Source organism: Myxine glutinosa, chromosome 12 (genome assembly GCF_964187855.1).
Source record: "Myxine glutinosa chromosome 12, kmMyxGlut1.1, whole genome shotgun sequence".
Classification (NCBI taxonomy): domain Eukaryota; kingdom Metazoa; phylum Chordata; class Myxini; order Myxiniformes; family Myxinidae; genus Myxine; species Myxine glutinosa.
This window is the reverse complement of record NC_136272.1, coordinates 63,866,758-63,938,846: the sequence shown is the minus strand read 5'-3', so window position 1 is coordinate 63,938,846 and position 72,089 is coordinate 63,866,758.

Here is a 72,089-nt window from a genome sequence, read left to right as displayed (position 1 = left end):
GGACTAAAATTACCAGGACCATTATCAAACATTTATCAAAATATTAGGACCATCATCAAACCAATGAATGACTCAATCCTTTAATGACTACATCCAAACCCAGACATTTTGAGTTCCGTAACTTTAATACTTCAAATTTTCCATTCCTTCCCTTCCTGATCCTTAGATGTAGGGATGGGTTCTTTTTAGGATCATGTTGCATCGAGCATTATTTTCCAAAACAGTGTGAACATTAAACCACACCATTACCTCTGACATCCCACCATTTACACCAGCTTTTCCATGATGTCGCGATATGACCCCATAATCCCACAAAACTCTTCGTTGCTTTGACATCCAATATGAAAATTCTCATTTAACCCGTTCAAAGAACGTCCATTTCGCTAAATCGAACCAACCACAACCTTCGCCATTAATATCTATTGTAAGCGTGCCGAATCAGTAAGCATCACCCCTCCTATGAGCCTCGACCAGAGGGTGGTTGTTACTCACAAACACTCGTCGCTAGCTGTTCCATTGTCTGCCGATTCCCACTCTGCTGCCGATTTCCACTGAGCCATCAGAGTGGAATTTGGAATTTTTTATTTCTCTGAGCTCATGAAAGTGGTGACAATGGGTGGTCTGCCATTGCTCTTCCACAAAAGCATCTTTCACCTTTCAATAAAATATTTGTACCAACCAAATCTGCGAGTATGGGGCGCAGAGAAAATACACAAAAAGCAACAGCCCTGGCTTTGCTTCCTGGAAGCTTCCTGCAAAACACTTTGCTTCTCGCAAAACGTCCGCCTATGGGAACTAGAGGGAGGGAAGGGAGAAGGAGCGGGAGCAAGAGACAGGGTGCCGGAATGGACATGAGGGACAATGAGGGACAGTGAGGGAGTGTTGGTATGCAATTTTCATCCAATCGCCATCTTTCACAATAATTCTGGACCGGCATGAGGTGGGGTATTCTGTCATGAATTTATTTGTTGATCGAACGAGTTTTAGACATGGCGGGAAAACTGAAAAACAAATCCTCTCCTCCATTTTTTTTTTTTTTTTTTTTTTTTTTTTTTTTACTTTGGACCCACGGCTTTCGTCCTACACAATTCCGTTTAATTTGTCTAAATCCGACCAGTCGTTCCAAAGATATAAGCCGTTTTGTCGCAATACCATAAATTGGAATGAGGTAAAATATATATATATAAATATAATTCCATTTCCAGGCTCCCTGTCGCACGACGAGCAAGTCGCGTGTTTTGAACAAGTGCAAAAAAAAAAAAACTACTTTACACGTGTACGGGTGTGTAAACGAGTGTACCGGCCTTACACGTCTTGGAAGCAAATGGTCGCATGGTGCACGCATGCTCCGTTTGCTCCCAGGTCACAGTAAGGCCTTTAATGACCAGCGCCGACCTGGTGCATTTTATTTAGACAGTGCAAAAAATACGTATTTACAGAAATCATTTAGAAAAACACGAATAATAGCTACAGTCGTTTATCGAAGTACCATTCGTGATGGGTCACGCCACCTATATCGCGGCATCGGTGCGCACGGAACCCCCAGGACCACCTCCTCCCCCATGTATGTACAAAACTATTTCCAAGTTCGTAAATCATATTGGACAAAAACAAGCCACACTCACCTTTTAAAGACTTGTTTGTACAATTGATGTCAGCGGTGCCTCCAAATTGTAGGGGAAGTATTGGGGGAGACTCAAGACTCCAATGACCGGACACAGGTTTTACAAAAGGTCTGGTTTATTAACTGGTTATTCACTTCATTCCAATTACCAAATAATACCGCTTAATTCAATGGACCAGGTTAACTCTTTTCGCATGGTCCTTCTCGTTCGGCCGATGTTCCTCCGCCACTCCCGTCGGGCAGAGGGTCTGATGATGAGTCCTCGTCCGTTCCGTCGGTCAGAGCTTCTGCTCACAAGTCTCTTTGACTCAATGTTTGCTCTCGTTTATATGGACAAACTGGACTTAATCCCCTGTCCGCTGAACGTTAATCCTTTCTCCGCTAATGCCCCGAGGTCATGCATGCACCAAGTCCTGGCATCAGCTCGCTCCCCTCCTGCTGTGAGTTCCGTTTACCAAACGATAGGGGGGTGCTCCAGCCAGGGGCTGTGACCAGGTGGACAAGAGATTACCATGTTCGGGCACATTCCTGACACTCATTTACGAACTCGTCTTTCACAGAGTTTGCAGGTAAAATGTATCTGCTTCGTTACCAGTGTTAATTAATAAGTTACCAGTGCCAATTAATAAGTTACACTGAGTTACACTTCCACATCAGCAACACCTGGACTGGTCCCTTCCACCTTGGTTCCAAGGCGTTCTTGCGGGTGAAGTGCTTTACGAGCACGTAATTGCCGGTTTGGAAGTCGTGGATGGCGTGGCTTGTTGGTTCAGGCAACGCCTCTCGTACTCGGGCGTGGATGCTGACTCACGTTGGACAATCCTCTGCAAAACTTTAAAAGCATGTCATCCATCACAGGCAAATCAAATTTGGACATGTCCATCGGGGCCGAAACAGGCAAACTCATAGGTCGTCCCATTAATATCTTGTGGGGGGAAAGGCCCGCGGTGCGGCCCGGGGTGGAACGAATACTCATTAACGCAAGCGGGAGTGCTTCCAGCCACTTCAAACCTGTATCTGCACAGATTTTTGCTTCCTTGAGTTTCAGAGTCCCGTTGGTGCGTTCCACAAGTCCCGCTGATTGTGGGTGGTAAACGCAATGGAAGGATTGTTTCACGCCCAGTGCCTTTAGGATACCCTTAATCACCTCTCCCGTGAATTGGCCCCCTTGGTCTGACGAAATTTTCTGAGGGATGCCGAATCTGCACATGAAATCCCGCACGAGGCGCTTGGCTACTGTCGGGGCATCTGTCTTAGCGCATGGATAGGCCTCGACCCATTTTGTGAACATGTCCACGATTACCAAGACATAGCGGAACGACATACTCGGTTCCATGTTTATAAAATCGAACTGGACATGACAGAAAGGCCCGATTGGTTGGGGATGGCCCGCGTTATGTGGGTGCCTTGGTGGTGCCCCCCTATTGTGTTGTTGGCAAACCACGCATGACCGGCACACATCTGATGCGATTCGCGACAGTCCCGGTGCCGCCCAAGTATAATTTATCTGTTCCATCACCCCCCCTCTGGCACAAAAACTCCCTGCTCTGTGCATGAAATTTGGCAGCCTAAACGGCAAAGTAAATCCCGTCCCAACAAGTTAGTCGGGGCGGTGGTAGTCATCAAGAAAGCATGTCTAGCCTCTAGTGGGCCGCACACCACTCTTACCTCTTCTGAAATAGGGAGCGCTTGGGGCAAGCCTGAAACGCCCATTATTTGAACGTCCCTATCTGTGGGGCGCAAGGATGGTAACTGCCCTTTGTTAATAGTGCTGCGGGTCGCCCCTGTATCGACGAGGACGTCCAGCTGTTGCCCGTCCACGTCTAGTGTCAAGGTCGGCTCCTCGGTCAGTGTCATGGTCAGAAGGGGGCATTCTCTGGGCGGCCCGCCGGCGGCCCGTCAATAGGCTACTTGATTTCCCTGTGGCGGGTGTCCCTGGCGGAACCTTCGGCAATCACGTTTCCAATGTCCCATTTGTCCGCAACGAAAGCACGCCCCTTGCGGAATCGGTGGAGCGGTGGATGCGGGGTACCCGTTGTTATTGCGCGGACCCTGTTGTGTCGGACGCCTCGCAGGCTGTTGGTTCTGCTGTCCCCATTGTGGCGGCCGATTCCCGTTCGCTCCGTTTGGGGCCCAGTAACTTGGGGGAGGCCCGTAGTTTTGGGGAGGGGATCCCTGTGGATACCAGTTCTGGGGAGGGGGCGTTTGTACGGCCCAGGTCTGGGGAGGGGGCCCCTGTGTGTTCCAATTTTGGGGAGGGGGACCCTGTGTCCGCACGCCGACTTGTCCACTGTCATTGTCGTCAACGTCATTCTCGTTTTCGTTATCGCAGCCCCATTCTTCGTTGGGCTCTACCTTGGTGTTCCGATGCTGGGCCCGTACTTGGCCTCGATTTCCCTTCTTATTTTGGTTGAGTTGGGCCCGTTTTTCCTGGACTAACATTTGCAATATGTCATCCTTTACATTGGCCTTTTTATCGTCGCCATCGCCGCATTGTTCGGCCGCCTCGACTAGTTGGTCAGTTGGGGTGTTCCTCCACCCTATCATGGCCGTTTGGATGCGCTTCCTAATTGCCGGTCTCATCCCTTCTACCATAAGGTTGTTCACTACAGCGCGAGGGAGATCTTGCGCCCGCACCTGGCCCAGTCCTCCCCACTTTAACACTGCCCTCTCCACCCTTTCTCTCCAATCTATTGCCACTTCGCCGTGTTTCTGTTTCAGGCCATATATTTTATTCCAGTCTGGCCCCGCGGCTGGCATCAGTGCGGTGTATACCCCAGTTAACAGTAGGTCAACAAGGGCGTTCCAATCAGCGATGGTCTGGGCCGGGGTTTGGGCCGGGGTTGGTGCTACATTTGGCCAGCGTGCGTGTATTTTGGCCTGGTCCCACACCCGCGCGGGCAATACAGCTTTTCCCATATGGCAGACATCCCGCCAATCTGCGCCTGTATTTTGTATCCACATTCGCATAAATTCCGGTATTTGACCGGGCTCGTCGGCCAGCAAGGTTCTTACCCGCTCCTGCATAGACGCCAAATCTGATTCTCTCCAGGGTACCCTAATGTTAACGGGTCCCGCCGCTCTCATACCTATTGTTTTTAAGGGACACATCCCGATTGTAGGCTGTGGGTCCTCCGATTCCGTGAGCCCTTCCAACGAGGGGTACAGTCCTCCTAGCCCTACTGGAGGAGCGAACCCGCTGTCCGCCCCACTAGCCTCTTGTCCTCTAAATGGATTACCCAGGCTAAGGTGAACCTGAGGGGCGGCTGGTCTAGTTCTCTGGGGGTCTAACCCCTGGGGGAACAGGGGCGGGGGTGGGAAAGGTGGTGCCTGGGGCCCGGGGACAGGGCTCAGGGCTTGGGGGGGGGGGTAGAGACATGGTAACTACCTCCCCTACCGTGGGGTCTTGGTCCGGATCCTGGACCAGCGGCATCAGCCGCTGATTTGCTTGTTTGATTACCTCCCTAATTGTTTTGTCCTGAACTTTGTCTGCTTGTTTCTTTTGGCCCTGAAGCTTCAGTACTTCCCCTGCCAGGCTAGCCTGTCTTGAGGCCGCCTGTCGCTTCATCCCTTCTCTTTCCCACCACCCACACACCTTCCAATAATCGGGTGGGAAGTGTCTCCTCTCCTTTTCTAGCTTATCCAAAGCTCCATACAGCGCGTCCAATTTGGCTAGCGTGAACGACCCCTCCTCTGGCCAGGGGTCCCTCAAATCCTTAGTTAGCTCAGCCCAGTCTTTTCCTGGTCTTACCGTGGCATAATGGTGCCTCTTAAACATGAAAGATGCCGGGGTTCCCTTAAGGGGCTCCCCCTCCTTCGTTAGTTTGTTTCCCATCTTATCGCTCTGGGCTGATCCTTCCTGGAAAGTTCTCAGCCACCGGCGCAGCCTATGGCTGTCCGACCTCACTTTTCCCCCTCTCCTTGTTAACTGTAACGTTACCCTTAGTGTTACCCTTCGATAGATCTATCCTTAACGTTACCCTGGTCAATTAACAATCACTTGTCATTCTGAAGCAAAAACAGCTTTTTACTTACAATTTCGTTCGAAGTGCAGGCAGGACAGACGACGGGGGAGCGGACAGGGCCCACCCGAGAGAGACAGGTTCAAATTTGGAGAATAACCCTTTGATAAAAAAGAATACTCACCTTAACACAAATCAGCGAGCCGGCACCGGCCTCAGGCGACCTCCCTCCGTCGTTCAGGGTCCGCGCCTCTTGCCTTCTCCTTGCTGTCACCCCACTCCTTGTACCATTAATGTCGGGAGGGGACTCAGGTAGTCACCTGGAAACTCAGGTATTCACCACAAAGGAAGATTTGACAAGCGTTTATTAATTCACCAAGTTCACAGCTGTGGAGCAGGACCGGCAATACACAGCACATACAGACAGCGTGCCGTGCCAGCCCTCCTACTGAGCGAGCGGATTCGAGTCCGGTTTATATACGAATACCTAATCAGAAAATCTCCGCTGAAACTGAGCAAGAACAAAGGAAACTGGACCAATGGTCCTCCCACCGGCATCCCCAAATGGGCTAATTCCCCCCACCGACGTTCTTCACTGGGCCAGGTCCCCCACCGACATCCGTCCTGTTGCCTCAGGGGAGTGAAGCAAATGCTGTTATCTCGCGGCCAGATGTCTTTTCAAAACTCCAGGGTGACAAGAGGTGTAATTCACTGGAGGGAGTTTGCATTCCTGGTTCCCGTACGGTCGTGAATGTGCAGGAGGCCGTTTGAAGAGTCCCAGACTTTGTTTTACAAAGGAACCATAAAGAATGCATGAGGAGTCCCAGGCCGTTAGATTCACCTTTTGGAGCCACTTTCAGTGAGCATTCTCAATTTAGACTTAATCCAGATCAGTAAACGTCAAGCATTCTGCCATACGAAATACAATTAATGATTATAAGAATCTACCAAAGAAAAGGTCTGTGTATACAAACTCATGTATCCTACGCATCGAGATCTACATTTCACACATTGTCCGTATTTCTGCCCGCGGCTCGTAACGCAGCTTCCAAACCGAAGGAGAGGTTTACAACAGGCCCATTTGGCCTGCGAGGGGAAGCATGTATTTCTCATTTTAAAATATATAATGGCGAAGCAAAACTTCCTTTATTAACTACAAAAACAGTTTATATGGTGTTTATAACAGGGTTTGTACAACAACAAACTCTCACCGACATATATATATATATATATATATATATATATATATATATATATATATATATATATATATATATATATATATATATATATATATATATATATACATATATATATATATATATATATATATATATATATATATATGTATGTATATACTAGCTTTGCTCTGCTCACTGCGCTCGCCTCAACACGCGTTGTTACAGAGGAACGGGCTTGTTTTAGCTGAGGATAATGACTGTACCTGAGTTGCTGTGTTGTCATGATTCACACCAATCATAATATAAACAATTATTTTGCACAAATTTGTTACTTGCAAAATCGAAGATTTTTCAAGTATATTGGTTGGTTACATTTGTGGTTCTGTCTGTTTGTCTGTCTGAAAAGATTCCGGCAAGTATGTTGATCGTTTGGTTTGTCTGTTTGTTACTTGCCGGAAAAGATTCCGGCAAGTATGTTGATCGGTTGGTTTGTCTGTCTGCCTGTCTGTCTGCCTGTGCGCAGCACTACATCTACACCGTTGCACGTAGAATCGCCAAACTTCACACACATATTTGTCCTGGCCTGGAATAGACTGTGCCCAATTTTTAACTCCCTCGGCCCAAGGCCTCCATTATCACGTCATAATTTGATAATTCGGCAAGTACAATACTTCATCCAATCAAGATGCAATTTCTTGAGCGCCATGTCGGCATAAACTGGTGGAGAAAAAAAAATGATGACGTCATCGGTCACGTGGTTCGGCCGCCATCTTGGAAAAACGGAAACAATTTGCACCTCTATATCTCCGAAAGTGCTGAATATAAAAAATTGAGACATGGCTCATTGTAAAGATCTCCCCATGTGGAATATAATATGTTAATGATGATGTCATAGGTGCCTCCATTATGACATCATAATTTGACAAGTACAAAACTTCATCCGATCAAGATGAAATTTCTTGAGCATAATCTCGGAATAAATTCGTTTAGAAAACAAATAATGATGATGTCATTGCCACCATGTTTGTCCAAAATGGCCAATAAAAACAGTATATTCCGGCAAGTCCTCGGTCTCTGACCGATTTTTCATCTGTCTGTCTGTTTGTCTGTTTGTTACTTGCCGGAAAAAAATTCCGGCAAGTATGTTGATCTGTTCGTTTGTTTGTCTGTCTGTCTGTTTGTTACTTGCCGGAAAAATTTTCCGGCAAGTATGTTGATCTGTTCGTTTGTTTGTCTGTTTGTCTGTTTGTCTGTTTGTCTGTCTGTTTGTCTGTCTGTCTGTCTGTTTGCAGCACTGCGTCTACACCGTTGCACGTAGAATCGCCAAACTTTGCACACATATTGGTCTTGCCCTGGAATAGACTGTGCCCAATTGATGACGTCATCGGTGACGTGGTTCGGCCGCCATCTTGTACAAAACTTCATCCAATCAAGATGCAATTTCTTGAGCGACATGACGGCATAAACTGGCAGAGAAAAAAAAATAATGATGACGTCATCGGACACGTGGTTTGGCCGCCATCTTGGAAAAACCGAAAAACTTTGCACCTCTATATCTCCGAAAGTGCTGAATAGAAAAAATTGAGACATGGTTCATTGCAAAGAACTCTCCATGGGGAATAAAATATGTTCATGATGATGTCATTGGAGCCTCCATTATGACGTCATAATTCGACAAGTACAAAACTTCATCCGATCAAGATGAAATTTCTTGAGCATCATCAAGGAATAAATTAGTTTAGAAAACAAATAATGATGACGTCATTGGTGACGTGGTTCAGCCGCCATATTTGTCCAAAATGGCCGATAAAAAAGTACATTCCGGCAAGTCCTCGGTCTCTGACCGATTTTTGTTTGTTTGTCACCGGCCTACGGGTCACAATTCTAAACCGAAAGTCACGAAACTTCACCAAGTTGTATAGGTCGTCCCAATTGAGAAGCCTATTGTTTTTGGGGACAAAAGGTCAAAAGGTCAACATAGGTCAAAGGTCACCAACTTTACCAAATTTCTAAAATCCTCAATTTTTATCCGATTGACTTAAAATTTGAAAAGGACTTGCACATCTGGTCACTGAATTCAACCACCAAGTATATTTGAGGTCAACATCAGCCAAAAGGTCAACATAGGCCGAATTTCTAAAATCCTCAATTTTCATCCGATTGACTTGAAATTTGAAGAGCACTTGCATATCTGGTCACTGAATTCAAACACCAAGTATATTTGAGGTCAATATAGGCCAAAAGGTCAACATAGGCCGAATTTCTAAAATCACCAATTTTCATTTGATTGACTTGAAATTCTAAGAGGATTTACATATATGGTCACTGAATTCAACCACCAACTATTTTTGAGGTCAACATAGGCCAAAAGGTCAACATAGGCCAAGTTTTTAAAATTTTCATCCGATTGACTTGAAAATTGAACAGCAATGGCACATTGAGTCACTAAATAGGGAAGCTATTTTTGAGGTCAAAACGTCAACTCAAGGTCAACCTTACAAAATCATCATTTTTCATCTGAAAAATCGTCACTTTTCTTCCTGTTGACCCGAGCTTTGATCAAGATTGTCAATTTTAATCTTGATGAAATGGACCATTTGCTGTATCAATGGAATTTTTTTTCTTGGGGAGGGGTTGGGTGGCGGATTTTGCAAGTATCGTGCTCCGCATGACGTCTTCTTGTTTGTAGTGTTTGTGAAATTACATTATTATAAGCAATTTAGGTTGAAGATTCAGGTTGAAAAAAAAACAATTAAAAAAAGAACCCCTCAGCACGTGCACTGGGGAGGGTAGGTGCAGACTGGAAGTTTGGGACGATTTCACCTCACCACCATGTAATTCAAAACACCTCACCACCACGTATTTAAAAACATCTCGCGACCAGGTGATTCAAAACATCTCACCACCACGTAATTAAAAACATCTCACCACCAAAAAATTCAAAACACCTCACCACCATGTGATTCAAAACACCTCACTCATAAAAAGAGTAATAATAGCGATGTAATATGAATGAAAAAAGTAATAATAGTGATATAATATGAATAAAAAGAGTAATAATAGCGATGTAATATGAATAAAAAGAGTAATAATAGTGATATAATATGAATAAAAAGAGTAATAAAAGCAATATAATATGAATAAAAAGAGTAATAATAGCGATATAATATGAATAAAAAGAGTAATAATAGTGATATAATATGAATAAAAAGAGGAATAAATAGTGATATAATCTATCTATAATTCCAGCAATCTCTGTGTGTCTGTCTGTGTGTCTGTGTGTCTGTGTGTCTGTGTGTCTGTGTGTTTGTCTGTGACCGCTGTTTCTCGACAACCACGGGTCCGATATACTTGAAACTTGCCAGGTATATTGCTGGGGACCCGAGGATGTGCCTTTTCAAGGTTTGAAATTAATCGGACAAGTACCTACCGAGCTATGTCCAAAAAACGCTTCAACCAATCAGAGAGCAGCGAGCTATCACGTGTGCCGAACCGTTAATGCAATGCAAGCGTTAATGCGTTAATGCAAGGCTTTTCTTTTTTTCCCTCTTCTCTTTCTACTTTTCCTTGCGATTAAATTGCAAACAGCCAAAATACGTTGGCGCTAATTGAATAATTGGCCATTAACACTAAAATAATCGTAACTGCGATATGCCAACTTCCGGACAGTGCAGCCTTCCATGTTGTTGTTGTTTGCAGCAGCTGTTTGCAGCAAGGCAAGGCTTTTCTTTTTTTCCCTCTTCTCTTTCTACTTTTCCTTGCGATTAAATTGCAAAAAGCCAAAATACGTTGGCGATAATTGAATAAATGGGCATTAATAGATAGATAGATAGATATGCGATATGCGAACTTCCGGACAGTGTGCGCGTTACGAGCTGACCGCCATTACGGTACGTAATTCGATTTCTTATGCGCATTATTTCTCCCAATTCAGTCAGAGCGAAGGGCGGAAGCGAAGAGCGTTGTTATTTTTTGTTTACGGGCGTACGGGCGGGGTAGAGCGTACGGGTAGCGTTTTTTTTTTTTTTGGGCAAGGAACGGGCACCCACGTACGGGCAATGCCCTAGTATGAATAAAAAGAGGAACAAATAGTGATATAATATGAATAAAAAGGGTAATAATAGCAATATAATATGAATAAAAAGAGTAATAATAGTGATATAATATGAATAAAAAGAGGAATAAATAGTGATATAATATGAATAAAAAGAGGAATAAATGGCGATATAATATGAATAAAAAGAGGAACAAATAGTGATATAATATGAATAAAAAGAGTATTAATAGCGATATAATATGAATAAAAAGAGGAATAAATAGTGATATAATATGAATAAAAAGAGGAATAAATAGTGATATAATATTGTTACGGATCCGGGGAACGGCACTCCCCTTACCGAGGGGGGTTTAATTCCCTCGTCTTTTTAAGCTGGCCATCTGACCGGTCCTGGTATTTGTAACGCTCTTTTGTGGGGTGGGATTGATCAGGGTTATTGGTCCAGGTATTACCCCGAATACCTTTCTCAATCCCTCCGCAAAACAGGGAGACAAGTACCGCTCGAATCCTGGACAAGATGGTATTTGCCGAGCGGTTTAGCAATCCGGAATCCGAGCCGTTAGCAATGGACTAAACCCGATTATAAAGCGGTTCTGCCGAAATCGTTTCACAGATACTCAATGGTGAAATCACTAAAGCGATCGGACAAGAATGAAACCAAAGTAAGGAGGAACAGGTATTTATTATTAATTATGTACAAAACCAAAGAAACCAAAGGAGGAACGAAAGCAATATACAGAAGAAGAAGAAGACACAGCGCAAATCCTCATACAAGCTTACTTATCCCCACAGGACAATACAAACAGACTCACACGAATAGGGAATTGCAGGCAGGAATGTATGGCTGGAAGGAGAAGGTTCAGGTGGGACAACAGGGCTGGAAGGTTTGGCAGGGCACAGCAAGCAGGTCCGCTCCGGGCTGGAAGCGAGGAGCCGGCAGCTCCACGTATTCGGCTTTACACCGGCAGGGCTTCCTGCAGCAGCTCCGTGTCTCCACAGCCGGCGACAATAGGGCCCTAGAAGGTCTCGGTCTATTGCCGCAATACGAGCACCCCCTCTCGTCTCTCTTCTCTGGTTCGGCTGGATCACTCAACTGCTTCTCGTGCCTCCTCCCGTGTCTCTCTCTCGTACCTCCTTTTTGGGGCCTCGCGCCAAGGGTTTTATAATCACCCCTTGGAACCCTCTCCAACTTGCCAGATCTTCCCTGCCACGCCCTCTCAAGCCATGCCCACCGAGCTCTGGTTGGAGAGGGTTCAAGCAGCCATCAATCGTCTGGATTGGTCTCCCATCTCCACTGCCTCTGACATCAATTCTTCCTGGGAATTCTTCCAAAGCAAACTGATCTCTCTCATGCACAGATTTATCCCATCTCGCCTTCAGTTGTCTTACCCTTCCTCCCGTCCATGGTACACTGAATCTTGTGGTGAGGCAGTTGCCCTGAAACAACTTGCCTTTGCCTCTTGGAAGGCTAATCCAACTGAAGGAAATCTCAGTTCCTTCCACCAAGCTCGGAACAAGTGTGTGTCTACCCTCAGGAGTGCCAGGAAGCACTATCTCTCCTCACTCAAGAATGAACTCTCAAACCCGTCTCCTTCCTCCAAATCCTGGTGGAGTCTGGTCAAATCCGTTTCTGGTGTTTGTTCCCCCTCCATCCCCTCCCTTACCTCAAATGGCCACACAGTTGACATCGCACGTGACAAAGCCGAATGCCTCAACTCTGTGTTTGCCTCAAAATCCTTAGTCCCAAACCCATCTCTCTCTGTTCCCACCTTTCGCAGTCGAACCAAACTGCTCCTGGACTCTGTGACCTTCTCTCCTGACAAGGTGGAGGAGTTTTTGTCAAACCTCGACTCTGATTCTGCAACTGGACCAGATGGCATCAGCCCACGGGTCCTAAAATCCTGCGCTGCCGCTCTATCTCACCCTCTCTCTGTTCTTTTCACCCTATCTTTTGCTCAAGGTCATCTGCCAGCATCCTGGAAATCAGCAAACATTACCGCTTTACACAAAAAAGGTGCAAAACAGATCCTTGCAACTACAGACCAATCTGCCTGCTCCCAATTATCAGCAAAGTCATGGAATCCATCATTGCTTCGGATATGAAATCTTTCCTCTTCTCCAATGGCTTGATCTCTGATCATCAATTTGGTTTCAGACCAGGTCACTCTACTCTGGACATGCTGCTTCTGCTGTCTCAACAATGGATGGAGGTCCTCAATGCCAAACAGGAAATCAGAGCTGTCTCCCTTGACATATCACGTGCCTTCGATACGGTCTGGCACCCAGCTCTGCTCACCAAACTCTCCTCCTATGGTATCCATGGAAATCTCCATGCATGGCTTGCGGACTTCCTCTCTGGTCGTAGTCAACGTGTGGCCCTGAATGGATTTCTCTCATCTCCCCTTCCCGTTCAGGCTGGAGTTCCCCAAGGCAGTGTGCTGGGCCCTGTGCTTTTTCTGGTCTTTATCAATGATCTCTCCGACTCTCTGGAAAATCCTCTGTATCTCTTTGCTGATGACTCCACTCTCTGCCGCTCCATTCCTCTTCCCTCAGATCGGCAGTCTGCAGCCTCCTCACTCTCTGAAGACCTGGACAAAATCACAGACTGGTCAAACATGTGGAACATGTCTTTCAATCCTGACAAATCTCACACTCTTACTATGTCTCTCCGAAAAGATCGACTGGACAACCCTCCCATCTACTTTCTCAACAATCCTCTCCAAGAAGTTCTGTCGCTCAAGCTTTTGGGTCTCACCATCTGCCATGATCTTTCTTGGGAAAACCACATTTCCAAGCTGGCCTCCAAAGCCAGTCGCCGACTGGGCATCCTCCGTCGTGCGAAGTCCTTCCTAGGCACACCTGAGCTCCTCACCACATACAAGGCTTTCATCCGCAGCTCAATGGAATACTGTTCTCCCCTATGGGCTGGTGCTCCTGCCTCACACCTGGCTCGGCTTCACGCTGTTGAATCCAAAGCTTTCAGAATCATTGGAATCTCCCGCGATGAAGCTATCTCTGAGGGCCTTTCACTCACTCACCGCAGGCAGGTAGGTGGTCTTTCTGTCTTCTACCGACTCCTCTCCGGCCTTGCTCCCCCAGCTCTCTCTGTGCTCTGTCCCCCAAATATTCCTACAGGTCGCACAAGATCTGCCAGCCACCCTCTGATGGTTAAACTGCCGAAATCTCGGCTCTCTGCTCACCTTCACTCTTTCATTCCTCTTTTCTCCCGCCTCTGGAACAAACTCCCACACTCACTTCAATCACACTCCTCCCTCCCGGTCTTCAAAACAGCTGTTCACCACCATCTCTTATCTTCCCCCATCCAAAACCTTGATCTTTTCTACCCCCACTAATTCACCCCAGATCCACCTTGTTTGAAATTCCAACTTCTTTCCTGGAAGTCTTGGCAGTGTCCATATGTTTTATACCTCTCCCACCCCCCCACCCGCCCCCCCCCTTCCCATGCCTCCCCCCCAAAGCCCTCTCCCTCCCACAGTTCTCTCGATGTCTCCATGTCTCTCGGTCCCTGCTCTCAAATGTTGTGTTTGTGTCCTTCCCCCTCTCTCCCCATCTTGTCTACCGCTCCTGATGTTATTTGTTTTGTGTGTCTGTTTGTCTTTCTGTGTGATTAATGTTCGCTCTTTCACGAGCCTCGATCTTGTATACAAAAAAAAAAAAAAAAAAAAGGGCTCCCTGACTCCACCTTTGATCATGAGGTGGGGCCACGCCCGTGCTTCTGGCGGCTCCTCCCCCTTCTTCTCCGAGATGACCTCGTGCGTAATGGAGTTTGGGGCGATGTGGAGCCAGTAAACACCCAATGCAACGGCGGCGAACGCCGCCTTACTGGCACTTTTAGGAGGCCACGGGGATATTGCAAGGGATCCTATCTTATTTGATTTGATGCAACGCAGAGTCAACTATTGGGAACAGGTCCTTAACTGAAACACAGAATAATGACATAACCATAGAGAGGTCCTATGGTTCGCTACGTGTTGCAATGTGGACTAACAAAGGTGCAATTATTTCAATTAATAGCCAATTAAGGGGAAATGTACACAGGGGTTATTTATAAGGGAATTTACTACTAAATTTACATGTGAAGGTTCTAAAAACTGCAACAATATGAATAAAAAGAGTAATAATAGTGATATAATATGAATAAAAAGAGGAATAAATAGTGATATAATATGAATAAAAAGAGGAATAAATAGCGATATAATATGAATAAAAAGAGGAACAAATGGTGATATAATATGAATAAAAAGAGTAATAATAGCAAAATGATATGAATAAAAAGAGTAATAATAGCAATATAATATGAATAAAAAGAGAAATAATAGTGATATAATATGAATCAAAAGAGTAATAATAGCAATATAATATGAATAAAAAGAGTAATAATAGCGATATAATATGAATAAAAAGAGTAATAATAGTGATATAATATGAATAAAAAGAGGAATAAATAGTGATATAATATGAATAAAAAGAGTAATAATAGCGATATAATATGAATAAAAAGAGGAATAAATAGGGATATAATATGAATAAAAAGAGGAACAAATAGTGATATAATCTATATAATAATAGCGTAAGGACTCGACTTTGTTATCCCTTTTACGCCGCACCCAGTGACCCGATGCCCAAGGCACGAATGGATTTATGATCTACGAACCACGCTCTTTGTTTATCACGTACAGCCATACTCGAAAAATCTGAATTAGCCGACATTGGGGCCCAAAAGCATCCGATTAACTGCCGATACGACGCCATCTTACGACGCCATCGTATTGGCATCTGCTGGGCGAAGGCGAAGCAAGCCGTCCGCTGATTGGACAGTCGAAGGCGACAGCAAGCCGTCCACTGAGTGGACAATCCCAGAGTGGTGCTATGCCGATTCCTATTACGAATCCATTCATTTTTCAAAAGTATATCGTAGCGTTGTCATTTAAGCAGATTGCAATAAATACGTTGTTCATATACACACTCTTCATTCTCATCTTTCTTCCTAACTCTTACTCGGACAAGCAAATCCCCTATGCCATCCATAATGCCATGGTACACTCTATCCATACACCACATCCTCCCTTCCGTGGATGTTCCACGGGTTTCGGCTAGTCTATATAATAATAGCCTAAGGACTCGACTTTGTTATCCCTTTTACGCCGCACCCAGTGACCCGATGCCCACGGCACTAATGGATTTACGATCTACAAACCGCACTCTTTGTTTGTCACATACAGCCATACTCGAAAAATCTGAATTAGCCGACGTTGGGGCCCAAAAGCATCCGATTAACTGACGATACGACGCCATCTTATGACGCCATCGTATTGGCGTCTGCTGGGCGAAGGCTAAGCAAGCCGTCCGCTGATTGGACAGGCGAAGGCGAAAGCAAGCCGTCCACTGAGTGGACAATCCAGAGCATGCATTTGTGCCGGTGTCCGCGATCGTTGTTCATATACACACTCTTCATTCTCATCTTTCTTCCTAACTCTTACTCGGACAAGCAAATCCCCTATGCCATCCATAATGGTACACTCTATCCAAACACCACATCCTCCCTTCCGTGGATGTTCCACGGGTTTCGGCTAGTATGAATAAAAAGAGTAATAATAGCAATATAATATGAATAAAAAGAGTAATAATAGCAATATAATATGAATAAAAAGAGTAATAATAGCAATATAATATGAATAAAAAGAGTAATAATAATTGTGATATAATATGAATAAAAAGAGGAATAATAGTGATATAATATGAATAAAAAGAGGAATAAATAGTGATATAATATGAATAAAAAGAGGAATAAATAGCGATATTATATGAATAAAAAGAGTAATAATAGTGATATAATATGAATAAAAGGAGGAATAAATAGCGATATAATATGAATAAAAAGAGTAATAATAGCGATATAATATGAATAAAAAGAGTAATAATAGCGATATAATATGAATAAAAAGAGGAATAAATAGTGATATAACATGAATAAATAGTCATAATAGCGATATAATATGAATAAAAAGAGGAATAAATAGCGATATAATATGAATAAAAAGAGTAATAATAGCGATATAATATGAATAAAAAGGAGGAATAAATACTGATATAATATGAATAAAAAGAGTAATAATAGCGATATAATATGAATAAAAAGAGTAATAATCACGATATAATATGAATAAAAAGAGTAATAATAGCGATATAATATGAATAAAAAGAGGAATAAATAGCCATATAATATAAATAAAAAGAGTAATAATAGCGATAAAATATGAATAAAAAGAGTAATAATAGCGATATAATATGAATAAAACGAGGAATAATAGTGATATAATATGAATATAAAGAGAAATAATAGCGATATAATATGAATAAAAAGAGGAATAAATGGCGATATAATATGAATAAAAAGAGGAACAAATAGTGATATAATATGAATAAAAAGAGTAATAATAGCGATATAATATGAATAAAAAGAGTAATAATAGTGATATCATATGAATAAAAAGAGGAATAAATAGTGATTATAATATGAATAAAAAGAGGAATAAATAGTGATTATAATATGAATATAAAGAGGAATAAATAGTGATTATAATATGAATATAAAGAGGAATAAATGGTGATATAATATGAATAAAAAGAGGAACAAATGGTGATATAATATGAATAAAAAGAGTAATAATAGCAATATAATATTGTTGCGGATATGAGGATTGTGTTTTTTTTATTGTGTTGTATTGTATCGTAAATTGTTGTGAAATATTGCTTTATTCTGGACCCTCCTTACTCCAATTATGTATAAAGGTCAAAGGGCGTCCCATAATTATGTCATAAACAATCACGTCAGCCAATCATAGATTTCCCCCTGGTTGATAGTTATATCTTTATTATGTGTATTAGGGTAAGGCCTTGTCTTCCATTAAGATGACACTCCATTGCACCAAGTGAAATAGAGTAGATTCCTTTCACATCCCTCTTTCATCATTGCCAAGCCTCAATTGCCAATTACATCCCCTCCAAGCCTCCATTGCCAACTGCAAGGGGCACAGGTTTGTTACAGCGGTAGGTGGCTGATTTCACCCCAATAGCCGCCATTAAGCATGTGCTCAGCTCGGGGTCAGAGGGCCTGTGCCCACCAATCAGGGCCGAGGCGAGCTGACCGATGGGCGTGTCCTAAAGGCCGGTGGCTTAATCGCCGGAGGCGCTATAAAAGCGCGTGCGCAAGGTACTGCAGAAGGATATCCAGGGAAGCACAAAGCCTGCTATTCGTCGCCTTGCTCGCCAAAGTTGGACCAAAAAAAGGAGTTAACAGCAAGAAGCCTGGAGCAAGCATGTGACGTCCACGCAGCAACACAGCAGCTTCAACAACAGCAGCTTCAGTAACCACAGCTTGGGGCCTGGACGGCAGTTTTGAGCGGGGCCGCGAAGGAACGGCGGCTGCCAAACACGCCGATCGTGCTGCAGCATCCTTGGACCTTCCTCTCCCTCCAGCCATCCACCTCCTGCCTTTCCATCCTTTTGTGTACGTGAGTTTGTTCCGTGTGTCTTGTCCCTGGGTATTTAATTAAGCTTGTATAAGTTAATAATTGCACTGTGTCTCTAATATCTTCTGTATATTATTTTCTTATCTTTCCTTCTTCCTTGGTTACCTTGAGCATGTAAATAATAGGAATAAATATAGTAGTATTTCCAACCTTTTTGTCTTCTTCTTCTTCTTCTTCACATCCGTGTCGCTTTTGTCTTTTCCATATTGAATATCTGTGGCGTGAATTTGGCCAACGTTCGGGAATCGGGTTAGTCGGGGTAACTGTTAGGGCCGCGGGGCCATCCGCTCGGCAAACCAACATCTTATCCGCGGTCCGTAACAATTGGTGTCGGGAGCGGGGTCGGACCCGAAGCGCGCTTAACGCGCTCAGAATTACGAGCTGCTGAAATTTGATTTGTTTTAAAGAAAAACCCGAATTTTGAAATCGCGCCATGGCTAGTCAAGGCGATCGGATGCCGGTGGGGGAACTAGGAGAGGGGTTAGGAGTAACCCAGGATCAAATGGAGGGGAGCAATGAGGAGGTGGTTGAGGAGGTTTCAGGCACGCAAAATGGCGCTCTCGCGCACGTGGTTGAAGGGTCCCAAAATAGCGGCGCCGCGGAGGGCGAGCCCGCGGTGGCGGCTGGGGACGCTGGGCAAACCGGGTTTGACCTCAGATTATTCTTAACCCAACTGAATGCAAAAATGGATAGGATGGGGGACCAAATGGACAGCAAATTTGAGGGGTTAGACAAGAAATTTGAGGGGTTAGACAATAATTTTAAGGGGTTAGACAAGAAATTTGAGGGGTTAGACAAAAAATTTGAGGGGTTAGACAATGGGATAGAAGGGGTGAAACATGGGTTAACGGGGGTGGAAAATAGAATGGCTGCCCAGGAGAATCAGATAGAGGGGGTGAAAAATGGGTTAAGGGGGCTAGAAGATAGGATGGAAGGCAAATTGCGGGAAGTAGGGGAGCAATCCGCCCGGGAAATCAAACAGATGGGGAACCAGATAGAGGAGGTGAAAATCGGGTTAGAAAGTAAATTGGATGCTCAGAGGGATGAATTGGGACAGATGAGGGTGGCATCTACAAAAGAGATGGAGGAGATGAAAGAGGAGATACGACGAGGTGTAAGCGAGGAGGTCTCGGGGGTACGCGAGGAGGTAAAGCGAGGTGAAGAGCGTATGGAGAAAGAGGTGAGAAATGGGACGGCAAAGTTACAAGGGGGCATAGAGGACCTGAAGGAGGAGGTGGAACAGCTGACGGTGGGACAGACGGAGTTAGCGGAGCAGGTACAAAAGAACACTGCGGTACTAGGAGGGTTAAAAGCGACACAAAAAGACATCAGAGACGACTTGATAGCGACGAAGAGGCAATGTCAGATGGTACGTGAGGGACTGACAATGAGGGTGGACGAGGTGACAGAAGTAATGGAGACGAAGGACTGGGAGGTGAGGACACACATAAAGACGGTCAAGGTAGCCTTAGAGGACGAAATTGAGGAGACGCACCGGGAAATAAAAGAGGTGAAGCAAAAGTTAGAGGAAGTGGAAGAGGAGGTGAGTGAAATTAAGAAGAGACGGATGGAAACAAAGAGGGAGATAAGGGAGGAAGTAATGGAATTGGTACAAGGTCTGTGCTCGAATCATGATGGTGTGCTTACTAACCAAATAAAGAGTTTGCAGGTGGCAGAGGAGGTGCGGAGACGAGGTGCCAAGGTGAGTGGCGATATATTCGGAAATGCATATGATGTGAGGGGAGCTTCAGTCGGCTTGGGGGTTGATTTGGATCCGGGTGTTCGTGAGAGGCCGTTGGTGAAGTGTGCGACAGGTATGGTGTGCGAAAGAGGAGGTGTGCGAGAATGTCCGACTCTGGGGTGTGTGAGGAAAAAGTGCGTGCCGAGGAGTGAGTGTGCCGTCGAGAGTGAGTTGGTTGTTGCGCGTGTGGGAGGGGGCACATGGAAGCGCGGGATGGTGAGTGTTACGGAGGGTGTAACGGGAGAGTGTGCGCAAGAGTGTGCGCAAGAAAGGTGTGTAACGGACAGGTGCATGAGGAAAGAGTGCGCTGTCAAAAGTAAGGAAGAATGCACACCTGTGGTGAGTGTTACAGAGGGTGTAACGGGAGAGTGTGCGCAAGAGTGTGCGTGAGAAAGGTGTGTAACGGATGGGTGCATGGGGAAAGAGTGCGCTGTCGAGAGTAAGGGTGAGTGCGCGACCAAGTGTGGAGGTGAGAGTAGTGAGAGTGACACGGAGCGTGAGTTGGTTGTGGCAGGTGAGAGACGATGTACACCTGGAATGGAAGGATGCACACCTGGAATGGTAGAGCGTGTAGTGGGAATGCACACTGGAATTAGTAGTGAGGCACGTGGTTGGGTGTGCAAGTGAGAGCACACCTGTGGTTGTCACCGAGGAGGTGACCGAGGAGGGGGTGCGAAGAGGTGTGTTGGTGAGGTGTGCGAACAACGAGTGTGTGCAGAGGTGTGCGGTGGTCAGGTGTGTGACCAAGTCTGAGCGAAAGAACGAGTGCAATAACGAAGTATGCGGGGTGTACGGGCGGCGTTGGAGCACCGAGCTCGGTGAGGGTGAAAGGGGTAGCGTATGCGTGTGAGCATGCAGGTGAAGCATCGACGGTAACCGGGTTAGCGGTTAGAGCGACGTATAGCCGAATCGGGCCCTCGGTGCGCGCCGGGCAGCTTCGTGTGCCGCGAGGACCAGCGGGGATCCGAACCACGGCGGTTTCAAAAGAACCGCCGTGCGAGATCCACGCCGGGCCGCGCTTTGAACGGCCGCGTCCGTGCTCCACTAAGCGGAGCGGGCAGCCCGATAGGAAGGGTCGTCATGGCGACCCCTTTTTGTTGAGGCGTTCTGGCAGGTCGAGATCGGGCCATTGGATGGCTCCGTGCCGAGGTGGTGCGTGGGATCTCGGCCCGGGTAAGCCCCCGTCCTTGCACCGAATGTCGGACGCATCCAGCCGCCGGCACCAAGCAACCCGCATTCATTGCTCGGCTTTACGAAGCCGAGCTTTAGAGATGAATTGGCGCACCGAAAGGCACTAGTGAGTAGACTGATGACGAGGATAGTGTTTTGGCCCCGAAATTGCAAAGCAAAATTTGATGATTGGCAGAGTGAGGATTGGCAGACGATTGGTAGTGATTGGCAAATTTTTGATTGGCTGAAATTTGGTGAGCAAAATTGATAGTGGAAGATACCCGATGTGGTGGGATGGCAACTTTGCCATCTCACACATGCGGGGGCAAAGGAGCACTAGTCTTATGGGGTTTATGGCAGTGAAAACTAGCTTGGGAGGGTTTGGATAATGTGTAGGGACCTAGAAGATGACCTTAGGTAACGGTAAGGTTAGGTAGTGACAATGATACCTGTAGTGGGGACGCAGGTAGATTAGTGTGGATGATAATGACGAGGGAGCGCAATAGTTTAAAGGCACGACTGGGAAGCGCAAGTTCCAGAGGGGAGTAGTTAGAAGAGATGATGCCGTGTGAGTGTTGGAGGTGTATTCAGAAGTGTATTGTGAAAAGCGTGTAAGGAACAGGTGTGATTGCACAGGTGTGCAACTGAACAGGTGGATGGAGCAGTGTTTGAGTGAGTGATGGTGATGAGTGTTGTGCTGACCAAATGGTCCAGGAAGGAAGGAGGGTGCAGGTGGCACCAGGTGTGATTGCACAGGTGTGCAACAACAGGTGTATGGAGAATGGTTGTGTGGAATAAATGGTCTGGAGTATATGGAGTATTGGAATGCATGGTCGTGGAGTGAGTATGATGGAAACTGTAGAGTGGAGTGGATGGTGCGAAGGTGTGAATGGGGGAAGGATGGACCCCCATCACGAATACCCGGGGAGGGTAGTGTAAGTGTTAGGTAGAGGGTATAGGTAAATTGTGGTTGGATATTGGCATCTGTGGTGCGGGTGAAAGAATGGTATTTGGATGGGTGCATTAGTGTTGTGGAAATGGCTGGGCGTGTAGCCTGTTAGTGTGTGTAGTTGGTTTGGGCACTCCACCACTGTGAGGATGTCGGCCAGGTGAGGCCGCAGCTGGGCTCTGGGAGCCGGTAGAGTTGTTGTGGATGGGGCCCGAGGATCCGGAGGACGGACCCGGGTAGCCCAGTGCCAGAGGGCACCGAGTGGGGTGACAGAGCCAGGAGGGGCCTTCCCCAGGTAGATAGGTTAGGGTAAGGAGCAGGTAAGCTCGGAGGCAACTACAGTGGTGGAGGTGTGCAGGTGGGTAGACCTGCTGGGAGAGCTACACGACCCAGCCCGGAAATTGTGCAAGGGCACAGGGAGATGAATCGGGGGAGTGAGACCCCAAATTGAGAAGCACCACAGTTTGGTCAATGGGAATTGGTTTTTAGAACCCATAGTGTAAGATGGCCAATGGATTGGCAGGGAAAGACCCCGGGTAGTGTAAAGTGTGTTAAAGTCATTTAGAGGATAGTTAGGATTGAAGTCTCCTTGCACCATCTACATCCACTCACCTGAGGTGACGTAACTCCACACCATGCCATGTTTTATTATTTTTATTGTGCAAATGTTTGGAATGTGAGACGCATCATGACGTGGGTGTGACATTGTGCTTGATGTTCCATCTCTCCCTCCTTATGAGGATTGATGATGAATTGGTGATGGCAAATTTTGGATAGAGGGATTGTGAAGACGAATTTGGTATTGGGGAAATATGGGGAAGACGTGACATTAGCGACGAATTTGTAAATGTGTAGATTTTTGTAAATATGGGGTAAGGGCAAGGGTAGAGTAGGTGACAGGGGGGGTGACGTACGGTAGGGACGAGCTTTCTCACTTCGCTCTCCGTACGCACTTCGCCTTGCATTGCCTTATTGATGTGTACCCTTGTGACCTTGCCCCGCGCTCATCTGTCTTTTCCCCCTTTTGTCTCCCACATGAGGACCTGTGCGCCACTGGGCGCCGAGGGGAGCGTGCGTGAGTCCGCCATTGTGCGCCCGGAACTCCCAGAACCAGTGTCTGCATCGATGCACCACATTATGGACCACATGTCTGTGGCCGAGCACCACTTATGGACCCCATGGGTTGGGGCATGGCCCCTCTGCTGGAACCGGCCATGAAGGCCCGAGATCTTGCTGGCGGACCTTGGCCACAGGGCACCGATACCCCACAGGTGAACCACACTAGTCGGCCCTGTGGGCCATAAATAAATAAAAATGGACACGTTGGGTGCATTTTAATTCCACCAATAGGCCGCCAGTAAGAAAATGAAAGAAAGACAACAACTGGAAGAAAGCAAATAGCCAGCAGAGGGAGCCGAAGAGCAAAAGACCACCTGCCGGGTTAGGGGTTGTTGGTTTATTTTTATTGATGACAGTGATGACTGTGCACCGATTGGTGCTTGAGGGTGTGTTGGTGCGTTTTGGGTGCTTTCATGGTGCGTCGATGCAGAGCAGACTGTCTCCCCCGAGAAAGAACAATAATCACAGGTCCTGGGTTACGTTTTGTAAATAAAGTAAAGCCATTGTAAATAATGATCCCCACCGTAAATGTATAGTTTGAAGACCATTCCGCAATTTGGTTAGCTGTGGGCGTGAGTCTGTTAGGTAGGGTGCAATGGAGCAGCGGGACATATTTATTTATGTTTTAAAACTGTCGCACTCAGGGTCAGGTTAAAAGTAGAGGGAACTACACCTACGTGTCACACTAAATTAAAGTTATAGGCCCGGGACGTGCCTAACAGGAGGAGGGTGCAGTGTTGCGGATATGAGGATTGTGTTTTTTTTATTGTTGTATTGTATAGTAAATTGTTGTGAAATATTGCTTTATTCTGGACCCTCCTTACTCCAGTTATGTATAAAGGTCAAAGGGCGTCCCATAATTAGGTCATAAACAATCACGTCAGCCAATCATAGATTTCCCCTTGGTTGATAGTTATATCTTTATTATGTGTATTAGGGTAAGGCCTTGTCTTCCATTAAGATGACACTCCATTGCACCAAGTGAAATAGAGTAGATTCCTTTCACATTCCCCTTTCATCATTGCCAAGCCTCAATTGCCAATTACATCCCCTCCAAGCCTCCATTGCCAACTGCACAGGGCACAGGTTTGTTACAGCGGTGGGTTGCTGATTTCACCCCAATAGCCACCATTAAGCATGTGCTCAGCTCGGGGTCAGAGGGCCTGTGCCCATCAATCAGGGCCGAGGCGAGCTGACCAATGGGCGTGTCCTAAAGGCCGGCGGCTTAATCGCCGGAGGCGCTATAAAAGCGCGCGCGCAAGGTACTGCCGAAGGATATCCAGGGAAGCACAAAGCCTGCTATTCGTCGCCTTGCTCGCCAAAGTTGGACCAAAAAAAGGAGTTAACAGCAAGAAACCTGGAGGAGTTGGACAGGGAGACGTGCGTGTTGTTGAGTTGAGTGTTTGGACCAGACGAGTCAGACGAGTCCTGGATAAAGCACGCGACGTCCACGCAGCAACACAGCAGCTTCAACAACAGCAGCTTCAGTAACCGCAGCTTGGGGCCTGGACGGCAGTTTTGAGCGGGGCCGTGAAGGAACGGCGGCTGCCAAACGCGCCGATCGTGCTGCAGCATCCTTGGACCTTCCTTTCCCTCCAGCGATCCACCTCCTGCCTTTCCATCCTTCTTGTGTACGTGAGTTTGTTTTCTTTGTTCTGTCCTTGGGTTAATTAAGACTGTAAGTAAGCTAGGAATTTGCACTGTGTCTCTGAGTCGTCTGTAAATTATTTTATTATCCTTCCTTCTTCCTTGGTTTCTTTGGTCCTGTAAATAGCAAATAAATTATATTCGTATTGCAAACCTTTTTTGTCTTCTTCTTCTTCTTCTTCACATCCGTGTCGCCTTTGTCTTTTCCCTATTGAATATCTGTGGCGCGATTTTGGCCAATGTTCAGGAATCGGGTTAGTCGGGGTAACTGTTCGGCCGCGGTGCCATCCGCTCGGCAAACCAACATCCTTATCCGCGGTCCGTAACAATATGAATAAAAAGAGTAATAATAGCAATATAATATGAATAAAAAGAGTAATAATAGTGATATAATATGAATCAAAAGAGTAATAATAGCAATATAATATGAATAAAAAGAGTAATAATAGCGATATAATATGAATAAAAAGAGTAATAATAGCGATATAATATGAATAAAAAGAGTAATAATAGCGATATAATATGAATAAAAAGAGGAATAAATAGCGATATAATATGAATAAAAAGAGTAATAATAGCGATATAATATGAACAAGTGAATCCTCTTGGATTGCGCTGAGGTTCGGGCATGCAATTTCTAGGAGGAAGTATAATTTGTATGCAATGAAAGTACATGTAATATGGGATCGAGTAAGATCGAGTAAGCTTCACCAGTGCGCGTGCGCGAATTTACGTCACGTCGGCAGCGAGAAGGCGTTCCCCAACACGAACCAATCAGGAACTGCCACGCCCACTTATATGATCTCAGAATTCCTGTGACAGGAATTAGCGTTACACTGGCTGGAAGTCATTCGCTAGAGGCGCTTCCTCAGCGCCAATCACCAGTGCGCGTGCGCGAATTTACGTCACGTCGGCAGCGAGAAGGCGTTCCCCAACACGAACCAATCAGGAACTGCCACGCCCACTTATATGATCTCAGAATTCCTGTGACAGGAATTAGCGTTACACTGGCTGGAAGTCAATCGCTAAAGGCGCTTCCTCAGCGCCAATAAAAAGAGGAATAAATAGCGATATAATATGAATAAAAAGAGTAATAATAGTGATATAATATGAATAAAAAGAGTAATAATAGTGATATAATATGAATAAAAAGAGTAATAATAGTGATATAATATGAATAAAAAGAGTAATAATAGCGATATAATATGAATAAAAAGAGGAATAAATAGCGATATAATATGAATAAAAAGAGTAATAATAGCGATATAATATGAATAAAAAGAGGAATAAATAGCGATATAATATGAATAAAAAGAGTAATAATAGTGATATAATATGAATAAAAAGAGTAATAATAGTGATATAATATGAATAAAAAGAGTAATAATAGTGATATAATATGAATCAAAAGAGTAATAATAGCAATATAATATGAATAAAAAGAGTAATAATAGTGATATAATATGAATCAAAAGAGTAATAATAGCAATATAATATGAATAAAAAGAGTAATAATAGCAATATAATATGAATAAAAAGAGTAATAATAGCGATATAATATGAATCAAAAGAGTAATAATAGCAATATAATATGAATAAAAAGAGTAATAATAGCGATATAATATGAATAAAAAGAGTAATAATAGCAATATAATATGAATAAAAAGGGTAATAATAGCGATATAATATGAATAAAAAGAGTAATAATAGTGATATAATATGAATCAAAAGAGTAATAATAGCAATATAATATGAATAAAAAGGGTAATAATAGCAATATAATATGAATAAAAAGAGTAATAATAGCAATATAATATGAATAAAAAGAGGAATAAATAGTGATATAATATGAATAAAAAGAGGAACAAATAGTGATATAATATGAATAAAAAGAGTAATAATAGCAATATAATATGAATAAAAAGTGTAATAATAGCAATATAATATGAATAAAAAGAGTAACAATAGCAATTTAATACAAATAAAAAGAGTAATAATAGTGATATAATATGAATAAAAAGAGGAATAAATAGTGATATAATATGAATAAAAAGAGTAATAATAGCGATATAATATGAATAAAAAGAGGAATAAATAGCGATATAATATGAATAAAAAGAGTAATAATAGTGATATAATATGAATAAAAAGAGTAATAATAGTGATATAATATGAATCAAAAGAGTAATAATAGTGATATAATATGAATCAAAAGAGTAATAATAGCAATATAATATGAATAAAAAGAGTAATAATAGTGATATAATATGAATCAAAAGAGTAATAATAGCAATATAATATGAATAAAAAGAGTAATAATAGCAATATAATATGAATAAAAAGAGTAATAATAGCGATATAATATGAATCAAAAGAGTAATAATAGCAATATAATATGAATAAAAAGAGTAATAATAGCGATATAATATGAATAAAAAGAGTAATAATAGCAATATAATATGAATAAAAAGGGTAATAATAGCGATATAACATGAATAAAAAGAGTAATAATAGTGATATAATATGAATCAAAAGAGTAATAATAGCAATATAATATGAATAAAAAGGGTAATAATAGCAATATAATATGAATAAAAAGAGTAATAATAGCAATATAATATGAATAAAAAGAGGAATAAATAGTGATATAATATGAATAAAAAGAGGAATAAATAGTGATATAATATGAATAAAAAGGGTAATAATAGCGATATAATATGAATAAAAAGAGTAATAATAGTGATATAATATGAATCAAAAGAGTAATAATAGCAATATAATATGAATCAAAAGAGTAATAATAGCAATATAATATGAATAAAAAGAATAATAATAGCAATATAATATGAATAAAAAGAGTAATAATAGCAATATAATATGAATAAAAAGAGGAATAAATAGTGATATAATATGAACAAGCGTTACGCCTCGGTCCCCCCTCGGGGAAGTGATGTGAGTTGACAAAGTGGAAGACGCATAAAACATGCTATGATATGATATTTCGCTCACAAGGTTCAGACATACATGGAGGCGGCTATCTTGGATTTTGACGTGGTGACCCAATTTTCGATAGCCCTCTTCCTTATGCCTAGATACACCCACACCCCAGATTAGAAGTTGGTACTTCACTTATTTTTCAAGATATTCCGCTCACAAGGTTCAGACATACATGGCGGCGGCCATCTTGGATTTTGACGTGGCGAACCAATTTTCGATAGCTTTCTTCCTTATGCCTAGATACACCCACACACTAGATTAGAAGTTGGTACTTCGCTTATTTTTCAAGATATTCCGCTCACAAGGTTCAGACGTACATGGCGGCGGTCATCTTGGATTTTGACGTGGCGACCCAATTTTCAATAAGGTTCTTCCTTATGCCTAGATACACCCACACACCAGATTAGAAGTTGGTACTTCGCTTATTTTTCAAGATATTCCGCTCACAATGTTCAGACATACATGGCAACAGACATACATGGCGGCAGCCATCTTGGATTTTGACGTGGGTTGCACCCACACCAAATTCGAATGCGGTCCTTCGCTTACGCATGCATGCACGCACGCACGGACGGACAGACAGACGGACGGACACACGGACGGAGGGGAAATCCATAGTCCCCCTTTCGCTCTGCGGTGTAACGGGGGACAATAAAAAGAGGAATAAATAGTGATATAATATGAATAAAAAGAGGAATAAATAGTGATATAATATGAATAAAAAGAGGAATAAATAGTGATATATGTATAAAAAGAGGAATTAATGGTGATATAAAATGAACAAGCGTTACGCCTCGTTCCCCCGTCGGGGAAGTGATGTGAGTTGACAAAGTGGAAGATGCAGAAAACATGCTCTGATATGATATTTCGCTCACAAGGTTCAGACATACATGGAGGTGGCCATCTTGGATTTTGACGTGACGACCCAATTTTCAATAGCGTTCTTCCTTTTGCCTAGATAAACCCACACACCACATTAGAAGTTGGTACTTCGCTTATTTTTCAAGATATTCCACTCACAATGTTCAGACATACATGGCGGTGGCCATCTTTGGATTTTGACGTGGTGACCCAATTTTCAATAGGTTTCTTCCTTATGCCTCGATACACCCACGCACCAGATTAGAAGTTGGTACTTCGCTTATTTTTCAAGATATTCCGCTCACAAGGTTCAGACATACATGGCGTCAGACATACATGGCGGCGGCCATCTTGGATTTTGACGTGGTTTGCACCCACACATCAAATTCGAATGCGGTCCTTCGCTTATGCACACACGCACACACGTACACATGCACACACGCTCGCCCGCATGCACACACGCACGCACGCACGCACGGACGGAAGGACGGACACACGGACGGAGGGGAAAACCATAGTCCCCCTTTCGCTCCGCGGTGCCACGGGGGACAATAAAAAGAGGAATAAATAGTGATATAATATGAGTAAAAATAGTAATAATAGTGATATAATATGAATAAAAAGAATAAAAATAGTGATATAATATGAACTAGAATCCGGGTACTCGGTAGAGCGCATACCTTCGCCGCAGCTACTGTTCTGTACTTGGCATGGGAGTGTATGCGATGTGAAACTTTGAGTGAAATACGATCGAGTTAAAAATAGTCAGAATTTGAGCAAATCTGTTTCATTCGTTTGTTAATATGCCTCATCTCTTGACAAATCTGCAATTATAATTTTTTTTGAGGTTGAAATGATCGCGGGAGATCGCGTTATAGTGATGACGTCCTGGATGGACATCTTCTTCTTCAGTCGCTCATAACTTTGAGTGAAATACGATCGAGTTAAAAATAGTCAGAATTTGAGCAAATCTGTTTCCCAAAATCTAATCAAATGTGTCCCGTATAATAACCAATCATCCCACCAAATTTCATGCAATTCGGTTGAATACTTTTTGAGTTATGCGATTAACATACACACACACAGACATACAAATAAATACACAGCGATCAAAACATAACCTTCCGCTTTTGCGAAGGTAATAAATAGTGATATAATATGAATAAAAAGAGGAATAAATGGTGATATAATATGAGTAAAAAGAGTAATAATAGCGATATAATATGAATAAAAATAGTAATAATAGTGATATAATATGACTAAAAAGAGGAATAAATGGTGATATAATATGAGTAACTAGAACGGGCACTCGGTAGAGCGCATACCTTCGCCGCAGCTACTGTTCTGTACTTGGCATGGGAGTGTAGGGAACAGAACAACAAAAATACGATTTTGACCTTTTCGTGACCTTGACCTTGACCTTTGACCCGATTGCTCCCAAAATCTAATCAAATGTGTCCCGTATAATAACCAATCATCCCACCAAATTTCATGCAATTCGGTTGAATACTTTTTGAGTTATGCGAATAACATACACACACACATACAGACATACAAATAAATACACAGCGATCAAAACATAACCTTCCGCTTTTGCGAAGGTAAAAAGAGTAATAATAGCGATATAATATGAATAAAAATAGTAATAATAGTGATATAATATGACTAAAAAGAGGAATAAATAGTGATATAATATGAGTAAAAAGAGTAATAATAGTGATATAATATGAATAAAAAGAGGAATAAATAGTGATATAATATGAATAAAAAGAGGAATAAATAGCGATATAATATGAATAAAAAGAGGAATAAATAGTGATTATAATATGAATATAAAGAGGAATAAATAGTGATATAATATGAATAAAAAGAGGAATAAATAGCGATATAATATGAATAAAAAGAGTAATAATAGCAATATAATATGGATAAAAAGAGGAATAAATAGTGATTATAATATTAATATAAAGAGGAATAAATAGTGATATAATATGAATAAAAAGAGGAATAAATAGCGATATAATATGAATAAAAAGAGTAATAATAGCAATATAATATGGATAAAAAGAGGAATAAATAGTGATTATAATATGGATAAAAAGAGGAATAAATAGCGATATAATATGAATAAAAAGAGTAATAATAGCAATATAATATGGATAAAAAGAAGAATAAATAGCGATATAATATGAATAAAAAGAGGAATAAATAGCGATATAATATGGATAAAAAGAGGAATAAATAGTGATTATAATATGAATATAAAGAGGAATAAATAGCGATATAATATGAATAAAAAGAGGAATAAATAGTGATTATAATATGAATATAAAGAGGAATAAATAGCGATATAATATGAATAAAAAGAGTAATAATAGTGATATAATATGAATAAAAAGAGGAATAAATAGTGATATAATATGAATAAAAAGAGTAATAATAGTGATATAATAAGAATAAAAAGAGGAATAAATAGTGATATAATATGAATAAAAAGAGGAATAAATAGCGATATAATATGAATCAAAAGAGGAATAAATAGTGATTATAATATGAATATAAAGAGGAATAAATAGTGATATAATATGAATAAAAAGAGCAATAAATAGCGATATAATATGAATAAAAAGAGTAATAATAGCAATATAATATGGATAAAAAGAGGAATAAATAGTGATTATGATATTAATATAAAGAGGAATTAATAGTGATATAATATGAATAAAAAGAGGAATAAATAGTGATATAATATGAATAAAAAGAGTAATAATAGCAATATAATATGGATAAAAAGAGGAATAAATAGTGATTATAATATGGATAAAAAGAGGAATAAATAGCGATATAATATGAATAAAAAGAGTAATAATAGCAATATAATATGGATAAAAAGAGGAATAAATAGCGATATAATATGAATAAAAAGAGGAATAAATAGCGATATAATATGGATAAAAAGAGGAATAAATAGTGATTATAATATGAATATAAAGAGGAATAAATAGCGATATAATATGAATAAAAAGAGGAATAAATATTGATTATAATATGAATATAAAGAGGATTAAATAGCGATATAATATGAATAAAAAGAGGAATAAATAGCGATATAATATGGATAAAAAGAGGAATAAATAGCGATATAATATGGATAAAAAGAGGAATAAATAGCGATATAATATGAATATAAAGAGGAACTAGAACGGGCACTCGGTAGAGCGCATACCTTCGCCGCAGCTACTTTTGTTGCCAAAATAAAAGACTACAAGATCTGTGTAGCAAAGCATTTTGGCATTAGTTTCATACAAATTGGACACAAATTGACCGCGCTATGGTAAAAAGACGATTTTGACCTTTTCATGACCTTGACCTTGACCTTTGACCCGATCGATTCCAAAATCTAATCAAATGGTTCCCGGATAATAACCTATCATCCCACCAAATTTCATGCGAATCGGTTGAATACTTTTTGAGTTATGCGAATAACATACACACACACACACACACAGACATACAAATAAATACACAGCGATCAAAACATAACCTTCCGCTTTTGCGAAGGTAATAAATAGCGATATAATATGAATAAAAAGAGGAATAAATAGCGATATAATATGAATAAAAAGAGGAATAAATAGTGATTATAATATGAATAAAAAGAGGAATAAATAGTGATTATAATATGAATAAAAAGAGGAATAAATAGTGATTATAATATGAATATAAAGAGGAATAAATAGTGATTATAATATGAATATAAAGAGGAATAAATGGTGATATAATATGAATAAAAAGAGGAATAAATAGCGATATAATATGAATAAAAAGAGGAATAAATAGCGATATAATATGAATATAAAAAGGAATAAATAGTGATATAATATGAATAAAAACAGGAATAAATAGCGATATAATATGAATATAAAGAGGAATAAATTGCGATATAATATGAAAAAAAGAGGAATAAATAGCGATATAATACGAATAAAAAGAGGAATAAATAGTGATTATAATATGAATAAAAACAGGAATAAATAGTGATTATAATATGAATAAAAAGAGGAATAAATAGCGATATAATATGGATAAAAAGAGGAATAAATAGCGATATAATATGAATAAAAAGAGGAATAAATAGCGATATAATATGAATATAAAGAGGAATAAATAGTGATTATAATATGAATAAAAACAGGAATAAATAGCGATATAATATGAATAAAAAGAGGAATAAATAGCGATATAATATGAATATAAAGAGGAATAAATAGCGATATAATATGAATAAAAAGAGGAATAAATAGCGATATAATATGAATAAAAAGAGGAATAAATCGTGATTATAATATGAATAAAAAGAGGAATAAATAGCGATATAATATGAATATAAAGAGGAATAAATAGTGATTATAATATGATTAAAAAGAGGAATAAATAGCGATATAATATGAATATAAAGAGGAATAAATAGCGATATAATATGAATATAAAGAGGAATAAATAGTGATTATAATATGAATAAAAAGAGGAATAAATAGTGATTATAGTATGAATAAAAAGAGGAATAAATAGCGATATAATATGAATATAAAGAGGAATAAATAGTGATTATAGTATGAATAAAAACAGGAATAAATAGTGATTATAGTATGAATAAAAACAGGAATAAATAGTGATTATAGTATGAATAAAAAGAGGCATAAATAGCGATATAATATGAATATAAAGAGGAATAAATAGTGATTATAATATGAATAAAAAGAGGAATAAATAGTGATTATAGTATGAATAAAAAGAGGAATAAATAGTGATTATAATATGAATATAAAGAGGAATAAATAGTGATTATAGTATGAATAAAAAGAGGCATAAATAGCGATATAATATGAATATAAAGAGGAATAAATAGTGATTATAATATGAATAAAAAGAGGAATAAATAGTGATTATAGTATGAATAAAAAGAGGAATAAATAGCGATATAATATGAATATAAAGAGGAATAAATAGTGATTATAATATGAATAAAAAGAGGAATAAATAGTGATTATAGTATGAATAAAAAGAGGAATAAATAGCGATATAATATGAATATAAAGAGGAATAAATAGTGATTATAATATGAATAAAAAGAGGAATAAATAGTGATTATAGTATGAATAAAAAGAGGCATAAATAGCGATATAATATGAATATAAAGAGGAATAAATAGTGATTATAATATGAATAAAAAGAGGAATAAATAGTGATTATAGTATGAATAAAAAGAGGCATAAATAGCGATATAATATGAATATAAAGAGGAATAAATAGTGATTATAATATGAATAAAAAGAGGAATAAATAGTGATTATAATATGAATATAAAGAGGAATAAATAGTGAGCCTGTGCGGTAAATGTTGTAATTTGCTCTCGCAGAGCTCAACGATCAGCGGATCTACTTGTTTTGCGAAAAAATAAATTCCCACAAAAGCATGTTATTCCGCTGGACGCGTCTGCCATTGTTCGTGAACAGACCGTAACACGATCCTCGGTAAAGGAGCTTTTATTAATGGCCGCCACACAAATCTTGGACGTGAAATCACAGTTTACGAGACGAAGGCGCCGCGTTGGGGGAGCACGCGTGTCCGCACGGGGGGCTTAAGGGGGCTTCGATCACGCGCGCCACCCACACTGTCTATTCACACATTCAACCATCAAACAATCCTTATAACTCCTTATACCTCCTATATATCCGTCATTCCTATAATTCACCAGCACGTGTCGTGTGCTCTTCCTTGGGAATGTTTGTCCTCTATACGTGTTCACGGTACGCATCGTTTGCACCAAGACCTTTGATCGTAAAGATGGGAGCACGTCGTCGCATATCGGAAGGATTCCTGCTCTATAACCGCCGTGGTGGTCTAATGAGATCCTATGATTAGCTCCCACGGAACGTAGTTCTGAGAAGCTAATGCGATGGTGCATTGTCAGTCCGTCCATAAACACTTAGCAACTTCTTCTTAGAAACCGCTCATGGGATTGTGAACAAACTTGGCACAAATGATATTTGGTATGTTACGACTCAAGTTTGTTCAGGACATTGAAAAATAAAAAGGTCTAAGGGGGTCTACGGGACGTCATATTGGGTCCAGGTTTGTTCCCCAAAAATAGGTATTTGCTCTCTTCTCCGAAACTACAAACACGATTTTGATGAAATTTGATCACGACCTTCATCACCCGTGATGTTCCAATATCTGTTCATGGCATTAGAAAAAACAGGGTCTAAGGTGGTCTGGGGGGCGGGGAGGGGGGAGGGTGTGGGGGTTGCCCGACAAAAGTTTTTGTTTGTTTGTTTAAAGTCTTATGATGACTATTAGTATGACTGTACATGCTGCACTGTCTTCTAGCAACCATTGATACTGTGTAAAATACCTTTAGCGGTGTCGTATCCTGCTTTATTCTACCAGTTGAGCGTGGTTATTCTACCATTTTTACATATACAAATAGGAACGATTCCTGGACAATAACCGCCACGGTGGCCCAATGAAAACCTATTATTTGTAATGTATGGGACACGACCTGTACTATAACTGCCGCCGTGACGTAATGCGCGACTTTCAAAATGACGTATGAATGCTGAACGCGGCCTTTTGCGCATGCGCTGTGTGTGTTCACACTGACAGTTTGGCCCGCCGGGCTATTTTAATCTGCCGCTACTAGCACTAAATCTGGAAATGAAATTGTGTTTTAATTTTTTTTTCGCATTTAGACGAAAGAGTGGTTATTTTTTAACGGCTAACCATAATTGTTGTGTTCCTTATTGAAAATCTAACTCCACAGAAATATAGGAATACCATACGAGAAAAATACATGGATGAGATTGAGAGGTGTTGAATTCAATTCCTATTCATACAAGGTGTTCCGAAAAGACCTGGACAACTTTGGTTATTTATATAATTAGTACTACAAATGATACAACGATACCCTTTATTACCTCCGCCACCAAAGGTGGATGGAGGTTATGTTTTCACCCTTGTCTGTCTGTCTGTTGTTTGTCTATTTGTTTGTGAACAAGCTATCTCAAAACGTTTTGGATGGATTCGGACGAAATTTGGCCGAGATGTACCGTATGTGACATGGACGAAATGATTAGATTTTGGTGAAGATCCGAATTTTCTAAGTGATTCTTCACCATTGAGAGATAGGGCCAAAATCGATACATAGCAGGATATCTCAAAAAGTTGTGGACGGATTTGGACGAAACTTGGTGGACCGCTTGGGTGTCTGACAAGGGCGATAGGCTTCGATTTTGGTGAAGATCTGAATATGGATTCGGATATGAGAATTATTTAATTTCTTCAGTGATTCTTCACCATTGGGAGATAGGGCCAAAAATGATACGTAGCAGGATATCTCAAAAATTTATATCGATGGATTTGGACGAAACTTGTTGGACGGGTTGTGTGTGCGACGAGGACGAATCGATCCAATTTTGGTGAGGATCCGGATCTGGATCCAGCTGGGATAATTTTTTAAAGTGATTCTTCACGATTGAGTGATATGCCTAAAAGTTATATATAGTGGGATATCGCAAAAAGTTGTGGACAGATTTGGACGAAACGTGGTGGACTGGTTGGGTGTGTGAAAAGGTCTAATCATTTCAATTTTGGTGGAGATATGAAAATGGATTCGGATACAATAATTGTTTCAATTTTAAGTGATTCTTCACCATTGAGAGATCGGGTAAAAAGTGATATATAACATGATATTTCAAAAAGTTATGAACGATTTATGACTAAACTTGGTGGACGAGTTGGTTTGGTGACAAAATCAAGCCGATTAGATTCTGGTTCAGGTCCGAATACAGATCCGGCCTATCAGTGGGATAGAAAACGTAAACTGTTCACCAGGTGGAGGTATGTGTGCTCTCTACCGAGTGCCGTTCTAGTTTGTTTATGCATTTGGATTCTGCAGAAACCAGTGCAACCAAACATTGCATGGCCTCCACTTTCATCCAGAGGAAGTTCGAGGACTATGTTTTAATTTAAAAAAAATTGACCTCAGATAAACCAGATAAATGGCCTTCAGGCCTCGATCGAGTATTTTGCTTATACACTGCCTGGAATTTTTTCCTTGGAATGATCAAGTAATGGCCGTCTTTGATCGATTAGTAGTGGCAATCTTGACCGTTAACCTTTTGATAAATAAAAAAAACAATCGGTTTCTAGCTTTTGATTGGTGGACCAATTCAGTGACACAATATGAAAATTCTTCAAATACACAGATTTAATGCAACACCTCTGTGTTCAGGCCTTGAATGAGTATGTTTCTTATACCCTGCCTGGGTTTTCTTGGGAGTTATTGAGTAATATGTTTTGTGAAAATCATATGTTGAGGATATAGTGATTTGTTGTCAACAACACAAATTTAATTATCATAGTGTTTATATGTGCACGTGCCATAAAAAAATTGCTTTACACAGATTTATTACAACACCTCCGTGTTGAGGCCTTGAGTGAGTATGTTGCTTATACCCTGCCTGCGGTTTTCCCGGACGTAATTGAGTAATATGTTTTGTGAAGGTCGTATGTTGAGGTTGTCGTGATTGGTTGTATTTAAAAAATAAGATTAATAAAAATACCTAGATAAATACCCGTGCTACGCACGGGTGGGAGGCCAGAAGCAAACAGGCAATGCAGATACGGCGAATGCTAAAGCATGAAACCAATAAATTCCACATTCCTGTAGCACCTTCATGAACAGCAAGTTCGTGAAGGACTTCCATGAAAAACGTACCCGTTCGCAAACAAACGGGTAGGTTCACGTATGGAAACGTTGATCGTGGGTCCGTGGTGAATCTGCATATGGCGATGGCAAAATATCAGAAATTGAAGGTTTTTTTTATTTTAAACGATTCATATAAACATCCGTTGAATCATATCACACGCAAATCATCAAAATCTAAACAGTATCTTTAGACTTTCAATAAAAGCCACATCACTGTTAATATCGGTAAATATTATTCCATCGTGTTTCAAATCGTGATCGATACACTTTGATCGCGATGATCGTGATCATGAATCGTGATCGATAATCGTGATCACAATCGCTATGTCGTATGTACTCCCGATACGTTTACCAAATTCCCGTAACGTGTAACTGTACCAAATTAACAGTTAAAAGGATTTTGAGCCGATAGCTGTTCCGGCCTTGGCAAGATCGATGGAGACGGCGATCTGTGAGCGATCGATGGAGACGTGTTGCTTTCCCGGGTGCAGCCGTTTGTGCGTCGTCACAATGAGAACAATGAACGTTATGCGAACGCGAATGTTATGCGGGAGTCCAAACCTGAGAATGCTGGAGACTAAAACTGAAATTGGGAAAACTAAATAGCCTATTTTACTCCTGGAGATCCCAGGATTATCCACCCAAAATATCTTTGCGATCGGTTCAGCAGTTTTCACGGTACCTTCCAACGGACAGACAGACAGACAGACGGACGGACATTTGGTGAATTATAGTAAGATTAATAAAAGGTTTGAAGGGATATTAAAATTTTTAAATTTAAATTTAAGTTTAATAAAAGGTTTAAAGGAATAATAAAAGGTCTTTGTCCGAGGTCACCGAGTTCGATCGGTGCAGCTGTGCATCGATCGGTGCAGCCGTTTGTGCAGCACCCGGGAAAACAACATCGTCACAATGAGAACAATTAACGTCATGCAAACGCGAATGTTATGCGGGAGTCCAAACCTGAGAATGCTGGAGACTTAAGCTGAAATTGGGAAAACGAAATAGCCTATTTTACTCCTGGAGATCCCAGGATTACCCACCGAAAATATCTTTGCGATCGGTTCAGCAGTTTTTACGGTACCTTCGAACGGACAGACAGACAGACAGACATTTGGTGAATTGTAGTAAGATAAGTTGAAAGCAGGTAAAGCGGTCCAAGCACATTTTGTAATGCCTAAGATTGGTAATTTATACGAAACCATAAGGCGAACATTCCCCAATTTGTTATGCAGGAAATATTTAAATGTATATTTCATTGAATTTCCCCGGGCAGTGCCAGGTACTTCAGCTGGTATATAAATATTTCCTTACCGTTAAAATTGTATATAATACTTTATGTTGAAACATTGGTGTATCTTGGATTGCATTGAGTATCTCACTGTTAGGAATGGTATCTAATTTGCTCAGAAGGCGATTCCGAGCGAGCCAACCCACGCAAATGCTCTGAAGGGAACCCCAAACAAACCAAACCAGGTAAGTTAGGTGCTCAGAAGGGGACTCCAAATGAACCAATCGACATAAGTGCTCTGAAGGTAGCCCCAAACGAGTCAGCCATTGTAAGTGCTCAGAAGGAAACTCCAAACATACCAACCCAGGTAAGTTAGGTGCTCAGAAGGGGATTCCAAACAATCCAATCCAGGTAAGTAAGTGCTAAGAAGGAAACTCCAAACATACCAACCCAGGTAAGTTAGGTGCTCAGAAGGGGATTCCAAACAATCCAATCCAGGTAAGTAAGTGCTAAGAAGGAAACTCCAAACATACCAACCCAGGTAAGTTAGGTGCTCAGAAGGGGATTCCAAACAATCCAATCCAGGTAAGTTCTCAGAAGGGGACTCTAAACAATCCAACCCAGGTAAGTTCTCAGAAGGAAACTCCAAACAAATCCAACCCAGGTAAGTAAGTGCTGAGAAGGAAACTCCAAACAAATCCAACCCAGGTAAGTGCTAAACTTCATTCAGCTTCCGAACACTCAACATAACTATTTGTGTATAATATAGATATAATCATGTAGATAAATTCGAACTATTAACGATTATTCGACAGTTCTTCACCAAGTTGGCGACCTCAGCACGATGTCCTCTGTTGACTGTTGTTGTTTTTCAGTCCCGACTCCACGTCCATCATTGTGGGAAAAAAGTCTAACGCACATACAGTCACGAGCTCGGACCACACACGACGCACCTTGCGTGAGCTGCTGAGCCGCACATGCACCTGTCCGAGCTTGGCATCGCGCACACGGGCACCATCACTCGGGTGTAGCCCGAGCACGACCCCTCCCGGCATGTATGCACCTCGATCTGTACTTACAAACCCAAGCGGGTCCGCCCCGAGAGATTTCGCACAAAAAACGCGGGAATTGGCCTCGCAAAGTGCACCAGGCGTGAACCCGCGGTATATTGATCTTGATCGTGAGAGCTATATAAACGAGGGAGGCGGAAACTCAACGGGGTCTTCGGGCTTGGGGGGTCGCCGCTATGTTTGAAGAGAAGGAACTGCATGAGGCTGCACCTGTGGATCCACCACCGGGAACGGTGCAGCACCCAGTTGAGCAGCGGAGGATTCGCTGCACGGTCGACGGTGCCTCGGTCTTGCCTCTCCTCGGTGAGTGAGTCAGTGCTTCGGTCTTGCCTCTCCTCGGTGAGTGAGTCAGTGCTTCGGTCTTGCCTCTCCTGGGTGTGTGTCTGTGCTTCGGTCTTGCCTCTCCTGGGTGAGTGAGTCTGTGCTTCGGTCTTGCCTCTCCTGGGTGAGTGTGTCTGTGCTTCGGTCTTGCCTCTCCTGGGTGAGTGAGTCGTTGCTTCGGTCTTGTCTCTCCTGGGTGAGTGTGTTGGTTCTTCGGTCTTGCCTCTCCTGGGTGAGTGAGTCGGTGCTTCGGTCTTGTCTCTCCTGGGTGAGTGTGTTGGTGCTTCGGTCTTGCCTCTCCTGGGTGAGTGTGTTGGTGCTTCGGTCTTGCCTCTCCTGGGTGAGTGTGTTGGTGCTTCGGTCTTGTCTCTCCTGGGTGAGTGAGTCGTTGCTTCGGTCTTGTCTCTCCTGGGTGAGTGTGTTGGTGCTTCGGTCTTGCCTCTCCTGGGTGAGTGAGTCGGTGCTTCGGTCTTGCCTCTCCTGGGTGAGTGTGTTGGTGCTTCGGTCTTGCCTCTCCTGGGTGAGTGAGTCGGTGCTTCGGTCTTGTCTCTCCTGGGTGAGTGTGTCGGTGTTTCGGTCTTGCCTCTCCTGGGTGAGTGTGTCGGTGTTTCGGTCTTGCCTCTCCTGGGTGAGTGTGTCGGTGTTTCGGTCTCGCCTCTCCTGGGTGAGTGTGTCAGTGTTTCGTTCTCGCCTCTCCTGGGTGAGTGAGTGGGAATCTTCTCCAGTTTAAAACACATGCTCAGTCGGTATAAATCGTTGTTTTGTTTTCAAGATCATTCGATAAACCCAACACAAGACCCGGTCCACATCAAGGAGACCTTTTTTATTCCGATACAGATTACACAACTACGTGGGTGGAAGATTTATGGGAAAACGGTCATTTGAAACGTAATATTCCAAGACTCAATAAAAACTAATGTATATGTATAATGTATATAGCTACTAGGGTGGTTCTTAAAAATGAAAGTTCGAAAAGTCATATTCCTAACACTTAAATGTTTTTATATGTATGAAAAAACCCTTGTGGTGAAAGTTTAAGTAATTTGGACTAAATTTAGGGGTTGCACACGAAGTTTGTAATTTCCATATTTGGCTCGCATAAATGTTTGGAGTTGATTTATTTATTCTCCACTGATATACTTGTGATTTTGACCATTACAGTTGCCCTATGACCTTGCTATGTACTGCACATTTTGAAGTTGTTTTTAAGTTAATTGAATACAGTACAGCTGTACTCTGGTGTATGCAGTTGCTCTCGTTGAAGAGTACAATCGTCTCCTGACGAGGGATGAACAGCAAACCCAGTATCTGCTTCAGTTGTGACAGAACTTCGCAAGAGGTTTTCCGATTGCAGGAAATCAACGATTTATCGGGCAACCATGAGTCACTGTGCAACCCCTAAAACTTGATGTATTCAAAAAATATTTCAGAGGCAGAAGGTTTACCTCAATACCAAAAACATTAAAGGTTAGGAGTGAAACAATTCAATTTTTGTGTTTGCCTTATGAAGCTGTACTGATACCGGTGTGTACCCCGGTTTAGAATAGGTGCACCGTATCCGTGCGTGTCGTAAGAGGCGACTAAAAGGGTTGGCGTCAGGAAGGGCATCCGGCCAGAAAAGAATTGCCTCAAAAAGAGAACCATGACAATTACAACTACATATGGGCAGGGTACAGCCCGAAGTACCCCGTGGGGGACCCCACTCCATCTCGTCAAAACTCAAGGTGGGGAACCCGATCGAAGAAAGGGTGGAAATCACTCCATTTATGACGACGAAACGTCTGATGCCCGAAGTGGAGATCGGTTTCTGAGGTTTGGGACATGGAATGTAGGAACAATGACAGGGAGATCAGGAGAAGTGGTGGAAGTATTGGTCAGAAGAAGAGTGGACATATGTTGTGTGCAAGAGACGAGATGGAAAGGAAGTGGTGTGAGAATGGTGAAGGGTAGGCAGGGACAGAAATACAAGTTTATGTGGCAAGGGTGCCCGGAGGGCGTGCATGGCGTTGGTGTCCTGTTTTCTGAGGAGTTCGTAGACAGTGTGGTGAGTGTGACTAGAGTGAGTGATAGGTTGATGATGGTGAAAATGATGATTGGAAAGCTCTTGGTGAACGTCATCTCGGGATATGCTCCGCAGGTTGGTCGGAGCAATGAAGAGAAGGACAAGTTCTGGTGTGCAATAGAGAAGCTGATGGAAAACGTGAAAGATGAGGAAGTTGTTGTGGTGGGAGGAGACCTAAATGGACATGTGGGACGGAGTATGGACGGTTTTGAGGGAGTTCATGGGGGTTACGGATATGGTGTGAGAAATGGAGAAGGTGAAAGGATTTTTGAGTTTGCTGATGGAGCTGATTTGTTGATTTGTAATACTCAGTTCTAGAAGAAAGAGGATAATAAGCTTGTTACATACACGTCAGGTGGGTCAACGACAACCGTTGACTACCTGATGGTGCGTAGGCGAGATAGGGGGCACCTCCGGGACACAAAGGTGATCCCGGGGTAGGAGGTTGTTTCACAGCACCACTTGGTTGTCTGCGACATAAGGATGAAAGGTGGTAGGGGAGCTTGGCGGGTGAAGTACGAACCGAGAATGAAGGTGTGGAGGTTGAAAGAGGTGACAGTAAGGGAGGCATTAAAAGAGAGGCTGAGTAGGGTAGAGGATGATGTGGTTGACCTTGAAAGTGGTTGGATGTCAATGAAAGATAGTCTGTTGGGAGCCGTTGGTGAGGTATGTGGATGGAAAAAAGGACAACCGAGGCACTCGGAAACATGGTGGTGGGATGATGAAGTTGGAAAGAGGATTGACGAGAACAGGAATAAGTTCAAGGAGTGGCAGAAGGCGAAGGGTACGGGGGCAGAAAAAGCAAAGCATGGCGCCAGGAAGGCTGCAAAGAAAGAGGTAGCAAAGGTGCAGGAGGCATGGAGGAAAATGTTCGGAGAACACTTGGATTCGGAAGAGGGTCAGAGAGCGGTATTCAGGATTCCAAAGCAGATAGTGAAAGGGAGGTGTGATGTGATGGGGGTGAGTTGCTTGAAGGATGAAGTGGGACAAATCGTTGTGGACCCAGATGGAATTAAAGGAAGATGGAAAAGACATATGGAAATGCTGTTGAATACAGAGAATGAATGGGATGGCAACATAGAGAGTAACCCAGTTTTAGGACCGGCAGAGAAGATAACCGAGAAGGAAGTTGAGGAAGCGATAAAAGCAATGAAGAGTAGAAAAGCGGGAGGGCCGACGGGAGTTGTGGGAGATATGTTGAAGGCAGCAGGAAGTTGGGGTGTGAAGAGAATGACAGAGATCTGTAATCTGGTGGTGAAAGAATGCCGCATTCCAGTGGATGGGAACTGAGTACCCTCGTCCCTCTATACAAGGGGAAAGGTGACCCTCTGAACTGTGGCTCGTATCGAGCGATAAAGTTATTTGAGCACGGAATGAAGGTATTGTAAAGGGTGTTGGAGAGGAAGATAAGGAAGAAAGTGAAGATTGTCGAAATGCAGTTTGAATTTATGCCAGGAAGAAAACGCCAGACACGCTTTTAGTTGTGAGGCAGTTGCAGGAGAAGTACATGGAGAAGAGGAAGAAGTTGTTTCTTGGGTTTGTTGATCTGGAGAAAGCATTCGATCGGGTTCCACGTGAAGAAGTGACATGGGCATTGAGGAAGTTAGGAGTGGAGGAATGATTGATCAGAGTAGTGATGGCAATGTACAAAAGAGCGCGCACAGCTGTAAGGATGAAGGACGGGAACAGTGGTGAGTTTGAGGTGAAGGTGGGAGTGCATCAGGGGTCGGTACTATGTCCACTACTATTTGTAGCTGTGATGGAGGTGCTGGCTCAGAACGTAAAGGAGGGTTTACCGTGGGAGTTGTTGTATGCAGATGATCTGGTGTTGATTGCGGAAAGTATGGAGGACTGAAGGAAAAGATGAACAAGTGGAAGGAATGTATGGAGACAAAAGGTCTGAAGGTGAATATCGGAAAGACGAAGGTGATGGCAAGTGGTAAAGCATGTGGTGAGGTGGAAAGAACTGGGAAGTGGCCGTGTGCTGTGTGCAGGAAAGGTGTCGGAGTGAAATCCATTCAATGTACAATGTGCGCTGAGTGGGTTCATCAAAAATGTAGTGGTTTGAGAGGGTCATTAACCAGTGTGGCAGTTACATTCAAGTGTAAGGTGTGCACAGAGGGAGCTGCAGATGGAGGAAATGTTGAGTTGGATCTTGGAGACGGCGTGAAGCTGGAAGGTGTGACAACATTTTGCTACCTCGGAGACATGCTGAATGGAGAAGGTGGATCAGACTCGGCAACGGTTGCTGGAGTGAGATGTGCATGGAAGAAGTTTCGGGAACTGAGTGGCGTGCTGATGAGGAGGGGAGTGTCGTTGAAGCTGAAGGGAAAGGTGTATGCTGCATGTGTGAGAAGTGTTATGATTTATGGGAGCGAGACATTGGTAATGAACGTAGGGCAGCAACGAAGGCTGGAAAGGGTGGAAATGCGAATGGTTCGGTGGCTGTGTGGAGTATCGTTGAGAGAGAGGAAGACAAATGATGAATTGCGAAAGATGATGGGAATAGAGCCTGTGATTGATGCTGTGAAGAGGAACAGATTGGGATGGTTTGGTCATGTGTTGAGGAAGGATGAAAGTGACTGGTTGAGAAGAGTGATGGAAATGAATGTCGAAGGAAGTAGAGGACGGGGAAGACCGAGAAAGACTTTGCTAAAGATGGTGGAAGAAGAAATGCGGGCAAAAGGGGTTAACAAGGAGAGATGCAGAAAATAGGGCAAAATGGAGAAGATTGTCATGGGGACCGCAAGGCTAACCCCTGCTCTAGCAGGGAAAATGGCCTTAAAATGCATGTTGTTGTTTGTTTGTTTGTATGTAGCTGCACTGATATATATATATATATATATATATATATATATATATATATATATATATATATATATATATATATATATATATATATATATATATATATATATATATATATATATAGACCTTTTGGCTATATATATACCCTGCAAAAAAAAGAAACGCAAAACTGCAAAAAAAGAAACGCAAAAGTGATTTTAGATGTATATTTTATATATCATATAAATAATCAACAGATGGTAATCGATTGTTCAAAATTGGCACACATCATTCTCATTGACCCAGGTTCCATATGGCACACATGGAACAGTGGATTTTCAAGGTGAAGGTCATCTGTGCTCAATATCTTGTATGGCCACCATTAGAGTCCAAAACTGACCGGCATCGCGTCCCATGGAAGCAATCAGATCCCGAATTGTGGCCTGGTGAATGTTCACCCACTCTGCCTGCAGTGCTTGTGCCAACTGTCGGAGGTTCTGTGGTTGTTGCTGACGTGCTCGCAGTCGTTGATCCAGTGCATCCCATAAATGTTCGATTGGGTTTAAATCTGGAGACCTGGAGGGCCATGGCAGGACCTGGATGTTGTGATTCCTCAAAAAGGCCGTTGTCAGTCTTGCCGTGTGAGGTGGGGCGTTGTCTTGTTGGAAAATGACGTTCACTTGTTGCATAATGGGAAGGACGTGTGGTCGAAGAATCTCATCCGTGAGTCGTGGCATGTTTTCGCTGTTCACTTGCTGTAAGATTGTGATGGCATGCAAATGAAAACCCAACGTTTGTATAGCCCCACAAGTGATGTTGCACGTGCATGTCATGTTGGTATGTTTCGGTGCCAGGCTCTCACGTGGTGTTTTTGCGATTGTTCCATCTTTTCGCCAAATTTCTGCAGTACCTCATTCTTTCCACACAAATCAATCCCAATCCATGCAGAAATGACCGATTCATTTTTGGTATTAATTTTGTATGGATATCGGCAACACTCTGACAGATATTTACGATTTTACTACTTTTGCGTTTCTTTTTTTGCAGGGTATATATATATATATATACATAACTTATGTACTTATGTATATGTACTTATGTTTATGTACTTATGTATTTATGTATATGTACTTATGTTTATGTACTTATGTATATGTACTTATGTACTTATGTATATGTACTTATGTATTCATGTACTTATGAATATGTACTTATGTACGTGTGTATATGTATTTATGTATATGTACTTATGTATATGTACTTATGTATTCATGTACTTATGAATATGTACTTATTTATGTACGTGTGTATATGTATTTATGTATTTATGTATATGTACTTATGTATATGTACTTATGTATATGTACTTATGTTTATGTACTTATGTTTATGTACTTACGTTTATGTACTTACGTTTATGTACTTATGTATATGTACTTATGTATATGTACTTATGTAGAATATAGAACCACCCTAATGTATATATATATATTAGATATATATATATATACAAATAATACATATATATAACGAAATGTTATATGAATAAATAAAATAATCATAAATTTCATTTTCATCATTTACACTCATATATATATTTTTTTTTAATGGAAATATTTTATTATTTTTGAGAAATAAAAACTATTTTTTTGGAAGTCTCTGAAAAGTCTAACTTTCATAGTCTGCTCCATCATAAAATGATAACGATGTCCATGTGAACAAAAACCACACAACATTAACACTACAACGGAACTCTGCAGAGAGCACATCTCCACCAGGTGGACAATTTACATTTTGTATCCACTGATAGGTCGGATCTGGATTCGGACTTAAACCAAAATCTTATTGGCTTGTTCTTGTCACTTACCCAACTCGTCCGCCAAGTTTAGTCATAACTTGTCCGTAACTTTTTAAAATATCATGTTATATATCGCTTTTCACCAGATCTCTCACTGGTGAAGAATCACTTCTTTTTTTTTTTCATTTTTTTTGTATACTGAATCGAGGCTCGTGAAAGAGCTAACATTTATTTCACAAACAAACAAACAAAACAAACCAGACAAACAAAATATACAAAAAGAGGGAGCGGAAGGACAAGATGGGGAGAGAAGGGGAAGCACACAACCGCAACATTTGAGAGCAGGGAGAAGTGTGGGAGGGAGAGGGCTTGGGGGCAGGAAGCGTGGGAGGGGGGGGGGGGGGGGGGGAGGGGTATAAAACACAAGGGGACCGAAATTAGCGGGGGTAGAAAAGATCAAGGTTTTGGATGGGGGAGGATAAGAGATGGTGGTGAACAGCTGTTTTAAAGACCTGGAGGGGGGAGTGGGATTGAAGAGAGTGAGGGAGTTTGTTCCAGAGGCGGGAGAAAAGAGGAATGAAGGAGTGAAGGTGAGCAGAAAGTCTTGATTTTGGCAGTTTAACCATAAGAGGGTTGCAGGCAGATCTTGTGCGACCTGTAGGAATATTTGGGGGACAGAGCCCAGAGAGGGCTGGGGGGGCAAGGCCAGAGAGGAGTCGGTAGAAGACGGAAAGACCACCAACCTGCCTGCGGTGAGTGAGTGAGAGGCCCTTGGAGTTAGCTTCATCGCGGGAGATTCCAATGATTCTGAATGCTTTGGTTTCAACAGCGTGAAGACGGGCTAGGTGTGAGGCAGGAGCACCAGACCAGAGGGGAGAGCAGTATTCCATAGAGCTGCGGATGAAAGCCTTGTATGTGGTGAGGAGCTCAGGTGTGCCAAGGAAGGACTTCGCACGACGGAGGATGCCCAGTCGGCGACTGGCTTTGGAGGCCAGATTTGAAATGTGGTTTTCCCAGGAAAGATCATGGCAGATAGTGAGACCCAAAAGCTTGAGTGACAGAACTTCTTGGAGAGGATTATTCAGAAAGTGGATGGGAGGGTTTTCCAGTCGGTCTTTTCGGAGAGACATCGTAAGAGTGTGAGATTTATCAGGAAATTATATAATTTGAAATTACTAGGGCATGCCCGTACTATATATATATCTAAAATTATATCCCCCCCCTCTATTTACATGAAATGGTTTGGTCCATGAAATGTTTTGGTCCATTCGCAACGCCAAAGCGAACGGCGAACGCTTTACATGAAATGGTTTGGTTCATGAAATGTTTTGGTCCATTCGCAACGCCAAAGCGAACGGCGAACGGCTTGCGAGTACAGTGACAATCCCCCCCCCCCCCTCTATTTACATGAAATGGTTTTAATTAGTTTTAAAACATAGTTTAACGCCAACATAGCGGCAACATAGTTTGCCAACGTGAAATAAATGAATACGCTCTCAAATGTGCCGTCCGAGGCAGAGTGTGTTCGCCACGTTCGGCACACGCGATAGCTCGCTGCTCTCTGATTGGTTGAATCGTTTTTTGGACATAGCTCGGTAACTACTTCTGCGATTAATTTAAAACCTTGAAAAGGCACATCCTCGGGTCCCCAGCAATATACCTGGCAAGTTTCAAGTATATCGGACCCGTGGTTGTCGAGAAACAGCGGTCACAGACAAACAAACACACACACAGACACACACACACACACACAGACACACACACACACACACACACACACAGAGATTGCTGGAATTATAGATAGATATAATTTTCACTTTGAAATTATATAATTTTCGTATCCGAATCTATATTCGAATCTTCACCAAAATCGAATCGAATCGTCCTTGTCACACACCCAACCTCTCCACCAAATTTCGGCCAAAGCCGTCCACAATTTTTTGAGACATCCTGCTCACAGACAGACAGAGACAGAGACAGAGACAGAGACAGACAGACCTTCAGGGCAGAGACAGATAGATCAGGGGGTGAAACCAACCTCCATCCACTTTCGGTGGCGGAAGTAATGGACAAACCTGTCGGGAATCCCGAAGTCAGAAGTATGACGTCAGCAAGAACAATCCTCCTGATTATTTGACGCAATTAATAATAACAAATAATTGTTTCGTTTAAGGAAGGCCAAACCTCTAATTTTTCCGTCTGGAATTTCTAGTGGAATAAAAAATAACAATTAATGTAGTGTAATATATATTTTCATTTATTTTTATTTCTCAAAGGCTCGTATTGGAATTTGTCGGTAAATCCCATGCAAGACGAGGACATTGGTAGATATCAATGTACTTTTCACTTAAACTAGGCATGCCTCCCGTAACTTTGCTGATGGGCTTAATCAAAAGACAGCTTGTTATACTTTACAAACATATTGCATGCCTGTCTGTGAGTGTCAACGATGATTTAAAATGAAGTAAAATATGCAAAGTAAGATATTTTATAACACTATTGTTGTTGGCGTGGCTGTCGTTGTTGTTTGTGCACTGTGCTCCTTCTGTGTACTCTGAAGTACTGTAGTTTTATATTTTTCTATTTCTCGGAGTAGTACTACTATATTTCATTTTGTGTGCTCCTCCGTATCCTTGTGAAGGGTTCCTGCTGTCGTGGAATAATAAATGTTACCATTAGAACTACATAAAGCTCGATGTCTTCTTCTTCCTCAATCTAGAAAGAGGTTTTTAAAAGAGGAAAGTAAATGTGATTAAAGGAACGAATATTCGTTCCCAGTAAATCGATTGCTTTGTATGCAAGTAAATGGATTACTACCTTTCCAACGATACCATTTGTATTATTGTATTACAACCGAAACTCTTGAGAGTAATAAAGTGTTACTGACATAGAAACTCCGCTCTTTTGATATAAATATTATATTATATAGTATAGAAAAAAATTCTAAAATAATCTAGATTATATAGCTTATGACCTGTCATAATATATATATATATATTTATTTATTTATTTTATTTATTTATTTATTATTATTAAAAAAATATAATCTAGATTATATAGCTTATGACCTGTCATAATATATATATATACTTTTTTTTATTTTTTATTTATTATTATTATTTAAAAAAAATAATCTAGATTTATATATAGCTTATGACCTGTCATTATATATACTAGCAACGGTACCCGCCCTACGAATGGGGCTTCAATTGGGAAGCCCAAATGAAAAGGCAAAATATCAGAAATTGAAGGCTTTTTTTTTATTTTAAACGATTCATATAAACATCCGTTGAATCATATCACACGCAAATCATCAAAATCTAAACAGTACATGGCGCCCATTTTGAAAAAAGATTGAATTCTGCAAAATGGAAGGGCCGCTACACGTCTTTCTCAGTCGCACGTTTATGTGTGAAGAGTGCGCGCCGAATCTGTAACACGGAAGCGGCCGCTACACCTGTTTATCAGTCGCTTTGCACACGCTGCCGTGTTACTTCGGAGCCGCACATTTATATAGGAAGAGTTTGTCAGGAGTCGATCTACTCTCTCCTGGTACGTAGAATAAACAGTATTTGTAGAATTTCAACAAAAGCCACATCACTGTTCATATCGGTAAATATTATTCCATCGTGTTTGGAAAAACTGGAAAATTGGAAAACTTGGAAAAATTGGAAAAACAATATAACCTATTTTACTCCCGGGATCCCAGGAATACCCACCCAAAATATCGTTACGATCAGCTAAGCCGTTTTTGCGGTACCTTCCAACGGATGGACGGACATTTGGTGAATTTTTGTAAGATATATATATATATATATACAGACTTGGCATTTAATATGGAATATTTTTTTGTGGGGGTGAATTTACTTTTCAAGATGTCTTAGAACCAAAAGTTCATTGGAATTATGTTGAAATTATTCTAGATTTTGTTAATGTGACCTTTAAAAGAAACAAAAACCACATTTGACATTTCAAAACAAATAAATTGATCTTTGAAAGTGATGTAAATTGATATCGAACTCAATTCATGGACAGTACTGTGTTAAACTTCTGTACGTTTTCCAGAAGTATCTCTTTATTTTGCACATTAGCCAAAAAATTTTAACAAAAACAAAAGTTAAATTACGACTGCGATTACGGACAGTAAAATTACAGTTCAGTACTTCGTGTAACCCCCACGAGCATTCAGGAGAGCACGTACACGTTGAGGCATGCTGTTCACGAGATTTGCCAAGGTTTGGACAGGAATCGCTTGCCATGCAGTGACAATAGCCTGCTGCAATTCACGCACAGCGGTCGGCTGCTGGTACAAGTGTTCGATTTGACGTGTTGATTCTGTCCACAAGTTCTCGATCGGATTCATATCCGGGACATGGCAGGCCACTCCATATGCTCTACACCACGGTCAGCAAGAAAGTGTTGGATCATGCGAGCACGATGAGGCCGTGCATTGTCATCTTGGAAGACAAAGTTTCCTCGAAAGGCTGCACGAGCAAATGGAAGCAATGTTTCTTCCAGAATGGCCCTGTACTTGAACTGGTTCAGGTTTCCATTCAGAACAACCATGTCAGTTTTGCCCCCTGCATGAAAAGCAGCCCAAACGGTCACCCCACCACCTCCAACTGGGACTCTTGGCACTATACAATCTTTGTTGTAGGCTTCATGCACTTGTCTGTGCACTCGGATGCAGCCATCTTGACGATAGACCAGAAATCTAGACTCGTCACTGAAGATCACATGATTCCAGTGTCCTGGCTGCCATTGACGGTGCTCTCTGGCCCACTGAAATCGGCGCTGGCGGTGTTGTCTGGTCAGGCGTGGCTTTCTCAGGGGACACCTTGCACGATAGCCTGCTTGAACCAGTCGTTGGTTGACTAGCCTTCTGGATGCAGGCACATTTGTCAGTTGCTGCCACTCAGCCCTAAGCTGATTAGCTGACTTGGTTTGGCCATTGCGGACTAACGGGTGCAGCTGGCGATCATCCCTCCTTGTGGTTCTGCGGGGACGTCCTGGCCTAGGGATTGGAGTAGGGACACCCCTCTGAGCATTTCGTTTCAGGATCTTTGACACCTGACATTGAGTGATGCCATACTGCCGAGCAATAGCACGCTGTTTCATGCCGTAATTTCGTAAAGCCACCACTCCATGACAAACAGCATTGTCGAGTTGACGGACAATCTCCAGAGGAAGCGGAAATAACTTTTGGAGACGTGCAGCAGTTGTTTTCCACGAATACAGAACGCAACAACCCTTGTATACCCGACTGTGAAGCCAATCATCAAATGCACCTGTCCGTACATTTTGCCACGCCACCTGTGATATAATCCTGTTGTTGACTTCTTGCTGCGACAGACAATCAGTGACAAGGTTCTTTTAACAAATAAATCACCAAAGTGTAAAATAAACTCACCAGATTGATATACTGAGTTAAGAAAGTACACCCAAGTCAAGAAAAAAAAAATATTCCATATTAAATGCCAAGTCTGTATGTATATTATATATATATATATATATATATATATATATATATATATATATATATAGTTACGGATCTCAGAGACGGCACTCCCCTTAGTAAGGGGGTTTTTTTTTTTTTTTTTTGGTTTTTTTTTTTTGTATACTGAATCGAGGCTCGTGAAAGAGCTAACATTTACTTCACAAACAAATCAACCAGACAAACAAAATATATAAAAAGCGGGAGCGGAAAACAAGATGGGGAGAGAAGGTGAAGCACACAAACACAACATTTGAGAGCAGGGAGATGTGTGGAAGGGAGAGGGCTTGGGGAGAGGAGGTGTGGGAAGGGGGGGGGGGGTGGAGGGAGAAGTATAAAACACAAGGACACCAATGACTTCCAGGACAGAAGTTGGTATTTCAAAAAAGTGGAATTGGGGTGAAATTAGCGGGGGTAGAAAAGATCAAGGTTTTGGATGGGGGAAGATAAGAGATGGTGGTGAACAGCTGTTTTAAAGACCTGGAGGGTGGAGTGGGATTGAAGAGAGTGAGGGAGTTTGTTCCAGAGGCGGGAGAAAAGAGGAATGAAGGAGTGAAGGTGAGCAGAGAGTCTTGATTTTGGCAGTTTGACCATAAGAGGGTTGCAGGCAGATCTTGTGCGACCTGTAGGAATATTTGCGGGACAGAGCCCAGAGAGAGCTGGGGGGGCAAGGCCAGAGAGGAGTCGGTAGAAGATGGAAAGACCACCAACCTGCCTGCGGTGAGTGAGTGAGAGGCCCTTGGAGTTAGCTTCATCGCGGGAGATTCCAATGATTCTGAATGCTTTGGTTTCAACAGCGTGAAGACGAGCTAGGTGTGAGGCAGGAGCACCAGCCCAGAGGGGAGAGCAGTATTCCATTGAGCTGCGGATGAAAGCCTTGTATGTGGTGAGGAGCTCAGGTGTGCCAAGGAAGGACTTCGCATGACGGAGGATGCCCAGTCGGCGACTGGCTTTGGAGGCCAGATTTGAAATGTGGTTTTCCCAGGAAAGATCATGGCAGATAGTGAGACCCAAAAGCTTGAGTGACAGAACTTCTTGGAGAGGATTATTCAGAAAGTGGATGGGAGGGTTGTCCAGTCGGTCTTTTCGGAGAGACATCGTAAGAGTGTGAGATTTGTCAGGATTGAAAGACATGTTCCACTTGTTTGCCCAGTCTGTGATTTTGTCCAGGTCTGCAGAGAGTGATGAGGCAGCAGACTGCCGATCTGAGGGATGAAGAATGGAGCGACAGAGAGTAGAGTCATCAGCAAAGAGATACAGAGGATTTTCAAGAGAGTCAGAGAGATCATTGATGAAGACCAGAAAAAGGACAGGGCCTAGAACACTGCCTTGTGGAACTCCAGCCTGAACAGGAAGAGGAGATGAGAGAAACCCATTCAGGGCCACACGTTGACTACGACTAGAGAGGAAGTCCGCCAGCCATGCGTGGAGATTTCCATGGATACCAAAAGAGGAGAGTTTGGTGAGCAGAGCGGGGTGCCAGACCGTATCGAAGGCACGTGATATGTCAAGGGAGACTGCTCTAATTTCCTGTTTGGCATTGAGGACCTCCATCCATTGTTGAGAAAGCAGAAGCAGCATGTCCAGAGTAGGGTGTCCAGGTCTGAAACCAAATTGATGATCAGAGATCAAGCCATTGGAGAAGAGGAAAGATTTCATATCTGAAGCAATGATGGATTCCATGACTTTGCTGATAATTGGGAGAAGGCTGATTGGTCTGTAGTTGCTGGGATCTGTTTTTGCACCTTTTTTGTGCAAAGCGGTGATGTTGGCAGATTTCCAAGCAGATGGAAGATGACCTTGAGCAAAAGAGAGGGTGAAGAGAACAGAGAGAGGGAGTGAAAGAGCGGAAGAACAGGATTTTAGGACCCTTGGGCTGATGCCGTCAGGTCCAGTTGCAGAATCCGAGTCGAGGGTTGACAGAAACTTTTCCACCTTGTCAGGAGGAAAGGACACAGAGTCCAGGAGCAGCTGGGTACGACTGGGTACGGTGGGTACAGAGAGGGATGGGTTTGGGACACAAGATTTAGAGGCAAACACAGAGTTGAGGCATTCAGCTTTTTCGCGTGCGGAGTCAGCCGTGTGGCCATTTGAGGTGAGGGAGGGGATGGAGGGGGAACAAACACCAGAAACAGATTTGACCAGACGCCACCAGGATTTGGAAGAGGGAGACAGATAAGAGAGTTCGGTCCTGAGAACGGAGAGATATTGTTTCCTGGCTCTCCTGAGCGTGGACACACACTTGTTTCGGGCTTTGTGAAAGGAAATGAGATTTCCTTCCGTTGGATTTGCTTTCCAGGAGACGAAAGCAAATTGTTTCTGGGCAATAGCCTCACCACAAGATTCCGTGTACCATGGACGGGAGGAAGGGTATGACAACAGAAGACGAGATGGGATAAATCTGTGCATGAGAGAGAGCAGTTTGCTTTGGAAGAATTCCCAGGAAGAATTTATGTCAGAGGCAGTAGAGATGGGAGACCAGTCCAGATGATTGATGGCTGCTTGAAGACCGTGCCAGTTGGCCTGAGTGAAATGCCAAACTCGTCGACGCTGAGGAGGCTCTCTGAGAATGGTCAGAGAGATGTCCACTTTAACAAGCACATGATCAGAAGAGCCGATTGGAGCAGAAGAAGAGCAGCAGACATTTTCAGGGAAGTTAGTCATAACCAAGTCCAGAAGAGAAGATGCTCCGTTGACTGAAATCCGGGTCGGGAAATTGACAGTTTGTGTCAGTCCCAGTGAGTCACAGAAGTCCTTTGCTGAAGAGCCATGGCTGGTGAGAGAGGTACCCACACCCAGCCAACTGGCATGGTGACAGTTGAAATCACCACATATGAGGAAGAGAGAGTTGGGATGGGTAGATAGAAGTTGGTCCATATTCTCAGACAGCGAGATGTAGATGGAGTCATCACTGTTTGGTGGACGGTACAACACACATATGAACAAAAGGTGGGAGCGAAGGGGAAGCCGTAGCCAAAGGTATTCCTGGGGGTGAGGTGGAGAGAGAGGGCAGTGCAGGGCGAGTGAGGAAGAGAGTTTTTTATAAAGATAGCAACCCCACCTCCAGGACGAGGCTCAGGTCTATCATACCGGAGTAGGGAGTAACCTGGGAGAGATACCAAGGAATCAGAGACATCGTGAAGGAGGAAAGTTTCTGTTAAGCAGATCACGTCTGGTTTGTCAGAAGCAACCTGTATGGAGAGATCAGACATGTTTGAGCGAAGGCCCCGGATGTTTGAGGTCCATACTGTTAAGGAAGAGGAAGGGGGAGCATCGGATACAGAACAGGGGGGGGGGGGCGGTAGGGTAAGATGTGGAAGAGGAGGAAGAGGTAGGGAGAGCTGTTGAAGGTGTGTCAGAGATTACAGAATAGCTCGGAGAAAGGGAAGGATGGGGCAGACAAAAGGTTTGATGGTGATTGGGAGAGGCGCAGTGAGGTGTTATTTGACGAGGGGGAAGAGCGAGGCAGAAGGTTGAGGGAGATGAAGGTGAAAGTTGGAAGGGGGAAGAAGCGGGGAGGACGCTTTGAGGGGGAGGGGTGAGAGGGGAGTCTAGGAGGGGAGGAGTGAGGGAGAGTCTCGGAGGGGAGGGGTGTGGGGGGAGATTTGAAAGGAATGGGTGATTGGGAAGATTTGGAGGGGAGGGGCAAGGGGGAAGATTTGAAAGAGATGGGTGATGGGATGATTTGGAGGGGATGGGCAAGGGGGTAGATTTAGAGGGGAGGGGTGATGGGAAATGGGATTTTGGGGTGATGGGATTTTGAAAAATGTACGATTAATGGGAAACGAACATTTATTGCAAAATGAGTTTCTTGAGACATTCGAGTCAAAAATACGTTTGAGGACGCTGGAGGGAGGATGGAGTGCTGGAGAGTTTAGGGAATGAATGAAAGATGCACTATAAGAGATGGAATTTTTTTTTGGAATGAATGGATTTGGTGAGCAAGTCGAAAGCATCCTTTTATAGAAGAAGAAGAAAAAGGTGTTATAGAATATGACATAATACAGGTCTTCAGGGTTCAGATGAGACATTTTTTAACAACGTGATCACAAACAGCGTGGTCGAAGAATGAACGAACGAACAACTAAGAACGAATAAACGAATAAAAACGGAAGGAAATGTTTTTGGGTTTTTTTTTTGTTTTTTTTTGAGATTTTAAAACAAGGAAGTATGGGATGAAAAGACCGTGAAAACAGAGACCGGAAAAAAATTTCAGCGTGATCGGAGAACCGCTGAGACAAAAACAAAGCCTAAAGCCAAGGTTGGACACAGTAGCCTAGTACTACACTTAGGCCTCAGAATACACGATCAGAAAGACCGACGATTCTGTACACAGGTACAAAAAACCAACGCCAAGAATACTATTAAAGACACCCCAATAGGTACATACAAGACCAGTTTCGACAAAAACACAATTGTGAAAAGTTACTTAACTTCGAAAGCGAGCGTGCATGGACAGCTTTGAAGAGACGAGACCTCCAATCTTGCGCATGCGCAGAAAAATGATTCGCCTTGGCCTGTTAAGCTGGCCGTCTCTGGTCCTGGTACTTGTAACACTCTTTTGCGGGGTGGAATTGATCAGGGTTATTGGTCAAGGTGTTCTCCCGAATACCTTTACCAATCCCTCCGCAAAACAGGGAGACAAGTACCGCTCGAACCACGGACAAGATATTTGCTGAGCGGTTTAGCAATCCGCGGCTCGAGCCGTTAGCAATTGACTAACCCGATTCTGAGCATTGGCCAAATCGTGCCACAGGTACTCAATCGAAAGAAAGGACTAAAGCGATCGGGGGAGAATGAAACCAAAGAATAAGAAGTAACAGGTGGAATTTATTAATTATATACAAAACCAAAGAAGAGGAGGAACGAAAGTAATATACAGAAGAAGAAGAAGACACAGAGCAAACCTTAAAACAATCTTATATTATACCCCAGACAACAAACAGGACAGACAACAGACTTACACGACAAGGGAATAGCAGGCAGGAATCACTGGAAGAAGGGATGAGAAGGGTCCGTGTGGGACAGCAGGGCTGGAAGGTTCGGGGGGAAGGCACAGCAAGGAGGTCCGCTCCAGGTCCACGCTCCGGGCTGGAAGCGAACAGCCAACGGCAGCTCCACGTATTCGGTTTTACACGGTAGGGGCTTTCCGAAGCAGCTCCGCGCAGCTTCGTTTCTCACAGCCAGACCCCACCAAGACCCGTCTCCAAACTAAGTCGATTCTCGTTTATCACCTTCTCACCCGACTCTCTCTGCCTTTTTCGTCCCACTCCTCCAACTCGTACCTTCTCTGTCCAACTCGTAAAAAGGCTTCGCACCCACGCTTATATTATGTATGCTGCAAATCAATGCGCGCTTCATTGAGACACGTCCGCGATGGTCTTTCGTCAGCTCTGGTTGGCTGGTGGGGGCTCGCTCGCCCCGCCTCGGGTGGTGCATCGGCGTGCCACGCCCGTGATCTGGCGCCTCCGCCCCCTTCTTCCTCGGTTTGACCGCATGGCTAATGGCATCTTGTGGGGAGATAGCAAACCACTCGCACCGCTTTTGAACGGAACTTTGGAGCCTACTCTTATTTCATTGATGCAACGCAGATTCAACAACTGGGAACAGATCCTTAACTGAAACACATAATAATGAAATAACTATGAAAAGGTCCTATGGTTCGCTAGGTGTTGTTCATGGACTAACTAGGGTGCGATCTTTAACAAGCCAATTGATGGGAATATTTACAGGGGACATTTATAAGGGATACATTTACTAAAATTTACTAGTGAAGGTTCTAAAAACCGTAACAATATATATTTTTTATTTTTTTTATTTTATTTTATTTTTTTATATAAATATATATTTTTTTTTTTATTAAAAAAATATAATCTAGATTATATAGCTTTTGACCTGTCATAATATATATATACATATATATATATATATATATATATAATTATATATATATATACTGTATATATATATATATATATATATATATATATATATATATATATACTGTATATATATATATATATATATATATATATATATATATATATATATATATATACAGTATATATATATGTGTATATGTGTATATATATATATATATATATATATATATATATATATATATATATATATATATATATATATATATATATATACTAGGGCATGCCCGTACTATATCTATATCTAAAATTATATCCCCCCCTCTATTTACATGAAATGGTTTGGTCCATGAAATGTTTTGGTCCATTCGCAACGCCAAAGCGAACGGCGAACGCTTTACATGAAATGGTTTGGTGCATGAAATGTTTTGGTCCATTCGCAACGCCAAAGCGAACGGCGAACGGCTTGCGAGTACAGTGACAATCCCCCCGGGGTTTTTATTAGTTTTAAAACATAGTTTAACGCCAACATAGTTTGCAAACGTGAAATAAATGAATACGCTCTCAAATGTGCCATCCGAGGCAGAGTGTGTCCGCCACATTCGGCACACGCGATAGCTCGCTGCTCTCTGATTGGTTGAATCGTTTTTTGGACATAGCTCGGTAAGTAATTGTCCGATTAATATGAAACCTTGAAAAGGCACATCCTCGGGTCCCCAGCAATATACCTGGCAAGTTTCAAGTATATCGGACCCGTGGTTGTCGAGAAACAGCGGTCACAGACAAACAAACGTACAAACGTACAAACGTACAAACAAACACACAGAGATTACTGGAATTATATATATATATATATGTATGTATATATATATATTACAAGTGTATTAGACAATATACTTTTATAGGTATTACAAGAACATGAGTAGACAATGGATAAAATACATGGTAAATATAGGATTTCAACGTAGCTTCTTCCCCACATAATGAGCGAAGTATGGTGATGCAGATGTAGACACTGAACATGTCAAACAAAATGTGCACAAGGAATGTTTAGATTTTTAAATAATAAACGTTCTTTGAGTGTATTTTAACATTTTTAATTGTAATTCATCCTCCACGAGATCTTCTGGACCGGTTTGCGTCTCCTCGGCAGAACAGGAACTTTATTAATAAAACGCGATGCTGTATATGTATGAATATGGCACTTCAAGCATTGTAAGGGAATATGTATTTGATCATTCTGCACCCCAATCCCCAACCCCCAACCCCCAACCACCACTACACCTCTACCAAGTAGACGGTGCCGCCTTGAAACGTCTCTTCCGTCCCGGGCAACCCACGCGTCGCCGTCATCGAACCACGTTCTCTCAACAACAGCTGCACGCACTCGAGGCTGCGTTCTGTAGGAACCACTACCCAGACATCTACTGCCGCGAGGAACTCGCTAAGCTGGTGCAACTGAACGAGGCGCGGATACAGGTACAGTTTGGTATATAGAGTGCCGGTGATGAGTCCTTAACCTGAGCGCATGTAGCTCGTCCAACAACGTGGGGCGCTGCTCTGACGATCGTGTAAGACTTTGCGAGATAACTTAATATTATAAGAGCCAAAAAGCCGTCGAAATGACAAGTGACTCTTCTGTATTTTCACACTATTCGGCCTTAAAAAAACTCAGGCTAAAATCAAAATTATGCACAAAATCCTTCATTTATTGCACAAATTGCTCATTCCTTTACTTGGGCGGTGTATAAACAATAGACTACTGTAACTTGGGTTATATACATGAAGTAAAAACATGCATACGGCTTATTTACATATTTAATACATCGTCGTTATATATTTCGGATAATTACCTCCGCCAGTGAAGGTGGATGGAGGTTGTTTTCAGCCCTTTCTGTTTGTTACTTGGAAAAAATATATTTGGTCTTACATTTGGTATTATTTGACATGTATGTTGATCACGCCGGTTTGTGTGTTTGTGTTTGTGTGTGTTTGTGTGTGTGTTTGTCTGTCCGCTCACTTATACTTGCCTACAGGTCACAATTTTAAACCGATCTTCACAAAACTTCAACAAATGGTAGAGTTTGTGGTCTGACAAAATCCTATATATTTTTAAGGTCAAAAGGTCAACATAGGCCAAAGGTCAACCACCTTTCTTCAAATTTCTAAAATCCTCAATTTTCATTGGATTGACTTGAAATTTGAATAGGATTTTCATATCGGCGAACTGAATTCAACCACCAACTATTTTAGATCAATTTAGGCCAAAAGGTCAACAACCTTTTGAAATTTCTAAAATCCTCAATTTTCATCCGATTGACTTGAAATTTGAATAGGATTAACATATCAGCTTACTGAAACCAACGAACAATTTTTGAGGTCAACATAGGCTAAAAGGTCAACATAGGCCTAATTTCTAAAATTGTCAATTTTCATCCGATTAACTTAAAATTTGAAGGCGATTTGCATATCAGGTCACTGAATTCAACGACTAATTATTTGTGAGGTCAAAAGGATGCTCTACTGAGAGACATTATGCTTTGTTCTCTTTTGCCAAGTGTCACTCTATGAGTGATTTTTCATTTTTTGTTTGTGACAAGATATCTTAAATTTCTGGATGGCTTCGGATGAAATTTGGTGGAGAGGTTGGTTATGTGACAAAGACGACATTTTTAGATTTTGGTGAGGATTTGGATCCAGATCTGAATCCAATAATTTTTTTAAGTGATTCTTTACCATGGAGAGATCGGACAAAAAACTATATGTAGGACGATATCTCAAAAGGTTGTGGACGAATGTGGGTGAAACTTGGTGAACGGATTGGGTGTGTGAAAGGGAAGAATTGTTTCAATTTTGGTGAAGATCCGAATGCGGATGCGGATACGATAATTTTTTTTAATTCCTAGTGATTCTTTGCCATTGGGTGACAGGGCCAAAAACGATATATAGCATGATATTTCAAAAAGTTGTGGATGACTTATAACAAAACTAAGTGGATGAGCTGGGTAGTTAATAAGAACAAGCCGATTCGATTTTCGTTCAGGTCCAGATCCAGATCCGACCTGTCAGTGGGATACAAAACAAAAACCGTTCAGCCTGGCAGAGGTATGCTCTCTACTGGGTGCCGTTCTAGTTACAATTGCACGGGCAATGGGCTGACACCAGAGGCCTAAGGCCCGTGGTCTATGCACCTTCACAAAACTGTGGAGGTATGGTTGTTTTTCAGGTTACAATTGTGGGTGGAGACAGGCAAGCTGTCCAACCAATGGAGTGAAGGCAATTTGTCCACACATATGTGCATACATAGTCCAAAAGCGAACTGCCCTTTATCATGTTGTACAGTAGTACTCCATATGGCACAGGAAAGAAATGTGCACTCAATTATATACTGAAAAGCAACTATAAAGTGAAGTCATAAACCTTTAAAAGCTGTACCTTTTATTCTCGAACATTTCCATAACTAACAAAAATAGCCTCGATTCAGTATACAAAAAAAAAAAAAAAAAAAAAAAATGAAAGACGCCAGAATACATTGCTAAAGTACCAAATCAAGAGATCGCAAAATTTCCGAGTTGTGCATCCACAAAGTTGGTGATAAATGTCATCCAGCACAGCACAATACTGGCTGAGGCAATTACAATTATTCCAGTGGATGGAAGCACCATCTCCTCTTCGGTATTGTACCCATACAATACCAAAAATTTTTAAATATGATTAAAAATACACCACAACATGTTGGACCACATTTACGCATGCACAGATTGAGAAACTCTCCCATAAAGTCTCTGTCGTGGATTGCAAGGCATGACAAAATGTGTAATTTATGAAGGAAAAGGGCCCAGAAAGGTCTGTGATGCTTACATTGAGGTTCACGGGGTCATACCGGTTATTGAAAAGAGCATACTAAATTTACTTTTCCATATGCGATATGCATACTATTGTTCAAGCAAATCGGGCAGTACCTCCTCCTGATGTTAAAATACGAAACACACCGTTAAAATACGGAACACACTGCAAAAATATGAAACACTGTAAAAAGAAAGCATACTGTAAAAATATGGCACACTGTAAAAATACGGAATACACTGTAAAAATACGGAATACACTGTAAAAATACGGAACACTGTAAAAATACGGCATACACTGTAAAAATACGGAACACTGTAAAAATACGGAACACACTGCAAAAATACAAAACACACTGTAAAAATACGGAACACACTGCAAAAATACAAAACACACTGTAAAAATACGAAACACACTGTAAAAATAAAGCACACTGTAAAAATACGGAACATTGTAAAAATACGGCACACTGTAAAAATACGGAACACACTGTAAACATACGGAACACTGTAAAAATAAGGAACACACTGTAAAAATACAAAACACACTGTAAAAATACGAAACACACTGTAAAAATAAAGCACACTGTAAAAATACGGCACACTGTAAAAATACGGCACACTGTAAAAATACGGAATACACTGTAAAAATATGGAACACACTGTAAAAATACGAAACACACTGTAAAAATATGGCACACTGTAAAAATACGAAATACACAAAAAATACGGAACACACTGTAAACATACGGAACACACTGTAAAAATACAGAACACTGTAAAAAATACAGAACACACTGTAAAAATACAGAACACACTGTAAAAATACGGAACACAATAAAAATACGGAACACACTGTAAAAATACGGAACACTGTAAAAAATACGGAACACTAAAAGTACGGGATACTGTGAAAATACGAAACACACGAAAAATACGAGACACACCGTTAAAATACGGAATACACTGTAAAAATACGGAATACACTGTAAAAAATATGGAACACACTGTAAAAATACGAAACACTGTAAAAATATGGAACACTGTAAAAAGACGAAATACACAAAAAATACGGAACACACTGTAAACATACGGAACACACTGTAAAAAATACAGAACACTGTAAAAAAAATACAGAACACACTGTAAAAATACGGAACACAATACAAATACGGAACACACTGTAAAAATACAGAACACTGTAAAAATACGGAACACTAAAAGTATGGCATACTTTAAAAATACGGAACACACTAAAAATGCAGGACACACCGTAAAATATGATACACACCATTAAAATAGGGTACACACCATTAAAATACAGAACACACTAAAATACGAGACACCGTAAAAATATGGGACACACCGTTAAAATATGGAACACACCATTAAAATACAGGACACACCATTAAAATACAGGACACGCCATTAAAATATGAAACACACCGTTAAAATAGGGAACACACCATTAAAATATGAAACACGCCATTAAAATATGAAACACACCATTAAAATAGGGAACATGCCATTAAAATACAAAACACACTAAAAATACGAGACACCGTAAAATATGGGACACACCGATAAATATGAAACACACTGTAAAAATATGCGACACGCCATAAAAATATGGGACACCATTAAAATACGGAACACACCATTCAAATATGAAACTCACCGTTAAAATAGGGAACACACCATTAAAATACGGAACACATTGTTAAAATACGGAACACACCATTAAAATACGGAACACACCCATTCAAATATGAAACTTACCGTTAAAATAGGGAACACACCATTAAAATACGGAACACTGTAAAAATACCAATACGGGATCTACCGTAAACATGAGACAAACTGTTAAAATAAGAAACAGCTTAGCCTTAACACACCTAAAGGCAATACTTATGGCTCACTTCAATTTCCCACCAAATCCATTCATTCGATCGAACAGTGGGTTCCTGTTGTGAAATTATTGCATGAAGACAAAGCTCAAGGGATCTAGAAATCCGAGCCCTGAGTGTCATTGCTAGTGAAAGGGGGTCCGACTGTCCGTAATGTGACCGAGGGTACGACGCACCCTTCTTGTCGTTTGTGTAGGTTTGGTTCCAAAACCGTCGAGCGAAGTTCCGCAAGCAGGAGCGGATGATGCAACGTGCATTTCCCGAAGCTCCTTTCTGCAGTGATTCTGCGCCTCGGCCTCCGCCCAGCGCTCGGCTGTACCCACCAAATGCGGCGGCAGGAGTGGCAGCACATTTTCCTCCGTCGCCAAGATTCCATCACCCACTCCCCGCCACCACATATGCGCTTTCCGGACCACCTGGGCACTTGGTTCCACCTGGCGCACGTAACCAAGTGCATGACCCATGGTTTGGGGCTCTTAGCCCACCAGGGTCAGTCCTACATCCGATCGTTATGTCTGGACTAGAAATTCCATCACCCTGGAACTGAGAGCACCTTCATTTTGTGAATGGTCAAAAAATTTCAATGATATCTATCATAACTCAGGCATGCTTCAGCTGTTAACTGCTTTCCCCCACCAATTCAGCTGTTAACCACTTTACCCCCACATCCCCATTTCCCCCTTACCTTTTCTCTTATCCTACTTTGAAGGGAAAGGTTAAATTTTCACTAAAACGCAGTAAACTATCTATCCTTTAAAACCTGCAAATATTTTCAATGAATGTGACCAAGGCCTTTCATGCTTTCATGCTATTTTCATGCTACATGTACAAGTCTGGTATCTGCTGTACTGTGTGCCGCCATGTATATAGGTCTTGAGACTTCACGAAAGTGTGATGTACTTTCACTAAGAACGTCCGCCAAGGTCATTCACAAGGATCATTTATGAGGGACATTCACCCTGACCAATCGCCAGGACCATTTACTAGGTCCTTTCACCAGGACAATTCACCAGGACAATTCACCAGGACAATTCAACAGGAGAATTCACCAGGTCCATTCACCAGATCCATTTACTAGGACAATTCACCAGGACAATTCAACAGGAGAATTCACTAGGTCCATTCACCAGGACCATGCAACATGACCATTCGCCAGGACAATTTGCCAGTACATTTCGCCAGGACAAAAATCGCCAAGACTATTCAACCAGATAATTCACCAGGACCAGTTCCGAGGGTCAGTTGCCAGGGTCAGTTGCCAGGGTCAGTTGCATTCGAACTTGCTATCAAACCCAATGTAGTTATGTCATCCTGAATGAAATAAAAATCTATTATACTATACTATGTTATTTAAATATAGTTAATATCCAGCAACATAATGCTGAAGTTTTAATAGTCTGAGGCTAGTTCACCAGTGAAAGCACTAATTTGTTGGTGAATATTACCCATTGTGCAATGCATCTGGTGCCCTCAACCCTGACCTCTTCCATATCAAAAATCGAATATCTAAAGCAAATTGCGTTGGCCTTAGTAGGGTTGGTAGAGGGGGTAGCGTGCACCCCTGAAAATCAATTTCTAAACGACATTTTAATATTGGAAAAAATGTGTAGAAAACGATTTGCTATGTTAAAACGTTGGCAGGGTGTCCCACGTGCCATTTTTATGCAAATTAAGCCGCCATTATGGATAAATCTGTTATTCACCATATCTCCGCCAATATTATAGGTAACTGAAAAAACAAGGTGTCTAGACCCATATTTTGAGGGTCAAAGATCATTATAAGACCAGTCTTGAAGTGACCACATGTGTCCTTGGCATGTAAAATATGCAAATTAGTGCCGCCATCAAACACATAGGGTGTTTGAGGGTTATTGATGGAAACGCATGTAATTTCACAAATAGTGTTATTTTAAAATGTTTATTAATATTGTCGCCTTATTATTGGTGACTAGGCCTACTCTTTCTCATTCCAGAGTAACAGTTGTGGTAGAAGTGGACATAAGCCATCATGCCCAAATGAAAACGTGACGGGAGTGCTGATCCTGCAGTCCCCCAAAGCACCGCAAAACACCCTCTCCACCTACATGCATGCTTCATGTGCTATCCATGTCTGATCATGGCTCTTGTACAACCCTGAGTAAAATCAAAGGAACTGCAAGTGAAAAACTACAGTACCTTCATAGGATCCGGGACCGACGTCTCCGCCAGTCACATGAGTCCCCCTATCGTATGCAATCAGTGTGCGACCAGATCCCCGCAACTCCCCCCGATGACCTGGAAAGTACTGGGTATCACCGTCAGTGTTGTCAGCGTTTTACTGGCAACCTGTATCTTCTGGGAGATGAGATCGAACCAGAAGCATCAACTTCGCTATTGCATTCCCCCCGTAAACATTCCGATGGATCCGTCTTCCCACCAGAGTGCATTTTCTGTGAGAAAGTAGAGATCAAAGGTGTTGATCGCAAAACTGAGCGAGCTGAAAACTTCTCATCTTGGAAGAACAAAGAAAATGCATGGGAGCAAATCGAATCACGGGCCGAGAAAATGGGTCTATTTCGACTCCATCGACTGGTGAAAAGCACAGACCTCTTTGCTGTTGAGGCCAAACACCATCCATCATGCTTGAGATCCTTCCGCACATCATTCGCTAACTACGAGCGCGGGATTAACAGAGCAAAATAACCAAAGTATACTGAACACGCTCACATGTCAGCCGCCCATGAGAAGGCACTCGTCTCAGTACGGGAGCACATTCAAACTCATGTCGTCCAGCAGAATGAGGTCCTACGGCTATCTTCCTTGCGCTTGCTATATATTGAAGAACTGAAACGGAATGGGTACGAGAACGAGAACTATCGCTCTGAGAAACTACTGAAACGCCTACAGAATGATCCAATCAAGGATCATGTCTCCTTCATGAAGGTCGATCATGACAAATTTGATGCCATTTCATTCTGGCTCGTGTACAGTTCGAATATCTCTGTTATTGATGCTCTTGCACGAGCTTACACTTTCGGAAGCGTCCTCACTGCTGTCAGGAACTTCACAAATCCGTTCACCATCACAGATAAGGACAGGCTCTACTCCCCGGCTTCTGGTGCTCCCATCCCCATGGATGTTGAGAAGGACGTGCTCCAAGCAGAAGCTGTGGGCAAGGCTGCGGAAACTGACTTTATTGGATGCCTACAGAGTGGAAAGCCAGAAAGCTTCTTCGACCCCATCAAGAGGAAGAAACTCAAAACCATGGAGGCTTGCAACAAGAAGGTTAACCCCACGTCCTCACAGGGAAAGGTAAGCTAGAATTCCAATACCCGAGTGATGTATTTTTAATATGAACCTGTACCATCTGTATCAACATGTTACCCATTGTCATTCCAGGTCATACAGTATCAGGAGCAAAGCAACCTCACGTTCCTTCTCCTCGTTAAGTCGCAGTGCTTGGATGAACCAATAGACTTGGAAGAACTCATGAAGTACTGCCTGATGCCTGTTCCTCCCAGCCTTGGGACACCAGATGGATTTTTCTCGAAGACTAACAAAGCCAACATTCTGCACTACCTAATGGAAGATGTCGCTCCGGAAGAGCTGCCATATCCCAAGGATGCCCTGTTCATCCAGGACGGCATGGCACTGCTCTATGTCCTTACCAACCTGCCCCCGACCTATGGTGTGATATGCCTCCAGATACTCAATCAGATGGTGGCCAAGAAGCACTTCTTGTTCTCGACTGACAGTTATCATCCGGGATCTATCAAAGCCCAGGAGAGACTGAGGCATGGCAGCTCGGAGAAGATCATTCTGGCTGGACCAACGACCAGGAAGCCATACGACTTGAAGATGTTCCTTGCAAATGATGACAATAAGAAGCAGCTCTGCCAGCTCCTGCTGCGGGTATGGAGTGGTCAACAGGCAGCTTCAAGGCTGGAGAGAACTGAGATGGCAGTGCTGATCGTGGAGGGGAGAGCTCATCAGTTTGTTTCAATGAATGGTGAGGTAAGTTGAACCCCAGATTTTTATTAATATGATTAGAGTATAACAATTATACATCGGGCCGATTTCACTCTTTCAATTTGCTACCACTAATTTCAAGTTCAATGCCCCCTTTGTGTTTCAGGTCGAGGTTCGTGAGCTTCCCACTATCTACAGCAACCAGGAAGAGACCGATACGAGAGTAGTATTGTACCTCCACCACGCTGCTGCTCTTGGTTACAAGAACGCTGTGGTCAGAACTCCTGACACAGATATCTTCGTGATTCTTCTCCACCACGCTCATGCCATCAAGCTGACTGTGTACCTGGATACGGGATCAGGGAAACATCGACAACTAGTGAACCTCTCCGAGCTCGCGGAATCTCTGGGAGAAGACTACTGTGCCACGCTTCTTGGGTACTTTGTGTTCAGCAGAGAGGACTGCACCAGTGCCTTCAAAGGGAAAGGGAAGGTGGGGCCCCTGAAAAAGCTAGAGAAGAACCCCAGGTTTCATAAGGCGTTCCAGCAACTCGGGAATAACTGGATCGTAAACCCTCTGGTACTGAAGCAGTTGGAACAATTCACCTGCCTGATGTTCGGCCAAAGTCGTGATTCTTCAGTGGATGTTGTCCGAGCCAAGCTGCTCCGCAAGATGGTAGGCGAGAACGAGAAACTCACTTCCAAGTCTAAGGTCGACCTGGCTCACCTTCCTCCCTGCCAGTCCGCTTTGAAACCGCATGTCCAGCATGTGAATCACCGCGTCTGCTTGTACAAACGAGCTGACGTACCCATTTTGGAAAAGCCTAAACCCTACGATCAGGGGCAGGGATGGATGAGGACTGACGAAGGAGTGTTGGAACCGTTGTGGTCATGTGGCCCGGTGCTACCAATGTCACTGGTTGATCTCCTGGACACTATTGATCATGAAGAGGAAGAGGATGCTGATGAGGAGGAGGGAGAAGAGGACGAATTTGACTTTGACAGTTTTGATGAAAGCGATGATGAGTGAAGCATGTGATAGTGGAGAACACTGAAATTTCGGTCGAGATAGAGCGTCAATTCAAATTTTCGATAATTCTGGCACTCTTAATTTCCATGTTAACATGCCAAGGACACATGTGGTCATTTCAAGACTGGTCTAATAATGATCTTTGACCCTCAAAACATAGGTCTAGATACCTTATTTGTTCGGTTATCTGTAATATTGGCGGCGATATGGTAAAAAATAGATTTTTCGGTAATGGCGGCACTAATTTGCATATTTTACATGCCAAGGACACATGTGGTCACTTCAAGACTGGTCTTATAATGATCTTTGACCCTCAAAATATGGGTCTAGACACCTTGTTTTTTCAGTTATCTGTAATATTGGCGGAGATATGGTGAATAACAGATTTATCCATAATGGCGGCTTAATTTGCATAAAAATGGCACGTGGGACATCCGGACAACTTTTTAACATAGCAAATTGTTTTCTACGCATTTTTTCCAATATAAACACGCCCATTAGAAATTGATTTCCAGGGGTGCACGCTAACCCCCTCTACCAACTAGAGTTACTAGACTATTAGTGTTTGTGTTTTCATCTGTACTCCTGACTCTTATTGCAGGTAACCCAGACTCAGATCTCATTTCTATATGATTTCCCTTTGTCTATTATGTCTAATGTCTCTCTAATATATGTAAAATAGTACATTGATGTCTAATAATGTATTTGTCTTGCATGTGATTTATATGGAAGCTCCTCCATGTGCTTAAGATCAATATATATATATATATATATATATATAGACAGTCGTGGCCAAAAATATTGGCACCCTTGCACTTTTTTCAAATAATGCACCATTTCTTCTAGAAAATTGTTGAAATAAAAAAATATTTTGGGAGCCACATTTGTATTTCTTTGGTTTGCAGTGAAACAAAACAAAAAAATCTGAAAAAATTACGAAATCTTAGCTTATTCCACATAGAAATCCTAAAATGGCCCGGACAATATTATTGGCACCTTTTAGAAGTTGTGAGAAATAATTAGATTTCAAGCAGGTGATTCTCCTTTACTTTGGGATTGAACTCGCCTGTGGTGAGCTGCAGGTGCCTGCAATATAAAAATCACTCATTCAACCAGTTTGAATGGAGAAAAGGAGTCATTCTGCTGTTTTGTGTCACTGTGTGTACCTCAATGAGCATGGAGAAAAGAAAGAAAACCAGAGAATTGTCTGAGGAGGCCAGACATAAGATTGTAGCGAAGCATGGACAATCTCAAGGTTACAAGTTCATCTCTGGAGACCTTGATGTTCCTGTGTCCACCGTATGCAATGTTATCAGGAAGTTTAAGGCTCATGGCACTGTAGCCAACCTCCCTGGACGTGGCGGCAGGAGAAAACTTGATCGAAGATTGCAGCGAAGGATTGTTCGAATGGTGGAGAAAGCACCTCAATCAACTGACAAACAGATTCAAGCTGAACTTCAGACACAAGGAACAATTGTTTGAACTCGCACCACCCGTCGCCAACTCAATGAAAGGGGGTTCTATGGTAGGAGACCCAGAAGGACTCCACTGCTGAGAGAGAGAGACATAAGAAAGCCCGATTGGAGTTTGCCAAAACACACCTGAACAAGCCAAAATCCTTCTGGGAGAATGTCCTGTGGACAGATGAGACCGAATTAGAGCTTTTGGGTAAAGCACATCATCTCTATGTTTACAGAAAACAAAATGAAGCCTTCAAAGAAAAGAACACCTTCCCTACAGTCAGACATGGAGGAGGTTCAGTGATATTTTGGGGTTGCTGTGCTGCCTCTGGCACTGGGTACCTTGAATGTGTTCATGGCATCATGAAATAAAGAGATTACCAAGGCATTTTGGAGCACAATGTTCAACCCAGTGTCAGAAAGCTGGGTCTCTATTGAAGGTCATGGGTCTTGCAGCAGGACAATGACCCCAAACACACTTCAAAAAGCACCCAGGAATGGTTCAAGACAAAACGCTGGACTGTTCTGAAGTGGCCAGCAATGAGTCCAGATATAAATCCCATTGAACACCTGTGGGGAGATCTGAAAACAACAGTTGGGAGAAGGCACCCTTCAAATCTGGGAGAACTGGAGCAGTTTGCACAAGAAGAGTGGGACAAACTGCACGTCGAGAGGTGTAGGAAGCTCATTCATGGCTATAGGAAGCGCTTGACTGCAGTTATTTTGTCCAAACGCTGTACTACCAAATATTAAGTCTTGGGTGCCAATGATTTTTTCAATCCCATTTCTTTTTATTTTCTGATTTAAAAGGATATATTAAGTTCTGATATCAAAAACAAAGGTTCTGTAATATTAACAGTGAAATAAAGAATTCTGGAGACCAAACTCTTTTGTCAATGTAAACTTATTTTTTAGAGAAAATTGTGAGTTATTTGAAAAAGGTAAAAGGGTGCCAATATTTTTGACCACGACTGTGTATATATATACGGTGCATTCATAAAGTATTCAGACCCCTTCACTTTTTTCACATTTTGTTATGTTGCAACCTTCTGCTGAAATCGTTTAAATTCATTTTTCCCCTCATCAATCTACACTCGATACCCCATAACGACAAAGAGAAAACAGGATTTTAGAAAGTTTTGCAAATTTATTAAAATCAAAAAACTGAAATATCACACTGACATAAGTATTCAGACCCTTTGCTATGACGCTTGAAATTTAGCTCAGGTGCCTCCCATTTCTCTTGATCATCTTTGAGATGTTTCTACACCTGGATTGGAGTCCACCTGTGGTAAATTCAATTGATTGGACATGATTTGGAAAGGCACACACCTGTCTGTATAAGGTCTCACAGCTGACAATGCGTATCAGAGCAAAACCCAAGCCATGAGGTCGAAGGAACTGCCTGCAGAGCTCAGAGACAGGATTGTGTCGAGGCACAGATCTGCGGAAGCCTACATACAAATCTCTGCTGCATTGAAGGTTCCCAAGAGCACAGTGGCCTCCATAATTCTTAAATGGAAGAAGTTTGGAACAACCAGGACTCTTCCTAGAGCTGGGCGCCCGGCCAAACTGAGCCATCGGGGGAGAAGGGCCTTGGTAAGAGAGGTGACCAAGAACCCGATG